Source organism: Hibiscus syriacus, unplaced genomic scaffold (genome assembly GCF_006381635.1).
Source record: "Hibiscus syriacus cultivar Baekdansim isolate YM2019G1 unplaced genomic scaffold, ASM638163v2 tig00112503_pilon, whole genome shotgun sequence".
NCBI lineage: Eukaryota > Viridiplantae > Streptophyta > Magnoliopsida > Malvales > Malvaceae > Hibiscus > Hibiscus syriacus.
This window is the reverse complement of record NW_024063349.1, coordinates 148722-220810: the sequence shown is the minus strand read 5'-3', so window position 1 is coordinate 220810 and position 72089 is coordinate 148722. Positions and strand designations below refer to the sequence as shown.

The following is a 72089-nucleotide window of genomic DNA, read 5'->3' as shown; positions in this document are numbered from 1 at the left end:
GAGCCAAGCCAGACAATGTTAGTTATGTGGAAGAAGCCATACCAGAATATATAGAGTAAAATTTGGAGCTTGTTTCTAATGCGGGGTAACGAGACATTTCATGCGAGATTATCAATTGAGGGATAGAGAGCCTGCACAGTCAGAGCGATCTGCTTTGATGTCTCAGAGAGGAATGGGAAGGGGTGGAGGAAGAAGTCAGCCTAAATCTTCTACTTAACAAGAAGTGCGCTCTTCTGTCCGAGTGTATAACATCAAGAACAATGAAGAGTGTGATGATCCAGAGATAGTTGCAGGTACTTTTCTTCTGTATGATAAATGTATAATGGTATTGATTGATCCGGGTTCCACATATTCATATATTAATAGTAAAGTGGTGAGAGAATTGATAATTCAATTAGAAGCCATTAGTAGTGATGTGATAGTGAAAAATCCATTAGGGCATAGTGCTTGGGTAAATAGAGTGTGTAGAGGGTGTCCCATATGGATTCAGGGAATTAAATTCCCTGCTAATAAGATGGAATTACCCTTTGAAGAATTTAAAGTGATACTAGGAATAGAATGGTTAAATCATTATCATGCTAAAGTCGATTTTAGACTGAAGAGAGTAATGTTGATCGGTTCAGAAGGATTTGAAGTCATAGTGTTCAATGAAAGATATAATCCATTGGCAAATGTAATATATATGATGTCGGTAAAGAAGTTATTGTTACAAGGATGTCAGGGTTTCAATGCTAATGTGATGGACACTAGAACCAAGGAGAAAGGGTTAGAAGAGATTCCATAGTCAGAGAATTCCCGATGTCTTTCTTGCAGAATTGTCAGGGTTACCTCCGGATAGAGAGGTTGAATTTCAAATAAAAGTTATGCCTGGAACAACACCTATTGCAATGACATCATATAGAATGACTCCTAAAGAGTTGCAAGAATTAAAGATTCAGTTACAAGAGTTGTTGGAAAAAGGATTTATAAGACGAAGTGTGTTGCCTTGAGGAGCTCCAGTGTTGTTCGTTAAAAAGAATGATGGCTCGATACGTCTCTGCATTGATTATAGGCAGCTCAACAAGGTGACTATCAAGAGTAAGTATCCCCTCCCTAGAATTGACGATTTATTTGATCAGTTAAAGGGAGCTTCGGTATTCTCAAAGATTGACTTACGTTCTGGTTATCATCAATTGAAGATTCAGGAGAAAGATATTCCGAAAATGACTTTTAGAACGAGATATGATTACTTCATGTTCATTGTAATGCCGTTTGGAGTTACGAATGCACCGGCTGCTTTTATGGACCTAATGAATAGAATATTTCAACCTTATCTGGATCATTTCATAGTTGCTTTGATTGACGACATATTGGTGTATTTAAAGATGAATGAAGAACATAGTGTATATTTGAAAATAGTCTTGCAGATTATACGAGATAAGAAGCTCTATGCCAAACTATCTAAATGTGAGTTTTGGTTTAATGAAGTGACATTCCTTGGACATGTGATTTCTGCAGAAGGAATCCGGGTTCCACATATTCATATATTAGTAGCAAAGTGGTGAGAGAATTGATAATTCAATTAGAAACCACTAGTAGTGATGTGATAGTGAAAAATCCATTAGGGCATAGTGCTCGGGTAAATAGAGTGTGTAGAGGGTGTCCCATATGGATTCAGGGAATTGAATTCCCTGCTAATCAGATGGAATTAAACTTTGAAGAATTTAAAGTGATACTATGAATGGACTAGTTAAATCATTATCATGCTAAAGTCGATTTTAGACTGAAGAGAGTAACGTTGATCAGTTCAGAAGGATTTGAAGTCATAGTGTTCAATGAAAGATGAAATCCATTGGCAAATGTAATATCTGTGATGTCGGTAAAGAAGTTATTGTTACAAGGATGTCAGAGTTTAATGTTAATGTGATGGACACTAGAACCAAGGAGAAAGGGTTAGAAGAGATTCCCATAGTCAAAGAGTTCCCTGATGTCTTTCCTGCAGAATTGCCAGGGTTACCTCCGGATAAAGAGGTTGAATTTCAAATAGAAGTCATTCCTGGAACAACACCTATAACAATGGAAAAGAATCAGTTACAAGAGTTGTTAGAAAAAGGATTTATAAGACCAAGTGTGTCTCCTTGGGGAGCTCCAGTGTTGTTCGTTGAAAAGAAGGATGGTTCGATGCGTCTCTGCATTGATTATAGGCAGCTCAACAAGGTGACTATCAAGAATAAGTATCCCCTCCCTAGAATTGACGATTTATTTGATCAGTTAAAGGGAGCTTCGGTATTCTCAAAGATTGACTTACGTTCTGGTTATCATCAATTGAAGATGCAGGAGAAAGATATTTCGAAAATGACTTTTAGAACGAGATATGATCACTTCATGTTCATTGTAATGCCGTTTGGAGTTACGAATGCACAAGCTGCTTTTATGGACCTAATTAATAGAATATTTCAACCTTATCTGGATCATTTCATAGTTGTTTTGATTGACGACATATTGGTGTATTTAAAGATGAATGAAGAGCATAGTGTATATTTGAAAATAGTCTTGCAGATTCTACGAGATAAGAAGCTCTATGCCAAACTATCTAAATGTGAGTTTTGGTTTAATGAAATGACATTCCTTGGACATATAATTTCTGCAGAAGGAATTCGGGTTCCACATATTCATATATTAGTAACAAAGTGGTGAGAGAATTGATAATTCAATTAGAAGCCACTAGTAGTGATGTGATAGTGAAAAATCCATTAGGGCATAGAGCTCGGGTAAATAGAGTGTGTAGAGGGTGTCTCATATGGAATCAGGGAATTGAATTCCCTGCTAATCAGATGGAATTACCCTTTGAAGAATTTAAAGTGATACTAGGAATGGACTAGTTAAATCATTATCATGCTAAAGTCGATTTTAGACTGAAGAGAGTAACGTTGATCAGTTCAGAATGATTTGAAGTCATAGTGTTCAATGAAAGATGTAATCCATTGGCAAATGTAATATCTGTGATGTCGGCAAAGAAGTTATTGTTACAAGGATGTTAGGGTTTAATGTTAATGTGATGGACATTAGAACCAAGGAGAAAGGGTTATAAGAGATTCCCATAGTCAAAGAGTTCCCCGATGTCTTTCCTGCAGAATTGCCAGGTTACCTCCGGATAGAGATGTTGAATTTCAAATAGAAGTCATGCCTGGAACAACACCTATAAAAATGGAAAAGCTTCAGTTACAAGAGTTGTTAGAAAAAGGATTTATAATACCAAGTGTGTCGCCTTGGGGAGCTCCAGTGTTGTTCATTAAAAAGAAGGATGGTTCGATGCGTCTCTGCATTGATTATAGGCAGCTCAACAAGGTGACTATCAAGAATAAGTATCCCCTTCCTAGAATTGACGATTTATTTGATCAGTTAAAGGGAGCTTCGGTATTCTCAAAGATTGACTTACGTTCTGGTTATCATCAATTGAAGATTCAGGAGAAAGATATTCCAAAAATGACTTTTAGAACGAGATATGATCACTTCATGTTCATTGTAATACCGTTTGGAGTTACGAATGCACCGGATACTTTTATGGACCTAATGAATATAATATTTCAACCTTATCTGGATCAATTAATAGTTGTTTTGATTGACGACATATTGGTGTATTTGAAGATGAATGAAGAGCATAATGCACATTTGAAAATAGTCTTGCAAATTCTACGAGATAAGAAGCTCTATGCCAAACTATCTAAATGTGAGTTTTGGTTGAATGAAGTGACATTCCTTGGACATGTGATTTCTGCAGAAGGAATTTGGGTTCCACATATTCATATATTAGTAGTAAAGTGGTGAGAGAATTGATAATTCAATTAGAAGCCACTAGTAGTGATGTGATAGTGAAAAATCCATTAGGGCATAGTGCTCAGGTAAATAGAGTGTGTAGAGGGTGTCCCATACGGATTCAGGGAATTGAATTCCCTGCTAATCAGATGAAATTACCCTTTGAAGAATTTAAAGTGATACTAGGAATGGACTGGTTAAATCATTATCATGCTAAAGTCGATTTTAGACTAAAGAGAGTAATGTTGATCAGTTCAGAAGGATTTGAAGTCATAGTGTTCAATGAAAGATAGAATCCATTGGCAAATGTAATATTTGTGATATCGGCAAAGAAATTATTATTACAAGGATTTCAGGGTTTCAATGCTAATATGATGGACACTAGAACCAAGGAGAAAGGGTTAGAAGAGATTCCCATAGTCAGAGAGTTCCCTGATGTCTTTCTTGCAGAATTGCCAAGGTTACCTCCGAATAGAGAGGTTGAATTTCAAATAGAAGTCATGCCTGGAACAACACCTATTGCAATGGCATCATATAGAATGGCTCCGAAAGAGTTGCAAGAATTAAAGATTTAGTTACAAGATTTGTTGGAAAAAGGATTTATAAGACGAAGTGTGTCGCCTTGGGGAGCTCTAGTCTTGTTCGTTAAAAACAAGGATAGTTTGATGTGTCTGTGCATTGATTATAGGTAGCTCAACAAGGTGACTATCAAGAATAAGTATCCCCTCCCTAGAATTGACGATTTATTAGATCAGTTAAAGGGAGCTTCGGTATTCTCAAAGATCTTACGTTCTGGTTATCATCAATTGAAGATTCAGGAGAAAGATATTCCAAAAACGACTTTTAGAACGAGATATGGTCACTACAAGTTCATTGTCATGCCGTTTGGAGTTATAAATGCACCATCTGCTTTTATGGACATAATGAATAGAATATTTCAACATTATCTAGATCAATTCGTAGTTGTTTTGATTGACGACATATTGGTTTATTCGAAGACGAATGAAGAGCATAGTGCACATTTTAAAATAGTCTTGCAGATTCTACGAGATAAGAAGCTCTATGCCAAACTATCTAAATGTGAGTTTTGGTTGAATGAAGTGACATTCCTTGGACATGTGATTTCTGCAGAAGGAATTTGGGTTGATCCTCAAAAGATAAAATCTATTTTAGAGTGGGAAGTTCCAAAGAATGTGTCTGAAGTTCGAAGTTTTCTAAGGCTTGCAGGTTATTATCGAAGGTTTGTTAAGAACTTTTCGATGATAACTTTACCTTTGACTAAGTTGATGAGGAAAGATGTATTATTTTCTTTTCGATGATAGCTTTACTTTGACTAAGTTGATGAGGAAAGATTTATTATTTGCTTGGACTCCCTAGTGTCAAGAAAGTTATGATGCATTAAAGGAAATTTTAACAGAAGCTCTAGTATTGGTTCAAACTGAGTCTGACAAGAATTATGTGGTTTATAGTGACGCATCTTATAATGGATTGGGATATGTATTGATGTAAGAAGGGAAAGTAATGGCTTATGCGTCTAGACAATTAAAACCACATGAGAAAAACTATCCGACACACGATCTGGAATTAGCTACAGTAGTGTTAGCTCTTAAGATTTGGCGTCACTACTTATATGGTGAATGTTGTTACTTGTATACTGATCATAAGAGCTTGAATTATCTGATGACCCAGAAAGAGTTGAATTTAAGGCAGAGAAGATGGGTGGAATTTCTAAAGGATTATGATGTGGAAAAGTAAATGTGATAGCAGATGAGTTAAGTCGAAAAATGTTTGCAGCCTTACGAGCTCTAAATGCCATGTTGTCATTGAATAGAGATAGAACAATATATGAAGAATTGAAGCTTAAGCCATCATGGTTGGATCAAATTAAGGAATTGCAAACCAAAGATGAAGAGTATTTGAAGAGGTTGCAACAAGTTAAGAAGGAAGAAGTTAAAGATTATGAGATTAAGTCTGATAGGAATCTATATTATCGAAGGAGATTGGTGATTCCAGCTGATAAGGAATTAAAGAATGATCTGTTAACAGAAGCTCACTGTAGCCTATTGACGATGCACCCTTGTGGAAACAAGATGTTTATGGATCTCAAGAGTCAGTTTTGGTGGCCAGGAATGAAGAGAAATATTACAGAATTTGTATCTAAGTGTTTAACTTGCCAGCAACTCAAAGCTGAGCATCAGGTTCTATTAGGACTATTGCAACCAATGTATATTCCTCAATGGAAATGGGAGAATGTAACGATGGATTTTGTGATGGGGTTACCCTTGACTCTGAACAAAAGTGATTCAATTTGGGTGATCATGGATAGATTAACTAACTCAACCCATTTTGTTCCCGTACAAACTGATTTATCCATGGATAAGTATGTTGAACTATACATCAGGGAGATTATTCGATTGCATGGTATACTTGTTTCAATTGTTTCTGTCGGGATCCTAGATTTACATCGAGAATTTGGAAGACCTTACATGGAGCATTAGAAACTCGATTAAATTCTAACGCAACGTTTCATCCCTAGACAGATGGACAGTCTGAGCGGACTATCCAAATTTTGGATTTGCTTATAACAATAGGTACCAATCAAGCATCAAAATGGCTCCCTATGAGGCTTTATATGGGAGGAAATTTCGCACGCCCTTGAATTGGTACTAGCTTAAAGATCGATAAGTTCTTGGTCCTGAATTGATTCAGAAAATTGAAGAAAAAGTTCAATTGATTCAGGAAGTGGAAGAGAAAGTTCAAGTGATTCAGAACAATCTTAAAGCGGCACCGTATAGACAGAAATCGTATACTGATCTTAAGAGGAAAGGAATTGAGTTTCAAGTTGGAGATAAAGTGTCTCTAAAAGTATCTCCTTGAAAGAATGTGTTGAGATTTGGATGAAAAAGAAAGCTTAGTCCTCGGTTTATTGGACCTTATGAGATCGTTAAGAGAATAGGACCAGTGGCATACCAATTAGCTTTGCCACTGGAAATGGAGAAGATTCATAATGTTTTCCATGTTTCCATGCTTCAGAGATATAGGCCCGATCCCTCCCATATTGTGACACCAGAAGAGATAAAAGTTCAGCATGACCTGACTTATGAGGAATAACCGGTACAAATATTGGCTCATGAATTGTAATAGTTACGGAACAAGACGATTCCATTGGTCAAGGTGTTATGGAGGAATCACAAGGTAGAGGAAGCAACGTGGGAACGTGAAGAGGACATAAGGAATCAGTACCCCCATCTCTTTGTACAATGAAAATTCGAGGACAAATTTTCTTAAGGGGGAGATTTGTAACATCCCAAACACCTGGTTAGTGACCAAATTATAAAATTTTAGAATTTAGTGACTAAAGTAGATAAATTGAAAAGTTTAGGGGCTTGTATGGAAAATTTTGTATATGACTGAATATCAAAGTAGGATGATTGGAAGGGAAAAATGGTCATTTGACCAATAAATGAATTAAAATTTGGAATTGGGTATATTAAATACACGTGGAGAAGGAGGAAAGAAAAACTAAGTATCCATAAATATCTTCACTCTTCTTCCTCTTTCAGCCGTGAGCTACCAAAAGCAAAGGTGAGTTTCTTGTTTGTTGATTATTCATTGAATTTAAGTTTGGGTTATGTTCCTTAGATGATACTTAAGCTTAAGGAAAGCTTAAGTTATCCTAAAACTAAAAGATGAAGGAGTTAGAAATGATTAAAGATAAGAAGATGATAAGTGAAATCTTGGAAGAAAGTAAGTAAAGTTTGAAACTAAATTTGACTTGTCATCAGTTAAATTAAGAAGTATGAAGTGTTAGAATTAAAATTAGAGCATGTTGGAAAATTGGTAAGATTATTGGTTTCAAGATATAGGATGAATTATTGAAGATGAATATGTGTTATATGAATATAATATAGGTTGAGTAAGTTTAGTTAAGTTTAGTAGTATGAAAGGAGTTCAAAATGAAAGGTATAAGTAAGTATGAGTAAATTTTCAAGCTAAAAAGATAAATTATGGGCATGGGGTATCGGTATTGTTCATCCAGTACCGATACTTCAAAGTGAAAAGGGTTAAAATTTAAGAGAGAATATCAATACTATATGAATAAGTATCGATTCCATAAGCCAAAATTGGACAAGTCATTCAAGGGGTATCGATACCTAAAGGGTAGTATCGATACCAATAGTACCGATACCATAAGTCAAGAATCGATACAATTTTGAAATAAGGATTCCAGAACTGAGATAGGGTATCGATACCCAGGATTGGTATCAATACCACAATAAGGAAGTATCGGTACCATACATGGGGGTACCGATACTACTCAAAGAGAAAATTATATTAAGAATTTCTTTTAGCTTGGATTATTAAGGATCGAATTATAATACTTAGAATTCTTATATGCATATCAAATGTATGATTGTGTAGATATTGAACATAAGCAAGTTCTGGAACGACAAAAGAATTAGGATCGATAAGGAGATATAAAGTTATAGAAGTTAATTTGGATCAAGTGAGGCTAAGGTGAGTGCATATTATAGTATATATGTGGCTTTATGGAAATAAGGCTTGTGATAAGTCTATTTCCTATGTTTAAATTTCATGGTTCAATAGTTATGAACATGCATATATTATGATCATTATAAGCACATTCATAAGTGTTATATGTTTGATACATGCTATACGATCCAGGTGAACATAATCAAATAACATAAGCTATATGATATGAGATTGATGATTATATGTACATGTGATATGATATATGGTATGAGATAAGACATATGTGATTATAAGAGAAATGACATGAGTACATGAATATGTAATGAATTAGTGATTATAAGGAGATATGAAACATATAACTATTCAAGCCCATGTTATGTAATATGAGTGCTATAGGTATAGTTAGCATACCAAGAGTCGAGGGTTATATGAGGTCATTCGGGACATATATGAGGTCCTTCGGGACATACATAAGGTCCTTAGAGACAAATTTTATATGCCACTCAGTGGGAAATTATACGAGCTGTGGTGACAGCATATGTGCACAACCTCACAGTATTCGCATACCTTAAGTTATCAGTAGTATAAATGGGAACATAAAAGATATAAAAAGAGTTTACTTTCTTATAAGATTTCATGTTATTCTTTGTTAATAATGAAACATATGTTATATGATTGAATAGTGATATGATAGTTGTGAATGTATATGAATTAATTAGGTTCCATGTTCATAATATAGGAATGCATTATTTTATTATTATGCCTCACTAAGTCGATGACTTAGCGTGTGAGTATTTCACACGTAGGTACTAAAAAATAGGAGGATCATAACTAATATTGCAGAGACAACATACCTCTACCAGAAGATCATAACAGAAGTAATTTACACAATATGTATTTTTTTGTAATAAGTTGGTTGGCATGTAAACAAAGTTGTGAATTACGTATACTTTGATCGGTTTTGTAATGTTTTGAATATACTTATGTAAATTAGTTAATTTTATTTTAATGAAAGTTCCAATTTTCCATGATTTTATAAGTGTAAAGGTTTTGAAAAATCAATGTGACACCTCTGATTTGTATCCGGGTCGGGTACGGGTTGGGGTGTTACAGAGTCTTTCTCTCCACCCTTTTTCTCTCTGTGAAAATAGTTTATATCGATAGCAGATAGCCGAGGGAAGAGACATCTTCCTCTTTTGACAGATCCCCCAATTTCCTCGAGATTTCATGAGGAGTTCTTCATATTTTAAATGGGTTTCTCTGACTGTTGATATGATATTTTTTTCTATTTGATGGATTCGATCACTGTTTGGTGCAGATTTGTCGATGGCGACGTCACAGGTTGTCGGCGAGGGTGAAGCTTGGCTTGAGCGGTGGCCAGTTAGCTGTAAAGTAGGCACGTGAAGCTCATGTACATGTGGGAGCTGATTCGTCAGCGGCGGCTGGCTTAAGTTGATGGCTTTATATATTAGGGTTAAGAAATCCTAATTTAGAAACACATCAAGACCGATTTAGGTCGAATCTTTTTCTTTTGGGGTCAAGATCCGGGTTGCTGGTGGTCTACTGAGCCAGGTCTGGGTTAAATCATGGTTGTAACTGAGTTGGGCTTATAACACCCCCAGCCTGTACCCTACCCGGATACGAATTCGAGATGTCACATTCAAAATGTTTGATTGGATAATATAGATTAAAAATTTCAAACTTTCATTATAATAAAACTAAATAATTTACATAAATATAATCAAAAAGGTTTATAAAACCAATCAGAGCATGTTTGATTTAAACTTTCCTTTACATGCAAACAAAATAACATATAAAAAAATACATACGGCTTAAATTAATTATGATATGATCTTCAACTGGTCTATGTTGTCTTGCCGACAGGTTCTAGCTTGGTTCTTCTGATTTCTTTGAACTTAGGTGTGAAAACACTTTCACGCTAAGTCACAGACTTAGTGAGACATATAACACATGAATGAACTCATGACACATGCAATCATATACTTTCGCTAATTACCTAAAATATTATATATGCAATAAACAAGAATACATATATCATTAAGCACTTATTCCAACAAGAACTTATCACATTATGCATTATTAATTTATTTTATGTCTTTTAGTAGCCCATGGTACATTAATGAGAACTTAAGGTATGTGAGTGCATTGAGGTTGTACACAAATGTTATCATCACAGCTCGTATAAAATACACCGAAGTACCACGTAGAAATGCACCGAAGTGCCACACAGAATGTTCCGAAGGACCACATAGATGTCCTAAAGAACCGCGTAAAATTGTCCCGAAGGACTACATAGAATTGTCAGGACCGCGTAGAACTCTTAAAACTTGGCATGCCAATTATACCCTCAGCTCTCATATCACATACTATAGGCTTTACCATTTATAACCGTTCACATAACTTATATCATATAGGCATGTAATCTCATATCTTATTATCACATAGCTCATATAACATTCTCATATGGTCACATTTATCATTGCCATATAACATATATCATATAAGTTCATACCACATAACATGTAATACAAACAAGGCATATTCATATAGTACGAAATCATAATCATGTTTCTACTCATACAATCATATATTCAAAATATCGGAAACAGATATATCGCAACTCTAATTTCTATATAGCAAATGCACTCACATTAGCCTCACTTGTAAAATCAAACACTTATGACTCTTGGACACTCTTATAGCTTCAAATAGTCTTGGACTTGCCTTCGATCAATATCTACACAAATATACGACTTATATGATGTTGAAAATATTTTGATGTTTCGATATAACAAATAAAGTGTTAATTAATTTTAAGTATTTATATTCAATTTCAAAAATAATATTCGATCCAATAATCGAATATCACATATATTACTCCAAGTTTTCAAATGTCAATTGTACTCCTTACTTAAGTAAAAAAATTGCATTTCAATCTTAAAACATTTTTTAAATAATTTTTACAAAGTATTTTGAACCAAAATGAGTTTTAAATAGGGAGGTACTGATACCCTCTTAAGAGGTACTGATACACCTCAAACATCGAATGCAGAAAGGGTACGGATACCCCATAGGGTATCGATACCCATATGGAAAGAGGTACCGATACCTATCCCAAAGGTACCGATACCCCTTATGTTGATTTTGGCACCGAGAAAAATACAATGCCAAATGGGTATCGATACCCCTGAGAGGTACCAATACCCTTAGTCTTATAACGGTCAAAATATTTGAATTTTACACAGGATGTATCGATACCCTTTGAAGGTGTACCGATACCCCTACGCTCCCACCAGTTTTTTGAAGTAGAATTCACACCACAACGTCTCTCTTGACTTCACCAATTAACCCCAACATTCAGAATTGATCCAAGGTGTATTTAAACAAGTCTAGAATACATTGATGAATAACAAGAAACAATAATTGAGAGAGAAACAAGAGAGAAAGCATCAAACATCAAGTCTGAGCAATTCAAGCCAAATTTCATTCAATATTCATTTTTCTTTCAAGAACACCATTTGTGCTCAATTGTATTTATTCTTGAGTGTTCTTTCCTTGTTATATAATTATGCGAACAATCTACCTTGTGAGGTTTTTCTGTAAAGTTTGAGAATTTGTAATTTTCTCTTTGGGAAAGAGTATTCTCAATAATTTGGGGTATAATTCTTGAGGGAGTTGTAAGGTTACTCTTTGTCCTCAAAAGAAAGACAAATTAATGAATTTGTAGAAAACCCTTAGTGTGGTTAGTTAAGGTAGTGGACGTAGACTTTGGTTGAGAAAGTCGAACCACTCTAAATCGCTATGCAAATCTTTTCAATTTTCTGTCAAAGCTTCTACTGAAATTTTAAATTGCCAATTCACCCCCTCTTGGCTGATTTATTCGATCGATTAACTCAATAATTGATATCAAAGCTACACTCATTTTAAGTTTTACCACCTCTTGAGTATATTCAGGAAGAGTTCAATCGATATTCAAGTCATCAATGGCCTCTACATCAAACTTCGACTTCGTTATTGATTCTCAGCATGTCAACAAGTCTCCTTTCTTCAATGGAGCTAACTATGCTTATTGGATGAATAGGATGAGGTACTTCATTCAAGCTAGTGACATCGGAGCATGAAAAATCATGATGAATGGATACTCTGAACCATCCAGACATTAAAATTTGTGGAGTGAAGAAGAGACGAGATTATTCCACCTCAACTAAAAGGCTATCCATATTCTTTTCTGTGCACTTAGACCAGATGAATACGGGAGAATATCATCTTGTACAACCACCGAGGAGATATGGGATAAACTTCAAGTAACTCATGAAGGAACCAACGAGGTAAAAAAATCTAAAATTAGTCTTCTTACTCATATCTATGAAAATTTCAAGATGAATCCAGGAGAAGATATCAAAGCTATGACGGATAGATTTTTCGTGATTGTCAATGGCCTCAAGGTATATGGAGAAATTATTCCAAACGAGAAGCTTGTGAGGAAGATAATTTATTCTCTTCCAAAAGCTTGGCAATCAAATAAGACAACGATTATCGAAGCTAAAGACCTAAAGTATTTAACTCTCGATGAGCTCATTGGTTCTCTCTTCACATATGAAATGATGATTCAAGATGAGGTAGAACTCGAGAAAAAGGACGAGACAAAGAATGATACGGAGAAAAAGAAGAATGTTGGAGTTGCTCTCAAATCCATAAAAGATGAGAGTGATTCTGATGATGATGACGATGATGAAGAAATGACATTATTTGCCAAATGGTTCAGAAATTTAATGAAGCCCAACAGAGGAAGAAAATTCAAACGAAATAAAGGCTTCAAAACTGAATCAAAGGAGAATGACCCTATCATTTTCTATGAATGCAGAAAGCCTGGGCATGTCAAATACGATTACCCACAATTGAAGAAGAAGTGTCATTCTAAGAAGAAACAGAAAGCACACGTGGCTACTTGGAGCGATGATTAATCATCCAATGAAGAGAAATAATAAGTAGTAAACTTGTGCTTGATGGCCACAGGGGAAGATTCTCAGGTAACCTCTAACTCATTTGATTTAGAAGATTTTTCTTTTGATGAGTTATTAGAGGAATATAATGGGTTGTCGTTGGATTATGAGAAATTATTTTCAAAATACAAGAAAGATATTTCAAAGTTGAAAAATGAAAACGATCTCATATCCAAGACCAACAATGATCTTGAAAGTAAAATTAATGAATTATAAATCAAAATCGAAGATTTTGAAAAGAAAAATTCTGATTTGCATAATTTACTTTCAAGAGTCAATGACGATCATCAAAAAGAAATTGATGATCTTAAAGCTTCTTTCAATAAAGTTGGAACAAAACGTTTTAAAAAATGAGAAAATTTAAAATCCAACTTTATTAGAAATAATTTTAAATCTTACAATCATAGAGGTCCCCAAAGAACCTCTAATGGTAAAATCGTTAGAAGTATATGGGTTCCTAAAGAACTCAATACTACTAAATATAAAGATATCCTAAATAAATAGATACCAAAGGGGACAAGGATTTTAAGGACTAATGAATATGGACCCAAAAGAATTTGGGTACCAAAAATCAAAAATTAATCTATGTTTGTAGGAAGAGGAACGTTGCTTCAAGGTACGAAATACAAGTTTAAACTCATTGTTCCTTGATAGTGGATGCTCAAGACACATGACCAAAGAAAAGAGCCGGTTTACAGAGCTTAACAATAAAAATAAAGGAGTGGTAACCTTTGGAGACAACTAAAAACGTTACATTGAAGGTATAGGTACTATAGGTAATACCCCTTCTATACAAATAGAAAAAGTATTATATGTGAATGGGTTGAAGCATAATCTATTGAGCATTAGTCAATTATGTGATAAAGGATACACTGTCTTGTTTGAAACAAATGGTTGTAAAAATTGTTGACATTGCATCTAATCGGATTATGCTCATTGGTCATAGAATAGGAAACATTTACATGGTGCATTTAGATTCAATAAATATGACTAATTTATACCTAGTTTCTAAGGATGAACATGATAGTTGGTTATGGCATAGGAGACTAGGTCACACAAACATGAGTGTATTACAAAGACTAATTCAATGTGATTTAGTAAGAGGGTTGCCAAAGATAAAATTTGATAAAGATAAAATCTGTGATGCATGCTCAAAAGGAAAACAAAAGAAAGTTTCTTTTAAATCCATTAATGATGTATCAACTAGTAGAGTATTATAATTGATACATATAGATCTTTTTGGGCCAATTAGGATTATTAGCTTGGGTGGAAAACAATATTATTTTGTAATAGTTGATGACTATTGTAGATATACTTGGGTTCTATTTTTAAGTACTAAAGATGAAGCATTAGAACATTTTATCACTTTTTCAAAAGTAATCCAAAATGAAAAAAGATTACTCAATTTCAAGTGTTAGGAGTGATCATAGTACTGAATTTGAAAATCTTGGATTTACTAAGTTTTGTAATTCTAATGGAATTAGCCATAATTTTTCTGCACCTAGAACCCCTCAACAAAATGGAGTTGTTGAGAGGAAAAATCAAACTTTAGAAGAAATGGTTAGAACCATGCTTTGTGAAAATGATTTGCCAAAATATTTTTGGGCAGAAGCCACAAATACCGCCTATTATGTTATTAGTCGAGTAATGATTAGGCCTATTTTGAAGAAAACTCCATATGAAATTTTCAAAAATAAAAAGCCTAACATTAGCTATTTTCATCCATTTGGATGTAAATGTTTTGTTTTAAACAACGGTAAAGATAACCTTGGCAAATTTGATACTAAAAGTGATAAAGGAATTTTTCTATGTTATTCCCTAAATTCTAAAGCTTATCGGGTATTTAATAAAAGAACTTTAGTGGTAGAAGAGTCTATTCATGTTGTTTTTGATGATAATACCCTTCTGAGGAAGGATTCTTGTGTTGATGATGACGTTGTAGAACCATCATCAAAGGAAGAAGTGAAAGATGAAGGAACTCAAGATACCTTCAAGAATCTAACCATTGAAGAAAGGGAAATCACATACCCAATATAATTCAACTATGTTAAGGATGGTGAGATTTTAGGTGATCCATCCAAAGGGGTAACTACACGATCTTCTCTTAGGAACTTATGTAATTATGTTGCATTTATCTCATGCATAGAGCCTAAAAATGTTAAAGAAGCATTAACCAATGAAAATTAGATTATGTCTATGCAATAAGAGTTAAATCAATTTGAGAGAAGTAAAATATGGACATTAGTTGAAAGGCCTAGTGATAAATCTACTATAGGTACTAAATGAGTATTTAGGAACAAATTAGATGAAATTGGTAATATAGTAAGAAACAAGGCTAGACTTATTGCTCAAGGCTATACTCAAGAAGAGAGAATAGACTATGATGAAATATATGCTGCTGTAGCTAGGATGGAAGCTATAAGAATGTTATTAGCATTTGCATGTTTCAATGAATTTAAATTATATCAAATGGATGTTAAAAGTGCATTTTAAATGGGTTTATAAAAGAAGAAGTGTATGTGGAACAACCTCATGGTTTTGAAGATTCAAAATTTCAAATCATGTTTTTAAATTGACAAAAGCATTATATGGTTTAAAACAAGCTCCTAGAGCTTGGTATGAAAGATTGTCAAATTTTTAATTGAAAAAGGTTTTTCAAAAGGGAAGGTTGACACTACATTATTTTTAAAGCGAAAAGGTAAATACTTGTTGTTAGTTCAAATTTATATTGATGATATAATATTTGGTTTTACTAATGATGCTCTTTGCCAAGAAATTTTAAAGCTAATGCAAGGTGAATTTGAGTTGAGCATGATGGGGGAGCTTTCATTTTTCTTGGGGCTCCAAATCAAGCAAAGGAAAGATAGCATCTTCATCAATCAAGCAAAGTACTTTCAAGATATGCTAAAAAAGTTTGTACTGGAGAATGTAAAACCTCAAGCCACTCATACGAGCTCATCTACAAAGCTTGACAAAGATAAAGGAGGTAAATATATAGATGTTAAACTTTATAGGTCTATGATTGACTCTTTACTTTATCTAACCGTAAGTAGACCGGACATTATGTTTAGTGTTTGCTTATATTCTAGATTCAATCATGCCCTAAGGAATCATATCTACAAGCTATTAAGAGAATCTTTAGATACCTTAAGGACACTCCAAGTTTAGGACTTTGGTATCCTAGAGACTCTAGCTTTAGCTTGCATGCCTTCTCTGATGTGGATTATGGAAGATGCAAAATAGATAGGAAGAGCACCTATAATACATTTCAATTCCTAGGAAATATGTTGATTTCTTGGTTTTCAAAGAAACAAAATAGTGTTGCATTATCTACCACTGAAGCGGAATACATTTCAGTGGGTAATTATTGCGCACAAGTTTTATGGATGAAACAACAACTTTTAGACTATGGAATTGAAGTTGGTACCATACCTCTCAAGTGTGACAATACTAGTGTTATTTTCTCACTAAATATCCCATCAAACACTATATAACTAAGCATATTGAAATTAGACATCATTTCATTAGAGATTATGTCACAAAAGGAGATGTAGTTCTAGAATTTGTAGATACTTTGCATCAAATAGCTGATATTTTTACAAAACCTTTAGACAAAGAAAGATTTTGGACACTTGGGAGAGAAATAGGTTTAACTGACCTACCTTGACTTAGTATTTAAAATGATTTTAGAACTTTTAATTAGCAAAAAATGCTTATAAAAATAACATTTTTGAATGTTTTCTATACTAATAGTTAGGGAAGTTTATGATCTTTAGTGAAAATTAATGATATTTTCAAATAAAATTTAAGGGTAGATTTGATTGATTGAATATAGTTAATTTTTGAAATATGAGTTGCCAATATCACTAGAGATGATTAAACTAGCATGATAAGTGTTTTAAAGCAGATTTTTGACATTTTTTTTGCACAAGGTATCAATACCTGTCACCCAGGTACCGATACCCTCTTGCTAGGTATCGATATTGCTTCAACGTGTATCGATACCCTCTTTGAATGTGTATTGATACCCCTCAATGGGTACAGATACCCCCTGTCAGGTTTAGGCTTTAAATCCCCAATTCTTCATTATTTTGCTAAATCCTAATTCCTAAAAACACTCTCTTGCCGTCGTTCCCTCTAAAAAACACTCAAAATCTCCATATTGTTCATATTCAACGATTACAAGTCGGATTTCTTATATTCTTCAACTCCTAATCATGTTACAATCATCAAATTAGTGTAAACAATAATAAAATCCACTCAATCTCAAAATTTCTAGGTATCCTTATTCCTATTCCTATTTCGTAAATCATGTCTCACTCTAAACGGCCTAGGACATCTTCGAGTCGATCAAACCGACCTCCAAACTCACCTCCAAACCCACCTCCATATTCACCTCCTAATCCCAATCCAAATGAATCAAAGATGATAATTCGAAACTCATGTTTTAACGAACCTAGCCGTAGGGATCTTTACACTAGGTTTGTTCACCTCTTCGAGTCTTATATCATTCGGGAAGAACGTATCCCTTCTCTTTAAGCCATGATAGATATGAAATTCAAATATCTTCCTACCTTCCAATCATGGAAATTTGATAAACTCTTTAATATTGAACCAATTGTTTATCACCAACTCGTTCGCATTTTCTACTCCAATGCGATATGCATCCAAAACAAGTCCCAAACCGCCACTGTAGGTATTTGATCTTATCTCCTAGGCCAATACATTCATATTAACTCAGACTCCATCTCTAACGCATTTGGTCTAGATAATAGTGGCTTAGATAATGAGCGAGATATAGTGGCTACTCTTTATAAAGCCAAGTCGAGTACGAGTGTTTTAGATCATCACGAACGTTTTCTTCATCTGATCATCTCTTGGTGGTTTAGACCATCCGGAGGCAAATAATATACTCTTAGAGCACATAACCTACGGTGGATACATTGTATCCAGAAAAATAAGAAAATAAACCTACCACAAATTATCTTTGTTGACCTCGTTGAAACCGTAAACAATGTCCCTTCTAAACGTGTAGAAACCTTAGTTTACAGATGTCTTCTTAGCAACATGTTTATCAAAGCAAAGCTTAAGGTCGAGCTTGATGTAGTAATCCCTCTTACCACCCAAATAAACCTCACTTCTTTGCGTAAATCAGGATGGAGTGGAGACAATGATCAATGGGTTCGTTCAACTCAGAAAACACCGGGTGCTAGCTCCTCACGAGTTACTCCGGCTCCGGTTGATGATCCAGAGCTTGACAATCTTTTATGGGATATCGATGATCCCGTTAACCTATCCTAGGATGAGCTAGATCAGCAAGACAGTTCAATGTCTCCATACTTTTAGTCCTTTATGGAGATATTAGATTTGAGGTTCACATCATTAGAGTCCCACTTCACTACTATGAAGACTCAACAGTTGGAGAATCAACGGGAAATTCGAGCTAATCGCGAAGCAATAGATAATATATTCAATGCTATGGACGAGAGACTCGATGCACTTACACACAATGTTGCTTACCTTAGAGGACATCGTTTCGATCACGATCCTCCTACGGATGATTGACCTTCACTTGCTAGTTTTCTTAGGTTGAATTTGAACTTAATTATTAAAACATTTTGAATGATTTGTATGGTTGTTTGAATATTTGTTTCGATTTTGGATGTTTGTGTATTTGAATAGTTTGAATGTTTATTAGTTACTTAAATTAATTTTTTCAATAGTTTATACATCGTTTACATTTTAGATCAATTATGACCAATTACCATTACACATATGTTTATGAATATTGATTATGGACTAATGGCTAATATTTCTCTTGACTTTGATCTTAGCAGCTATATTAATATATATCAATTGGCTATTTTTCCTTAAAAACTTGTTTAAACATTTTAATAGAGTCTTTTTGATTTAACAAAAAGAGGGAGAATATAGTAAGGGGAGTGTGAGTAAATTTTTCAAAAATGATTTTTCAAAAGAAAATCTTAAAATTTCTAAAATGTTTTGTTATATCAAAAAGTGGGAGTTTCTCGAAATCATTTTGATGTTTCGATATAATAAATAAAGTGTTAATGAATTTTAAGATTTTATATTCAATTTCAAAAATAATATTCAATCTAATTAATGGAATATCACATATATTACTTCAAGTTTTCAAATGTCAATTTTACTCCTTATTTAAGTAAAAAATAAATTATGTTTCAACCTTAAAACATTTTCGAAATAATTTTTACAAAGTATTTCAAACCAAATCGAGCCAAAAATGAGTTTTAAATAGGGAGGTATCGATACCCTCTTAAGAGGTACCAATACCCCTCAAACATCGAATGCAAAAATGGTACGAATACCCCATAGGGTACCGATACCCCTATGAAAAGAGGTACTGATACCTATCCTAAAGGTACTGATACCCCTTATGTTGATTTTGGCTCTGAGAAAAGCATAATGTTAAATAGGTACCGATACCCCTGAGAGGTACCGATACCTTTAATCTTATAACGGTCGAAATATTTGAATTTTACACAGGATGTATCGATACCCTTGGAAGGTGTACCAATACCCCTACGCTCCCAACAGTTTTTTGAATTAGAATTCACACCACAACGTCTCTCTTGACTTCACCAATTAACCCCAACGTTCATAATTGATCCAAGGTGTATTTAAACAAGTCTAGAAGCCATTGATGAATCACAAGAAATAAGAATTGAGAGAGAAACAAGAGAAAAAGCATCAAACATCAAGTTTGAGCAATTCAAGTCAAATTTCATTCAATATTCATTTTGATTTCAATAACACCATTTGTGCTCAATTGTATTTATTTTTTAGTGTTCTTTCCTTGTTCTAGAATTGTGCAAACAATCTACCTTGTGAGGTTTTTCTGTAAAGTTTGCGAATTTGTAATTTTCTCTTTGGGAGAGAGTGTTCTCAAGAATTTGGGGTATAATTCTTGAGGGAGTTGTAAAGTTACTCTTTGTCCTCAAAAGAAAGACAAATTAGTGAATTTGTGGAAAATCCTTAGTGTGGATAGCTAAGGTAGTAGACGTAGACTTTGGTTGAGAAAGTCGAACCACTCTAAATCATTGTGCAAATCTTTCCAATTTTCTGTCCAAGCTTCCATCAAAATTTTAAATTGCCAATTCACCCCCTCTTGGCTGATTCATCCGATCGATTAACTCAACATATGAATATCAAAGTTCAATTACTATAAGTAATTCCTTATGAACATATGCAAAACAAAACACTTAATTTCACAATTTTCATATGAATAGTATCGGTACCTTAAGTACAATACCGATACTTCTTTACTATGGTATCGATGCTATACTTTTGTACCGATACCCTTTCTCGGTTCTGGAATTTCATTTCTAAAAATGGTATCGATACTTATACATTGGTATTAATACCCCCAGTACTGATACTACTACTTCAGTATCGATACTCTACGAATAAATTACCAACTTTTAGCTTATGGCATCGATACGGTTCATCCAATATCGATACCCTAACCCAATATTACCTATTTTCACTTTGAAGTATCGATACTGTTCATCCAATACCGATACCTCTTACCCATAACTTCTTCCTTTAACCCAAAAATTTACCAATACTTTGCTAACCTTCCCATCTTACTCTTATTTAAAGCCTTCAAACTCAACTATATACTCTCAAACTAACTTATTTCACTTTAGTACTTCTAAACATCCAAATTCTCAATAGCATACTTGGAATAAAAAATCATACCAAATTCTCAACTTTTTTATAAAACTTTTCTAACCTCATAAATCTCTTATTCTAACTGATGACAAGTCAAATTTAACCTCAAACTTCATTTACTAACTCTTTCTCAACAATTCACTTAAAAAACTCTTATATTCAATCTCTCATAACTTATCAATCTGAGTTTTAAGCAATCTTAAGCTTTCCTTAAGTTTTCCTAATACCTTAAGAATCAAAAGCTCTTATAAATTACAAAGAATAATCAATTAGAAGAATACTTACCTTAGCTTATGGAGTCAAGGTAAGTTGAGGAAGAAAAGAGGAAGAAGATGTCTAGAATTCTCTGATTATTTTCTCCCCTCTTCCACATGGTTATATAAACAACCATAATGGTATTTTAATTATTTCTTATCTAATAACCAATATTCCCTTCCAACTTCCTTTCTTTTCTATTCAATCTTCCACAAACAATTTTCCAGATAAACCCTTGAACTTTTCAATTTATCTAATTTGATCATGAAATTTTAAAATCTTGTAATTTAGTCACTAACCCGGTGTTTAGGATGTTACAAATATCCCCTTAAGAAAATTCATCCTTGAATTTTCAATACACAAAAAGGTGGGGATATAGACTATGCATATCCTCTTCACGTTCCCATGTTACTTCATCTACTTTATGATTTCTCCATAACACCTTGACCAACAGAATCATTTTATTTCTTAACTGCTTCACTTCTTGTGCCAAGATTTGCACCAGTTTGAACTTCTATCTCTTCTGGTGAAATGATATAAGAGGGATCGGATCTATATTTCCGAAGCATGGAAACATGGGAAACATTATGAATTTTCTCCATTTCCGGTGGCAACGCTAACTGATTGGCCACTGGTCCCACTCTCTTAATAATTTTATATGACCCAATAAAACGGGGACTAAGTTTTCCTTTTCGACTAAAACGTAACACTTTCTTCCAATGAGAAAATTTCAGGAATACTTGATCTCCAACTTTAAACAAAATCTCTTTTCTCTTAAGATCAACATATGACTTTCTTCTATCAAATGCCACTTTGAGATTGTGTTGAATCACTTGAACTTTCTCCTTCACTTCCCTAATCAAATCAGGACCAAGAACTTCTCGATCCTTAAGTTCATACCAATTCAATGATGTACGACACTTTCTTCTATATAAAGCCTTATAGGGAGCCATCTTAATGCTTGATTGGTAGCTATTTTTGTAAGCAAATTTGGCAGGTGGAAAATGCTTCTCCCAAGATCATTTGAACTCGATTACACAAGATCTTAGCATATCTTCTAAAATTCTAATGGTTCTCTCAGACTGTATATCTGTCTAAGGATGAAAGGATTTACTGAAGTTCAGTCGAGTCCCTAATGCTCCATGCAAAGTCTTCCAAAATCTTGATGTGAATCGAGGTTCTCGGTCAACAACGATCGAAACAGGTACACCATGTAGTCGAATTATCTCTTTAATGTATTGTTCAACATACTTTTCTATGAATAAATCAGTTCTAACATGACTGAACTGTGATGACTTGGTCAATCGGTCAACTATTACCCAAATGGAATCTCTTTTATTTGAAGTCAAAGGTAATCTCGTCACAAAGTCCATCGTCACATTCTCTCATTTCCATTGAGGAATAGAGATTGGTTGCAATAATCCTTAAGAAACTTGATGCTTAGCTTTGACTTGCTGACGTGTCAAACATTTAGACACAAATTCCATGATACTTCTTTTCATTCCCAGCCACCAATACCGACTCTTAAGATCCATATACACCTTGTTTCCACCAGGGTATATCGTCAACAGACTACAGTGAGCTTCTGTCAATAGATCATTCTTCAATTCCTCAGAATATGGAATCACCAATCTCCCTCGATAATACAAATTCCCATCAGACTTAACCTCAAAATCTTTATTTTTTTCATTCTTTATTTGCTTCAATCTCTTTAAACACCTTTCATCTTTACCCTGCAACTCCTTGATTCTATCTAACATTATTGACCTAATCTTCAATTATGCACATAAACTACCATCTCTATTTAATGAAAGTCTTGTATCTAAAGCTCGTAAGGCTGAGAACGTTTTCCGACTTAGCACATCAGCTACCACATTTGCTTTCTCATGATGGAAATCAATAACTACATCATAATCTTTAAGAAGCTCGATCCACCTTCATTGTCTCAGATTTAATTCCTTCTGGGCCATCATATACTTCAAACTCTTATGATCTATATAGAGATAGCAACGTTCACCATATAAGTAGTGACGCCATATCTTGAGACCGAACACTACTGCAACTAACTCTAAATCATGTGTCGGATAATTCTTCTCATGTAGTTTCAATTGTCTGGATGTATAGGCCACTACTTTCCCTTCTTGCATCAGTACACATTCTAAGCCACTATAGGATGCGTCACTGTAAACCAAGTAGTTATTGCCAGACTCAGGTTGGACCAACACGGGAGCTTCTATCAAAATTCTCTTTAATGCCTCAAAACTCTCTTTACATTCAGGAGTCCAAGTAAAAGATACATTTTTTCTCATCAACTTTGTCAAAGGTAAAGTTATCATCAAAAAGTTCTTAACGAATCATCGATAATAACCTGGAAGCCTAGAAAACTCTTAACTTCAGACACATTCTTTGGAATTTCCCAGTCTAAAATAGCTTTGATTTTTTGAGGATCTACTCGAATCCCTTCTGCAGAAATCATATGCCCAAGAAATGCCACTTCATTTAACCAAAGCTCAGATTTAGATAGCTTAGCATATAACTTTTTATCTCGTAGAGTTTGCAAAACTATCTTGAGATGTGTATCATGTTCCTCATTAGACTTTGAATAAACCAAAATATCGTCAATGAAGACAACTACGAACTTATCCAAATATGATTGAAATACTCTATTCATTAAATCCATAAACGCATCAGATGCATTAGTTAACCCAAATGGCATAACAATGAACTCGTAATGACCATATCCTGTTCTAAAAGTTGTCTTTGGAATATCTCTTTCTTAAATATTCAATTAATGATACCCATAATGCAAATCGATCTTAGAAAAGACTGAAGCTCCCTTTAACTGATCAAACATATCATCAATTACTAGGAGGGGATACTTGTTCTTTATGGTCACCTTATGGAGCTGTCTATAATCAATATAAAGGCGCATTGAACTGTCATTCTTCTTTACGAACAACAATGGAGCTCTCCAAGGTGACACACTTGTTCTAATAAATCCCTTATCTAATAATTCTTGCAACTGGATCTTTTACTCATTCAATTCTTTCGGAGCCATTCTATAAGGAGACATTTCAATCGGTGTTATTCCAAGCATTACCTCTATTTGAAATTCAACCTCCCTATTCAAAGTTAATCTAGGTAACTCACCAGGAAAAACATCTGAAAACTCTCTGACCTTCGGAATATCCTCTATTCCACTTTTCTTAACCCAAATATCAATCACGTGAGCAATAAAACCTTGACATCCTTGTAACAATAACTTCTTTGCTGACATCACTAATATGAAATTTGCTAACAGATTAAATATTTCACTAAACACTATAACTTCTAATCCCTTTGGACTTATCAATGTTACCCTCTTCAGTCTACAGTCAACGTTGGCATGATAATGATACATCCAATCTATTTCCAAAATCGCTTTAAATTCATCAAAGGGTAATTCAATCAGATTAGTAGGGAATTCAATTCCCTGAATCCTTATGGGACACCCTCAACACATCTAATTTACCCGAGCACTATACCCTAATGGGTTAGTCACTATCACATCGCTACTTGTTGCTTATAATTGGATTCTCAACTCTTTCACCAATTTGATACTAACATACGAATAAGTGGAACCCGGAATAATCAATACTAAAATAAATTTATCAAGTAACTAGAAAATACCTGTAATGATCTCTGGATCATAACGATCTTCACTGGTCTTTATGTTGTAAAACCAGGAAGTTGAACGTACTTCTTATTGGGTGGAGGACTCAGATTGATTTCTTCCTCTACCTCTACCTCTTCCTCTCTGGGATGTCAAAGTAGATCGTTCAGAATGTGCAGGCTCTCCAACCATCAATGGACAATCCTAGATAAAATATATGGTGTCCCTAAATCGAAAACAAGCTCCTAAGATTACTTGACATACTCTGGTATGGTTCCTTCCACAATGTTAACACTGTTTGGCTTGACTCTGATTAGATCTCCTAGTTCTATACCCTACATATTGAGTATGTCTGGCTCTCATTGGATTTGATCCTCTAGTAGAGGATGCAGCTGATTTTGTCCTCGCATGAGATCGAAAACCAGAATCTCTACACTTTTTTAATGGTGCTAAACTCGATGAAGCTTCAACTCTTTTAGACATCTGAACTTTCTGCTCTCCAAACCTCTCATTCTGAGCTATCTCTAGAGCTTTAGCACAGTTAACCACTTCCTGGAATAAAGATAGATTCAAAACTATCAATATTTCTTTCAATCTCGGACGTAAGCCCTCAATAAACCATTCATGTGCATCATTCTCGGTCAGAACAAGTTCAGCAGCAAAATGACTTAGCTTATTGAACTCCCACTCATATTTGTATATGATGCGACTCCCTTGCTTTAGGCTCATAAACTCTAGCTTCATTTTTCTTACAAAATGATCTCCACTATACTTGTGCCTAAACTCTTCTAAGAATAAGGGCCATGTTATTTGGTCACTTGTCATTCTTATGATGACATTCATCTACCATATTGTAGCTTGTCCACGTAGCAGTGAAATCACTCCATCTAGCTTCTCCACTTCAGAGCAGTTGAGACTTTTCAACATGATCTTCACATCATTCAACCAAAGGTCCGTAGTAACAGGACCTTCCTCCGCTTTACCTTTGAATTCAAGAGATCGTAATCCTTTCAATTCTTTAGCTACATTCATTTTGATAGTTTAAGGAGCAGAAGGTTGGAACCACATAAAGATAGCGTCTAACGTCCTATAGAAAGCTCTTTGATCTTGTACAGACACTCCCTGGGGTTTCTTATTCTTCACTTTGTCTGGCCAAGGCAAGTGAATTGCTACGTTCCTCGGGTCTATCATCTCCCGCATCACTTCAGGAGCTCTCGCGATCATACATCTAATAAGATATAATCAATGTATTCTTTTAGCAAGACATCATTCTCATTACTTATCAGATCAGAAATTCTCATTACTTATCAGATCAGAAATTCTCACTATTTTGTTGGCATGTATACTTTTTAAGACAATTTTGACTTCAGTTTATACCTAGAATCATCTAAACCTTATATCTGATACCATTAAATATAACACCTCGACCTGTATCCAACCCGGATACAAATTCGATATGTCACATTGACTTTTCAAAATGTTTGATTATACAATATATATTAAAATTTTCAAACTTTCATTACAATAAAACTATATAATTTACATAAATATAATAAAAAAAGGTTTACAAATCCAATCAGAGCATGTTTGATTTAAAATTTCCTCTACATACCAACAAAATAACATATAACAAAATACATATGACTTAAATTAATTATGATATGATCTTCAACTGGTTTATGTTGTCATGTTGACTGGTTCTAGCTTGGATATTCTGATTTCTTTGAACCTACATGTGAAAACAGTCACACACAATAAGTCACAGACTTAGTGAGGCATATAATACATGAATAAACTCATGACCCATGCAATCACATACTTTCACTAATTACCTAAAATATCATATATGCAATAAACAAGAAAACATATATCATTAAGCACTTATTCTAACAAGAACTTATCACATTATGCATTATTAATTTATTTTATGTCTTTTAGTAGCCCATGATACATTACTGAGAACTTAAGGTATGTGAGTGCATTGAGGTTGTGCACAAATTCTTTCACCACAATTCGTATAAATTACACCAAAGTGTCATGTAAAAATGAACCGAAGTGCCACATAGAATGTCCTTAAGGACCACATAGATGTCCCGAAGAACCACATAGAATTATCCTAAAGGATCGCATAGAACCCTCGACTCTTAGTATACCATTTATACCCTCATCTATCAAATCGCATACTATAAGCTTTACAATTTATAATCGTTCACATAACTTATATAACATAGGCATGTAATCTCATAGCTTATTATTACATAACTCATATAACATTCTCATATGGTCACATATATCATTACCATATAACGCATATCATGTAGGTTCATGCCATATAACATGAAATACAAACAACACATATTCACATAGTACAAAATCATAATCATGCTTCTAATCATGCAATCATATATTCAAAATGTTAGAAACAGACTTGTCGCAAGTCTAATTTCCATATAGCAATACATATATTCTAATAATATGCACTCACATTGGCCTCACTAGTCAAATCAAACACTTATGACTCTTGAACACTCTTATGGCTTCAAATCGTCTTGGACTTGCCTTCTATCAATATCTACACAAATATACGACTTATATGAATATCATAGTTCAATTACTATAAGTGATTCCTTAAGAACATATGCTAAACAAAACACTTAATTTCACAATTTCCATATGAATAGTATCGGTACCTTAGGTACATTACCGATACTTCTTTACTATGGTATTGATACTATACTTTAGTATCGATACCCCTTCTCGGTTATTGAATTCCATTTCTAAAATTGGTACCGATACTTATACATTGGTATCGATACCCCAGTACCGATACTACTACTTCAGTATCGATACTCAACGAATAAATTACCAACTTTTAACTTATGGTATCAATATTGTTCATCCAGTATCAATACCCTAACCCAATATTGACTATTTTCACTTTAAAGTATCGGTACTGTTCATCCAATACCGATACCTCTTACCCAGAACTTCTTCTTTTAACCCAAAAATTTACCAATACTTTGCTAAACTTCTCATCTTACTCTTCTTTAAAGCCTTCAAACTCAACTATATACTCCCAAACCAACTTATTTCACTTTAGTACTTCTAGACATCCAAATTATCAATAACATACTTGGAATAAAAAATCATACCAAATTCTCAACTTTGTTATAAAACCTTTCTAACCTCATAAATCTCTTATTCTAACTGATGACAAGTCAAATTTAACCTCAAACTTCATTTACTAACTCTTTCTCAACAATTCACTTACAAACCTCTTATATTCAATCTCTCATAACTTATCAATCTTTGAGTTTTAAGCAATCTTAAGCTTTCCTTAAGTTTTTCTAATACCTCAATAATCAAAAGCTTTTATAAATTAAAAAGAAGAATCCTTACCTTAGCTTATGGAGTCACGTTAGGTTGAGGAAGAAAGGAGGAAGAAGATGTCTAGAATTCTCTGATTATTTTCTCCCCTCTTCCACGTGGTTATATAAACAACCATAATGGGTTTTTAATTATTTCTTGACTAATGACCAATATTCCCTTCCAACTTCCTTTCTTTGCTATTCAATCCTACATAAACAATTTTCCAAATAAACCCCTGAACTTTTCAATTTATCTAATTTAATCATGAAATTTTAAAATCTTGCAATTTAGTCACTAACTCGGTGTTTGGGATGTTATAAGGCTTGAGTGTAATCTAGGCCCAAGGCTTGTGTTCTAATTGGGCTGCAAAAATAATGTAAATAAAATAATAATAATAATAATAATAATAATAATAATAATAATAATATTTTGAGACCCAGACAAAAACAGGTGTCTACAGCTGCCCCTCTTTGCACATTCTTATGTTAACAAGAATAGGGAAAAGATGAAAAAGACAACCAGTTTTTGTCCGATTCTCTTTTTTTGGTTTTGAAATTTGATAGTGTTTGTTGTTGAGGGCGACACTGCTCATATGTGATGAAGAGTTCTGGTCGTCTAAGGGTGACACAACTCTTACGTGATGAGAAGATCTGGTCGGTGGATGACACGATTCATATGCGATGAAGATGGTAGGCCATCTTTATGGAATGTTGATAACACAGTTCCTACACGACGAGGGTGACTAGTTATCTAGGGATGACGCGGCTCCTACGTGATGAGGAGGTCTGGTCGGTGGATGACACAATTCCTACGTGATGAGGATGATATGCTATCTTTAGGGATGATAACACATTTCCTATGTTATGAAGATGGCTGGTTATCTAAGGGTGACGCGACTCATACGTGATGAAGAGGTCTGGTCAGTGGATGACACAGTTCATTCGTGATGAGGAAGACATGTCATCTTTAGGGATAATTTCTCAAGAGAGATAAAATTTGTTTCAAGGGAAACAGACTCAAATATTCATGTTTCAATATAAACTGTCTCAAGGGAGACAAAATTCGTTTCAAGGGAAACGATTTCAAAGATTGGTGTTTCAAGAGAAACTATCTCAAGCGAGACAAAACTTGTTTCAAGGGAAATAAAATCAAAGATTTTCTTTTCAATAAAAAATGTCTCAAGAGAGACGAAACTTTGTTTCAAGAGAAACATACTCAAAGACTTTTGTTTCAAGAGAAACTGTCTCAAGAGAGACAAAACTTTGTTTCAAGAGAAACAGACTAAAAGATTGGTGTTTCAAGAGAAAGTGTCTCAAGAGAGACTAAACTTTGTTTCAAGAGAAACAGACTTAAAGACTGGTGTTTCAAGAGAAACTGTCTCAAGAGAAACAAAAGTTGTTTCTAGGGAAACAGACTCAAAGATTTTTGTTTCAAGAGAAACTTTCTCAAGCGAGACAAAACTTGTTTCAAGGGAAAGATACTCAAAGATTTTTTCAAGAAAAACTGTCTCAAGAGAGACAAAACTTGTATTGAGTGAAATTGTCTCAAGCGAGACAAAATTTGTTTTTAGAAAACTGTCTCAAGCTCGACAAATTTTTTTCAATAAAAACTCTCTCTAACGAGATGACGCTTTGTTTCGAGAGAAACACTCTCAAAGGTGACAAATAATCTAATTGTTCCTGTATGTGGAGGAAAAACCTTTAGAAGATCTGATCGTTTACTCTAGGATGGTGAATCTCCAAAGATGCCCCAATATTCATCATTTCTTGCTTCAGCACTAATTCTAAGCATGAGCTTTGTTTCTTAGAGCCATAGGTCAACTACCAAGATCCACTCCAGAGAGATTGTCTTGTTTGAAAAATGTTTTTCTTCTTATTTTATTTTAAAAAGTCTAAAAATATCAATTAAAATGATGTTGAAAAATGTGTAATCAAAAGTTTGAAAATATTACCCCTTTTTAGGTTTTACAATTGAGGTAAATCATAAAACAAGAGTTTATTGGATATCAAATAATTAATTACACTTTTAATCCTTCAATAAATTATAGTCATTTGACAAGTGTCAAGATTAATGATATCTTTGAGGTATGGTTAAGTAAGGAAAGGATAAAAAACTCTGGTTATTGTCTTTGGTCAAAGGTTTGGTGTTCTTATTTCTTTGATGTTCACTGATCTGATGGGATAGCTTGTATGCTTCTCTACTGTAAGTGTTCTCTGACTCCCAGCTCTCATGATCACACTCGGGTTGTGCGATGTCTTATCAAGGGATTTGTTATATCGACTTCTATACAACCACTGCATATTCTTATATTCAATCTTCCTTTCCAGGTTTTCAACTCAAATCCTCCTTTGGTTTCAAGACATTATTCAGAATGTATGTCTTGAACCCCCCTTTGTTATTTTTTCTCTATCATGCATTAAATATTTTAGAAAACCTTTTGTAAATAAAAGATTAATCCTGATGGGCGGGATGAAATTTGAAGAAAGTCTCTTCTGTTTAGAAATCCATGTATGATTAGAAGGAACTTTTAAGTCACGTAATGTAGGCCATGGTTCACGGTTATGAAAGAAAGGATAACTAGGCCCAAACAAGTATTTGCGGGTAATTGAACCATGGATCAATTCATTCTGATGCTTTCAATCTTATCTTTATCAATTTGAAACTGCTTGTATGAGTCTTTTATTTTCTATGGATGCTCTATGACCTTCTGGTGAACTGATTTTGGAATGATTGTGTTTGATCAATCTCATGGTTTGAAGCTCGATGCGTCATTTGAGTCGAGGGACTACTTGCATGTGCTTCTTATCTTCTTTCTTATTTGTTTTTTTCTTGGGTTTTTTCTTTGGTTTTTTTCTTTGTTTTTCTCTCTGCTTTGATTTGATCTTTGCACTTTGTATTTGGTTCACCTTTCGATATCTCATCAGGATTGATAGTCTTCACTCATATGAGCAGATTTACTCCACATTGTCCTCTAATGGGGATGGTGATCATTGGTTAGGGTTGAATCAGAAGAAAATATAATTTAGGCTCAAAGGGGTCACAAGGGATATATTTTCTCCTTTTGTGAAGGGATAATGAAAGAAAGTCATTCATCATTTCATACACAAACCTTGCAAAAGAGGTATCCCCAGGGGGATAGATTTTCAGGATTAATTTTTATTCACATGAAAACTATGTAATTAATGCATGATTGAATTATTTCAAATTATTTTTTTCTGCTTCTTCCTTTTGCATGTCTCAATTGTTCAGGCTCATCTTCAGGAAGCTGATTCGAGATGATCTATCTTGTGTTTTATTATAGGAAGGTTCATGTTCAAGTGAACTCTTGTACTAAATGCCTTTAGGTTTTATTGGTAGAAAAAATGTTTGTTTTAAGTCTAAGAAGATGATGGTGTGACTTTATTGGCTCAAGGAAATGTAAGGGTATGACTTTTTTGTGTATCAAAAAGATAATGGCAATGTTTCAAGGTCTCAAAGAGAGGAAATGTCAAAATTTTGTTCTTTGGAAGTGACCATGAATTATTTCGGGTAAAGAATCAAGAGATTTTATTTTGGGGTTTTAGACATGATAAGAAAGGTCTAATCTTGTCATATGTCAAAAATCCATAATTATTGAATAATTAAGAGAATCTGTAATTCATTTGATATTTGAAGAACTAAATATTAAAACTCGCTCAATTATTCAACCTTAGAAGGTAGCATAAGTTCAATCATTAAAAGATTAAGTAAATATGAAAGACAGAACAAAAACGAGTTCAAACAAAGCAATGCTCTCAATGCAAGTGGTAGATGCAATGCCCCTATCCTTCTTTGATTGTCCATACCCCTGAATATATCATATTTTGGATCTTGCGCTTCAGTGCCTTACAGTTCTCAGCGGAATGTCTAGAGCTTCCTATGTGGTAACTGCACACGACTTCAACATCATAAACCTCAGGATATAGGGACTCTTTTCTCAGATCATCCTGGAAGGCTCAGTCCTACAACAGCTAAATAGGCTTTCAATGTACTGATTTATTCAATTTTTGCTTATATTCTCAACGTTATTAGGATCACTTCATCGAATCCTCCATGAATTGGTTCCATATTTTTATGAATTATGCATATGAAAATGCTTAAAAAATAAAATGCAGATGCAAAAAAATTGATCCCAACGATGAATATCATAAAACAATTTTCACCCAAAATAAAAGCCTTCACATTACAAGACAACCCACTTTACAAACATGCATTTGCTTAGATGTTGATTCTAAAGTGGATCACTGCTTCGTCTCGGATCTTCATTCTTGAAAATGATGCCCTTCAAGTTCTTTGTAACCTAACTCTGTTAGTGTTCCATATGGTGTTGAAGTTAGTGCGTCGCTCCTTGATGACTAGCAATGAAATAATCATGGATGAGAATCTACTGGATTACTCCTCATATCAGTGGATAATCATATCAGTCTCGAATGCTGCACAATATTTGAGCAAGTCTCATTCTTGTACTCTGAACTTCTTTTAGCCCTCGGTGCATGTCTATGTATGCGACTGCTTGATTGAAAACTTTTATCTCTTCTTGTGAAATTTTTCTCTTGATTATCCCGTTGCGGATCAACACTTTTGTATTATGTCATGATGAAGCAATACAATGCAAAAAATGACGAAAAATGACACAACTAGTAAGATAATTGATATGGATAAAAATATTATTCAGAGATGAATATAACACCTACCCCGTCATGATATCTACCCGAACATGCTTTTATTAAATAGCATTCCTACTCGGACATGTTTTCTACCCAAAATGATTAATTTTCAAGAAAATAATCCTAACTGCATATTATCTAGTTCGCATGTTATTATTCAATAGAATTTAAAGAACAAGGAAAGGTTCAGAAACGCTCCTCCTTTGTGTACACCTAATTTTGGGTACCTACTAACGGACAGAGGTTCGGTATGACTACACCTAGGGTCACCATTCTACGGTTCACTATATGCATGGTTTTGACTCTATGAGAAAAAAGGGTACTCGAATTGTCCTTGATGTCGGTGGCCCCTTGGGCTGCCAAACCCTCAATCCTCACCCATTACAGGTTTCAAATGGAACGAGTTCAATTTGAGGGGATTCACTACCTTATACCCATACGAGGAATAAATCCCTACGAAGGTATAAGGTATGTATCCCATGGGTTATTTGCTAAAACTCATACGAAGAATAAATTCTTACGAGAGTAAATCATTCACCCCAGCTTACTTGAATCGAAGCTTAGGTCTATAGCTTATGTTATACGAATGCACTTGATGTGTGTGAGGAGGAACGTATCTACCTTTGACTCTAAAGAAAAAGAAAACTCTCTAGAGAGACTTGAACACTACTGAAAACACATATTTAAAAAAAATTAGTATCCCAATTAAAAATGAAGACATTAAAAAACCTTAATAAATGGATCATAAGTTAACTAAAGACTCAAACTCATAATTTTCGCCACAACGACAATGAGTAAGCGTCTTACAGCCTGACTCTCTAAAAAAAAGTCCCCAGCAGAGTCGCCAAGCTATCATAACCATTTTTTTTAAAACAATTAAATATTATTTTTTAAAAACAATTATGACTTTTAAAAAATAATTATTTGGGAAAATTGACGGTTTTGCATTAATTGGAATTAAATTGAAAGGAGTCACTATCGACCTTTGGGTTAGGTAGGTCAAATACCTAAAAAACCTTCTTTTAAAAAATATTAAGGAAAAAAACATTTTTTAAGACAAAAAATGGTCTGTGTTTACCAAAGATTTGATTTGTTGGGTTCAGGAATCGATTACGCGTGGGGAAGGATTAACATTCCGACAACGCCCAAAAACTGGTACTGGATCGCTTACACGTTGTCCTAAATGGTGGAAATCATAGATCGAACATAAGGTTAAAATATGACCTATTTATTAAGTTGCTTTGAATTATTTATATTGTTAGGAAAAATTCTTTGACTTGAAAAGAAATCTCGAGATTAGCAATCCTCTATCGGAAAAGCTATCTCGCCTATTTCTTTTCCGTAAAGAATATTCCCTCCTAAAAATACGCATCGAATATAAACTAAAAATCGACATTTACATGAAATAAAATAAATTACTATTTAGAGAAACATGCATTGCGTTGTTCGATTTAAAATACAAAATGAATTAATTAGTAAAAATAAAATTGATTTATTTAAAGTTCACATTTCGTTAGAATATCGTATCAGATTACACCACTTCGACCAAGTGATGCTTTCCACGCTCATTTTACGCATACATGTTCTTGAAATTATTCGCATAACATATCGATAGGTAATAGAAAATAATGAAAATGAATACAATTTGAAATCCACAAAAATAAAATATTCGCAACATACAGAGTTAATAACACCTATTTAAAATAATACATAGAACCGTAATATACAAAATATACATATACATGAAGGATTAAAACAAAATAAAATAAAAATTACTACTCTAAATAAAAATAACATAAGTAATCACATTGATAATTTTAAGGGACCAAACTATTACTAACAGAAACTTAAAGAGCTAAACAGTAATTACAAATAAACCAGAACCCATATTGCCAATATTAAATAATACATGTACTAGAAATGAAAATAAATCGTAAATATTGTAAATGATTGAAATGAAATGAAAGTAAACATACATGCTAATTCAGGATTTAACCTAAAATACAAAACATTGACCAAAATATAAGCTTCATAAACAACGAGAACAATGTCTAGCATTTACGAAATATATATATATAATAATAGCCAAGTGACCAAAATACAAAATTTACAAATGTAGGGAATAAAATCTAATGTAAACAAATTACAACCAGGGACTAAAAAAGAAGATTACAAAACCCGAAGCCCCAGAGCATGGTTTATCCCATATACAAAACACGAAAATGGCCCCTCCCAAAACGACAGCGTTTAGGTCGGGGTATATAAGCCCAAAATGGGCTTCTCCTTCTCATTCTCCTTCATTTCTCTTCGTTTCAAAAAAAACCACAGAGAGAATGAGATAGAACTCTCTCAACTCTCTCGTCGGTGAGGGTATCAACCGTGGCCACTGCCAGCGCTCACGACGACTGACGGTGGTCGGAGAGAGCAAACCACCCCAAATGGTTCCCCTCAGCCTCCTCAACCCATAAACCACCCCCACTTAACCTAAATCTCACCCTAAACCCCTAGATCTAGAGGTTACCTTTCGAAAACTTAGAGCCCCGACGACCTTTCGGCTTCCTAGTGAACTCCAAACCACGATAAGAACTCTCATCTTCTATTTTTTTTCTTTTTTTTCTTTGGTTCGAAAGCGTTTTTGGGTTTTAAGCTTCTTTATTTTTTTATTTGGTTTATTGTTTTTTCGAATGGGTTCCACCTCTCTCCTTTCTCTCTTTCTTTTTCTTCTTCGAATTTCTTATGTAATTTTTCTCTCTTCGTTCCCGATTCTCTCTCTATCCCTCTCTCCTTTTTCTCTTTCTTTCTCCTTTTTCTCTTTCTTTCTCCCCCCGAGTCTTTCTATCCACCCCTTTTTCTCTTTGTGAAAATGGTTTATATCGATGCATGCAGATAACTGAGGGAAGAGACATCTTCCTCTTTTGACAGATCCTCCATATTTCCTTAGGATTTCATGAGGATTTCTTCATATTTTAAATGGGTTTCTTTGACTGTTGATATGATATTTTTCTTTGTTTGATGGATTCGGTCACTGTTTGGTGCATATTTGTCGACGGTGGCGTTAGAGGCTGTCGGCGAGGGTGAGGTCCTGTTTGAGCGGCTGTCGGTGAGCTGTAAAGTTGGCGCGTGAAGCTCACGTGCCTGTGGGAGCTAAATTGGCGGCGACGGCTGGCTTCGATTGATGGCTTGATACATTAGGGTTAAAAAACCCTAATCTAAAAACGCATCCAGATCAGTTCGGATTGGATCATTTTCTTTTTGGATCAGGATCCAGGTTACTGGTTGGCTGCTGAGCCAGGTCTGGGTTAGATCTTGGTTGTAACTGGGTTGGGCTTGAGTGTAATCTGGGCTTAGAGCTTGTGTTGTAATTGGTTGCAAAAACAATGTAATTAAAATAATATTAATAATAATAATTGTTTTTAAAAAATAATTCTTTCTTTTATTTTAATGCATTCTGGCCGTCGCATTATATTCATTAGAATCTTAATGCAACCTTTGTTGTTCTAAAACTAAATCCGACAGCCATGATATCTCAGACCTTAACATCCTTGAGTTCAACTCTTTGTCTCATTTTCCTCGTCTATTCATGTTTCTCTCCTTCAGGTTCAGGAAATCCCAATAATTTCCTGAAGAGAGGATCTTACATGCAAGTCAAATGATTCCACAATGTCTGAAACCCGAGGGAAATGTGCGAGATGGGTCTATCTATACTCCTTTGCCGCTGTCATTGGTGCAATTGAAATGCTGTTCATTGGATTATGTTGGTGGCTTCTTTTCAGAAAAGATGGAATTCCATCTACCATGGAAGAAGGATATCGTTTATTATCGAATCAATTCAGGAAGTTCAGTTATATGGAGCTCAAGAAGGCAACGAAGAACTTCGAAGAAGAGATGGGAAGCGGCGCTTCCGGGGTTGTATTTAAGGGTGTGTTGGAGGATGAAAGAGTGGTACTGTGGTAGCAGTCAAGAAATTGGGAGAATCATATCTAACAGAGGAAGTTTTCTGGGCAGAAGTGAGCATAATTGGAAAGATCAACCACATGAACCTCGTGAGAATGTGGGGATTTTGTTTGGAACCAAAACATAGACTCCTGGTCTATGAGTACGTGCAAAATCGATCTTTGGACAAACACCTTTCCTCCGGGAACGTTCTTGCATGGAAAGAGAGGTTTAAAATTGCCTTAGTGATACATGCACCAGAGTCCATAATACATGCTTCTTTGGACTAATGTTTCTACTCGAACCTATTAGAAGAACAAAGTCTCGAAGATTCAAAGCATATCTATTCGGTAAGCATAATGTGAATGAATTATTAAACTATTCTAATGTTGCTCCCTTTAATGTTTCAGATTCGAGGTCGAATCTTTTTGAAGAAAGGGAGGATGATACATGCATCACAAGGTTCACATCAAAGGAAGAAGTAATAACTCTTCCAAATGATCCACTCGTCCAAGCTTTGGAAAAGAAGATCAGAACAGCAGCGCACTTGAGACGACTTTTTGAATGGGATCCTGATATTATTTGGTCGGCATGTCTTCTGGAGATACAACCGTCTGTCTCTTATCTTTCTAACGGTTCTTGAATCGCATCAATCCGATATCGGGAACTCAAGATATGGTCATTTTACTGAAGACGGTGCATGCAGGAAATCCTATACGGGATTAATACGTTATTTTGTAAATATTACGAATTTTCAATATTTATATTGATTATTTGTAATATAATTTAATATAGGATGATTAATTATCTTTTAGGATCAGATTTATTATTTTATTAGGAATTAAGGTTGGGTTAAAACAATATTTTTAGTTATTATTTTATTAGGAATTAGGGTTAAAACATGTTTAGTTTATTAATATTTTATTCTTTAGTTATTTAGGACCTTTAGAATTCAGCCCCTATATAAAGGAGGCTTCATTCAACTTTGTGAATCAGATTTCTTTGATCAATAATACAACAAGAGTTTGTTTTTGCAAGTGCTGATTGCCTTGTGCCTTCGAAGCTTCTTCTCCTGGAGTTCTTTCAAGTTCTTGTGAGGGAGATTAATCTTCACACTCCAATTTGCCTTTTCATCGCGACTAGGAGGGTTGGTTAGAGCCATTTATCGTGTTTGCCTTTTCATTGCGACTAGGAGGGCTCGATAGGACACTTATCATATATTTTTCCACAAATCCATCCGCACCATCAATCATCTTTACCGTTCACCTTCATAAGGGAGATCTTTTGATTTCTTTATTATCTTATTTCATCTTTCCTTTATTTATCTTTTGTTTATTTTATTCTAATCGTATTGTCTTGATTCCAGCACATAAAAAAACCCTAAACAATCTTAGCGACTACCACGACCTTCCCATATTCATCACCTGTGTTCTTCATCGAGTCTAGAGCTTTCTAGGTTTGATTCTTCAACAAGAGCAACGTTCATCAATCCGCCACCGCTTCCCTATCACTTAGGGACAGCTAAAGGATTGGCCTATCTTCACCACGGGTGCCTAGAATGGGTTATACACTGACGTGAAACCTGAAAATATACTCTTGGATGGTGAGTTTGAACCCAAGATTTCGGATTTCGGACTAGCGAAGCTGTCTCAAAGGGACAGTAACAACTACGAAATGTCTCGAATTCAAGGAACGAAAGGCTATATGGCTCCCGAGTGGGCACTAAACCTTCCGGTCACCGCAAAGGTTAATGTCTATAGCTATGGGGTGGTGATCCTGGAGTTGGTGAAAGGCATTCGGCTCTCCCAGTGGGTGGTGGAGGATGGCGACGAGCAGGAAACTGAGTTAACCAGATTCATCAAGGTAGTGAGAGGAAAAATGCAAGGTGAAGAGGTTGCCTGGGTGAATGATACAGTGGACACAAGATTGAATGGACAATTCAACTTGATCCAAGCGGAGAAAATGATTGAAATTGGAATATCTTGTGTCGATGAAAATAGAAATAAGAGACCAACAATGGATTCCATAGTTCAAGCTCTAATAGAATGTGAAGATGCATTTGAGTCTAATCAAATGAGAACTGAGGTTGAAGGTGAAATTTTCCTATTTAAGAAACCAAATCTGCTATATCCTATTATTTTAGAGTGTAGACGTTGGATTTAGAGAGACATGATTGACAGAAGTTTGGAATTTTGGTGACTAAATAAGAGAGAACAAGAGGAAGAGGACAGTAAAAGCAAAATATACTTTCTGATATTTTCATTAAACAACCATAAACACATATATATCGCCCAATCTTATCAAAGGAAACCCAACTCTTAACAGTCAAACACAAATAGAATGTCAACAGATTCATAACCGATTAAACAATCTTACAACTACAAATTGCTCAACAACAGTGTTATACTATGATATCATCTAATTTTTCTCTTTTCCCTGAAGAACTTCAAGCAAGGAAACAACTTCTAGCCGATACCGAAGCTGACTAAAGTGAGATGGAGGAATCGACTTGGTGAGAATATTTACAACTTGTTTGGATGAAGGCACAAAGTTAACTAGAAGCTGACCAGTAAGTACCCTCTCTTGAACAAAATGTATATCAATTTCAACTTGCTTATTATGAGCATGGTGAGTAGGATTCGCAACAATGGAGACACCAAACCACCAGCTTCTCATCCACGGATATTCCAATCTCTGTGGGAAGCTGCTCAATCAAAACTAATTCAGACACATAGTTAGCAACACTTATGTATTCTGCTTCAGAGGTCGAGTGAGACACAACAGATTACTTTTTCGAGTAGCAAGCTATAAAATTACCACCCAAGTAAATGCAATATCCTGTTGTAGATCGTTAACGGATGCAACCCAATCAGTGTCAACATAACATACAAGATTGAGACTACCGTATGGCTTTTAGAAAAGATCATGCTCTAATGTACCGCTCAAGTAACGAAGAAAACGTTTGACAACCCTCCAATGTTCTTCACATGGGTTGTTCATTTGTTGTCTCAATTTGTTTATAGTAAAGACAATGTCCAGCCTTGTCAAGGTGACATGTTGTAGACCCCTACAATACTACGATAGAGATGCACATCTTCAATTGGTTGGCCCTCATCAGCCTTTTATTTTGGACTCACAATCGTAAAAGTAGGAGTAGGACTGGACCGAAGCATATTAGCCTTACCCCCATTAGAACGTTGTTGAATTTGCATACCAAGGAACAATTCAATCTGTCCCAGGTCCTTCAAAGAAAATTCAACATTTACAACCTAATCCACTCCATCAACCTTATCCGAGCTACTACCCGTGATGATAATGTCATCTACGTAGATCATTAACAACAGTTTGCAGCCACCAGGATTTCGAACAAATAATGACGAATCTGTCTTTGAGAAAGTGGGGCTCAATTTTTCTGTAAAATCCGAAGTCAGGGTCTTGCACCAAGCCCTTGGTGCTTGCCTAAGGCCATAGATAGCTTTCTTCAAACACAAACCAACTTCTCCCCATTATGATCAAACTGTTCAAACTCAGGTGGTTGATTCATATAAATTTCCTCTAACAACTCACCGTCAACAAGACATAACAACTATCGCAAATATAAATCAGAGACAACAAGAGGAAGAGGAAAGTAAAAGCAAAGTATACTTTCTGACATTTTCATTAATCAACCATAAGCCCAAACACAATACATGGGTCCATATATATAGCCCAACCTTAAAAGAAAACCCAATTCTTAACAACAGTCAAACAGTTATACACTAACAGAAAGTCTAACAGGTTCATTACCGATTTAACAATCTTACAACTACAAATTACTCAACACCGGTGCTATACTCCAAAAAGATTAGAACATTTATCGTGGAAATGTTAAACATGAAAGTGAATCAATCATCAAGAATTAAGAAGGTAAGATCATTTCCATCTTTAGAGTTTTAAGAAGAGTTCATTATAGTTTTCATAAGAGATACAAAAGAGTTTGAGGTTTAAAGAGAGTTTAAGTAATTGATGACTACATCAATGGTTTTAAATTATTTTAGAGTAGTAAACTTATAGATGTATTTTTTAGTTACTCTTTTTTCATGTTTATTTGAATACTCTAGGAGGTGTGAAAGCATCCAAAGCTAGAGGGACTTCGAATATTATAAGACAATCCATATCATTTGGTTATCTTTAATTTGCTTTTGGATAGGCTTCGTCATTATTTGTTAGGATTATTGAGATTCTATGGATCAACCAAAATAAGTCAAGAGGGTATAGGTTCAACATTATTGATTTTAACCATTGGGTTGTGGCAGTTTTAAATGGTTCATTTCTTTTGATTTAGGTGAAGAGTTGTAGTTGATAAATTTTTGATTGATAGTCAGTAGAAGATGATGGAGTTACAAACAATCCATATCGTCTAGTTAATCAGATCTGAAATGTACCCAAAAAAAAGCTTAGGAGAAGAATCATTCTTTTCGGTCTTGGTTGGGGGGTTTTATAATGACCCTTAGTGTTAGTGTCAGGCCTAGGGTCATGATGGTTACTTACAGTCTAACAGGTTGAATGAATTTGATTACCTAACAATATAGTTGTATCTTGCAAATTACGTGGCTTGGTAGAGGTCTTGTCAAGAGAATAATAATTGACCGGCGGCTTAAAAACTTCAGAGGATGAAAGCAAGTAGGAGAATATAAACCTCTAAATATAACACCCTAAACTCATCTCGATCCAAATCCGAAGAATTCGAGTGTCTCACAGAATCATCAAAGTGGTTAACTATTTCTTTTGAAAACCTCATTACTAAAAACAATACTTTTAAAACACGATCACTTTGTCATAATAATTAAATAAGTATTAGTTGAGTTTATAAAAGATACAGGGCTTTATAGTTTAACTAATAGTGTTACATACCATCAATAAATCATACAAGGTCTTATTAATACACAGTCAGTACATGACTCGATGCTGAAATTACTCTTTGATGAAGCTTATCGGAAGCTATCAAATATAGTCGCACACGAACGGAACATCCGAACACTGAATTTGACAAGCTTAGTAGCACACAACTAAGGTACGATAATTCATGTAGTTCATAACATAAGCATGTGATATAAATATAAGCATGGATGTATAGACAGCAACAGACATGAATCATCTCAACACACATCTCATGATAATAACCTATCATGTATCGCTACTAGCATGAAATATCACACACACAAGAAGAATTAGTCAGATCATATAGCCTGGTCCAAACAACATCAGACCAATGATCAAATTCAATGGCTAGACCACACAACATCATGCATTAGAACGTATGGTTTTTGGATCACACATCATCAACCAAAAGAGCAAGCATTGTCTACATCACATAACATCAGACAAACCCCGCACGACTCTTTCATACAATGCTAACTTGAATCACACAACATCGAGTAGTATGAATTTCAAATATCCAGCATGATCTGGTATCAAACAAGGTCAATACGGCCACATCAACAATCACCGAGTAGACGCCTGAATCTCTATCATGTTTGAAGTCCTCTAATAATGTCACTCCTTTACCGTGGCAATCGTCTGCTGAGACACTCTTCCACTAAGGCAATCCTTCCCAGTGTCAATCCTTTGTTCTGACAATCCTTTACTAAGGCACTCATTTGCTGAGGTAATCCCCTGCCATGACAATCCTCTATTACGACAATCCTCGGCTGAGGCACTCCTCCTATGAGGTAATCCTCCGCAGTGACAATCTTTTATCATGACAATCCTCCGTCATGACAATTCCACTAACCATTCCTAAGTTTTATGAGTATAAATTAGAATTTGTTTTGGTGACTTCGATCGAAACACTTAGGGTTCGATTCATTAGTACATGTTTTACACAACAACACCCGACATGCACAAACTTAATACACAAAGCATCACATCAAGACAAGCATGAAGTATAGAAGGGTAAAAGTGTACTACCTTGTACAAAATATCTAAAGGGGACTCATTTCTTCAATTGAGAGGATTTTTCTCTTTTCTTTTTACTTTGGAGGACTCTCTAATCTCTCTCACTTATGCAATTTCTGAAGGAGAGTTTTTTAGAATAATAAATTCTTTGAAAGATATTTTCTTTGGGTTTTCGGTGGAACAAATCAAGAAAAATATCTAAAAAGTGACGAGGAGAAAGAAAAGATAAAAGAGAATGATGGTATCCTCTGCCGAACCCATTAATAGCCTCTTTACAAGCTTATGTATAGCACAAAGAAGAAATCAAGGAAAATATTGCTTAGTTTCTTAAATTGGTAATTTACACTCTAGGTCCTTTCTTAACTCGAAATCCTAATTTCTAATCCTAATTAGGTCCCAAACATACCTAATTAGAGCCCAAACTTAGTCCAATAACTCCAATGCACGAACTAAAATAATTGTCAAGGCTTGAGTTAATGTTCAAATATTGATTAAAAAATCAAAGTCGTTACATCATAGACTTCGAGGAACTCTGAAGGCCTCAATGCTCGATAGGCGGAGTGTCAGCTGGGTGTGGGCTTAATGAGAGATCTAGAGAAGGTACAACACTCGTCACCTCTTGGTCAAGAAAATGACTTGACCTAAGACTCGCATAAAAAAAACATTTATTGTTATTATATGACCCACTTCTCATGAACCAATGTAAAGAATTATTTCAAACGGTTGGATACTCGTCTTTTTTTATCCCTGATGCAAAGATCGCTTTGAGAGACAATCACTCCTTTGATCTGAAGGTCAATGTGGGTGATCTGAAGTAGGCAATTTTATATATGGCGGAATTGTTTCAAGGCCTACATATATATCCTATGGAGGATTCTCAACGATTTGGTCTAAATTGATATATAGACGGAGGAGATATCTCTACGCTTAAATGTGTAGTAGAGATCCTCTACGTTTGAGTAAACTTATACGAGCCCACTGTAAAACATCTTTGTTGTCTTACTTAAATGGCTAGTTTTTGACCGTATATTCTGTTATAGTGGAATATCATTTTATCGCTTTTATAAATTTTCCTAAGTTGATAGTTTGGATGTATCATTATCTTAATTATGCGGAAGATTTTCAATACTATCGGCAACTTGACGCCCTCATACGAGTTCGGTTGAAGGCCGGTAGTTGTTTCGACGTTTTTATATATATGCAGTGCGAAAGGTTCACTACACTTTGGTTTAATTTGGCTAAACGGACGGAGGTAACTCTTTCCTAAAGATGATTCTCAACATTTTAGTGAGAAATCTTATTTTATCGAAGTTATATCGGGCAGAGTCAGAGTCATCTCTTCTCTGAACTCGTGTATATTTTCCTGCAGAGGATTCTTCGGAATTGTTCAAACTATGTTACCAGAAACGAAATTGAAAATTCAAACATAGGACTCAAGCGTAGCGGCAGCTATGGAAAGGTTGATTGGCTCTCTATAGTCTCCCGCCGGAATGTCTTGGTCTTTCTCATGAGAAGACATCTAGAATAATCGTCCTTTAGAAGAAGACATTAGAAAACGTTTGGAATAGTAAAGTCTTCAAGTCCAATCATCTACTACATAAAAATTAAATAAATCAAAATGCTAATATAGACTTCTTTCAAATACAAATATATCTTGGTTATATTAAATGAAAAATGTTCAACTATTTGAATCCATTTACTAGTGTATAATCACCAAACAAGGTTTTAGCTTATATGGATGTACAGGCCAATGCTTGTCTACCAGTAGAACACACTTTATTTAACACAAAACTTGGGAATAGACTGTCATTGGCTTATAAATCTGCAACCAAAGTTCACAAATCAAATAGCTAAAAAATTCAGAATGCCCTCTAAACTTGGTGGCAGGCTCTCAACAAATTTAAATCAAAATTGCATATGGATTGTAGTTTTTCTTTTTGCCTTCCTTTGTTCTTTCTTTTCAGTCATGTACCATAGCTCCGATCTCCTGCATCTCCAAGTCCGGGAATTATAAACCTGAAAGCACCGAGCAGCCATCAAATATATATTCCGCGCACAACAATTCATAAGCCAACTCCAGTGAATAGACAGAACTTACCCTTTGTCATTGACGGTGGGATCAATAATTCCAGTATACACATGAAGCCTGAAAATCATAAAATCAGGCGAACGGAATTTTAAATGCTATATAACTGCCACAGTTTTCTATAAATGGATTGTTATATTCAGACATTAATTACCCGGGGAATTTGTCACTCAGCTTTTGAAGGGCTGGAGGAGCTGCTAGAGCAGATATCTGTAATACAACAGCTCAATTCATTGCTAAGGTGGCATAAATATATGTATAGAAAATGACTGCTGAAGATAGGAAAATATAAACAATTTAATACATCTGATCAAGTATTTCCGCAGTAAGCATAAGCTTTGAAATTAGGCAAGTTAATAGCTGAGGCTTGATTGCTAATACGGGGTTCAACCTAAATGAACAGTCTAAAAACTTCTAAGAGAGGTCGTGATCATCTAAAATATTTTATGTATTAGGAAGGGTGAACAATAGAAGAGACGGTTATAAGCATTTCAGCCTGAATCAATGAGAATTCGATATCATAAAATAACTGCATTAGTAACAACGTGACAAAAGAAAAACTTAACTAAGTAGATTAACTGAAATATTTACAAATCAACCACCCAAAGAACTACCAAAATGTATCTTCAACTGGAAAAATAAAGGATTCTTCCAAATTGTTTACCACTTTCATTTGCTTGTTTTGAATTCCACGTTCCTTCAAGAGGTTGAGTGCAGCCACAATTGTGCCACCTGAAATTTTTAACAAGAAACAATCACTGAAAAACAATGAACATGTCTATGATAAATTGTGATGCACTGCCACAAGGATAATGGCTGAAAGTTTATAGCTATACAGGATGGATGTGACATAAGATCCAGAAGTGATATGAAGATCAGAACCTGTTGCTAACATAGGATCTACCACAAACACTCGGGATCCTTCGGGAAATTTGTCAGGCAACCTACAGAGGACAACAACATAAGTTACATGCACACATCACAACTTAAAAAACCAATAAATTAAACCAAAGCAAAGCAAAAGGATGGAATGAAACTGTTCGTACTAAAATGCTACGGAATACTTCAACTATAATAAAAAGTTCCAATAGGTCATGCTTAGAAAACACTCGAGGTTTAGATCCATATAATACCAAGAGAAAAGTGAGCTCTTACTTGTTTAGATAAACAGTTGGCAAAAGTGTCTCTTCATTTCTGCTTACCCCTGCATTCATAAAACCACAAGTAAAAAGAAACTAGACTAGTTGACATAAAGAAGGTGAGGGATAAAAGTTAGTCTTTAACAACGATTTAGCTGCATCTTCACCTAAATGATATGTTTTTGTAGCTGGCAAAATGAACGATGCGTGTTCAGCCAGAGCAAGACCAGCTCTCAAGATTGGAACAATCTGAGAAACTAAAAGAAAAAGGTCTTAGACACAGACCTAACACAAATTACTGCTCAACCAATTCATAGAGACATCAGGACTAGAAAAGCTGGAGCGAAACTAACCGCCACAGGTTCCCTTGGATCAATAAATTCAACTGAAGCCATACCCATTGGCGATTGAATCTCTCCTGTTACAGTAGGCTGGCAGCAATAAGCACAAAGATATGTAAGTTCCAATTAACAAAAACACATTCTTAATGCCAATAAAATTTATAATGAAGATAAAAAAAAAGAGAATCTTTCCAATAACTTACCAACCAATCCCTTGAAGCTTCATACATAAGTAGCCCCCCCAACTCAGCCATAGCATTTCCTGATAAGAACAAAGAACAAAAACTGATAATGAGATCTCATCGTATCATATACAAACTTAATAGGAAAAGATTTTGAAACAGACCCGGATGATTAAAAGCTAAAAAGAAACAAACTTTAAGCTAAATTCGAAGAAAACTCACTGAAAATGGGGCAAGGAGTTTGCTCATTTCTCAAAACCGAAACCCAATGCTTAATCAACGGGTGCGGAGGCACAAACACCTATAAGAAAACGAAACAAACCAAATAAACCAAGCTTGAAAACAAAGAAACTACGTCGTTTATACGGAACAGAAAACAAAGCAAAAGAAGAAAACCGACAAGCATCCTATCCCCATAAATAGACTTTTCCTCGGTGGCCATATGAGAATTCACCGTCACAAAACCCATCCGTCGCCTCCGTAGCCACCCAGAAGTCGATAAAGAAAGCTTTTTTAAGAAGTAAAAAAAAGGATGATTAGTGGAGAATTTGATGAATGAAGTGTCCCTTTGTTTTATTCAAGTTATAAGAATAAAAAAAAAAGGCGGGGATCGAATCTAAGATGGAATAAAATTAGGAGTTAACCTTAGTGAGATTAGTAGCGTTGGTGCGGAGTTTAAACGGAGGAATGAAAATAGGGTTTTTGAAGGAGTGAGATGAGAGCACGAAACGCGGCGTATCCGAAGTAGGACACCGGAGATTAAAATTGATACGGCAAGCCATGCATTCAATGATTTTCGATCTCCTCGACTCAAATTGGCAAACTTTATGTTCTAGACTTCTACTTCTTCGTTTTCCTTTTTGCGAGATAAGAGTCTTTCCTTTTTTGGGACCCAAAATTTTGTAATTTTTTCTCGTCTTTTCGATCAGGTATTTAGGCTAGTCTGGGCCACTGCTAGCCTTTCTTCTCTAAGTTCATGGCAGATTTTGGGTATCTAATTTCAAGAATGTTTTAAGTTTTTTAGGTTGAGTTTAGCACTTGTCAGCTCGCTCGTTCTTTTATTTTTTATTATTAATATTAAACGGTTATAATATAATAATGTTTAAAAAAATCATAATCATTTGATAATAATTTAAATATTTTTATAAAATATATACTTAAACTTAATACTTCTAAGAATAACAATCATATCTTTAATAATTAAAATCAATTATTAACATGATTTTTTTTAATTTTTTATGATGACATGATGTTATCTTAGGACGAAATATCAATATTATCGTTATTTTTTTTAATATCGTGCAATTAAAACGAAAAAGATTATAATTTTAATAATGATTTTGAAAAAGATAAATGACTAAAACGAAATTGTAAAAATAATTGAATGGCTAAGTATATAGTTTACCCAAGTGAAAAAGATCCACACAGTGTATACTTACATTCATCAACCCAACTGAAGTAATAGAGCTTTCTCTCTCTCTTTATTCCTTCGTTCATCAAATCAAAAGCATCAATGTATATAAATTATGATCTGCTAAACAAATCACAATATCAGGGTATTTCTTAAATCCTACGCTTTTTAAGTTTTTAGCTGGAAAAGTTACGAACTCCAAATCTCCAAATCCCCACTTCCATTTGTCGATTTTTTTTCTTGAACAAAAAAGAAGCTGATTTGGACACTGGATTTGGGTTTTCATTAATGGAAGAAGCGGTTTAAGTTTCCAGGTTTTCTCCTTTTTCTTCTGGAAGAAAGGTCCTTTGATTTTAGGGGATAGTGGGTACCCTGCCCTTAGCTTAAAGGAAGAGGATGAAAGTGTTTATTGGAAGTCCAGGGACGATGAGTGGGTTAATTTTAAGGGCATATCAATGTGCATTTGCAGCTGCTTCCATTGCAGTCATGGTCTCTGCCTCTGATTTCTCTTCCTACACTGCTTTCTGGTACTTCTGTTTTTCCTTTCCCCCTTCGTTCGGTTTGATCTCAAATTTACCTTTTCTGATTTGTGCTCCCCCCCTATTTCGGTGTATATGGAAATTTTAATTTTCTTTGATTTGTTGCCATTGTATCAGCATTTTGAGGTCTAATTATTAACTAAATTTTAGTTAAAATGGCGTGTTTGAATCAGATTACTTAGTCAGCTGGGGAACATAATTTGTTAATCAGCTTGTTGGTGCAAATTCGTTAAAAGTACTAACAGTTATAAGAATCATGCAACTGGATTTTGCTACTCTGGGTTTACTGGTTTGAATTCATCGGATAAAAAGAGGACCCTTTTCGGTATTTCAAGTTTAGATCAATTTTGGGCCCTAGTTTGAAGAGGGTTTCATTTCTAAATTGTGTTTTTTGTATTATAAAATGGAAATGAATGAGAATTTGTTGACTTTAATTTGTAATGACTATTGGATGAGGTATTAGAAGCTGTGATTTTAAAGCCCCATCAATTCTTCTGAAACTGTATTTTAAGTTGAATATGAAGTTGTGCAAATTGGGTGTAACTTACTTGGTTAAGCAGGAGGAATCATCTACACGCTGATAATATTGTCACTATGGTGTCAAGGGAAATATTCAAAAGTTGGTTGTTTGAAATGGAAAATTTTGTTTTGAACTGAGTAATTATGTTGGGGTTAACAGCACAGCAGGAAAAAAAGAATTGATTTCTTTGCAACTTTTCTGCTAATATGCATGGTGCAGTCACTTTGTTTTAAGATTTGTTTCTGCTTATAGCGATAGTCTGACACAACCATTCATTTGAGTCAATGAAACTCAAGACTGAGGTATAGTATAGGTCTGAATGAACTTGAGTACATAGTTGCCTAGAAGTATGTATTCTCTGTGTCTTCTGTTATTCATGACTGAGGTCTCAAATGTGCAACACTGTTGTAACTTGTTCTAGTTCATTTTTGAAGTCTCATAAAGTGTGGGTTTCTATTGTGAAAATATTGAAAGCTGCTGTTTTGACTAGATGTAAGATGGCATTTAAGCTTATCTCCTGTGGAATCTTATAGTTCTATATTCCTGGGAAGCGGGGAAATGTTTAGGCTTGATGGGGACCATGGGGTGTAAAGGATGGTTAAAGTAGAGTAGAAATGCACTAGAATAATTTTTATTTGATGCAGCTTTGATGTTCTGTATGTTCTCTGTTTCAGCTATTTGATTGCATCTATGGGGCTTCAACTGCTATGGAGCTTTGGTCTTGCATGTCTCGATGTTTATGCTTTGAGGAAAAAGAGAGATCTTCAGAATCCTGTTCTAGTGAGCCTATTTGTTGTAGGTGATTGGGTATGCAACTTTTCTCCAAGAATCCCCACTAATCTCCTTTAGTCCCTAAATGGATGTATGAATATTGATGGGAGTCAGTTTTTTTACCAGAAATTATATGCTATAGTTCTATTTGGTATTTGTCATATTTCACCTTAGTTATCACTTATTCTCCCCATATTTGTTTTTCATGTTCAGACTGTTTATGGTTCCATATATGGTTTACATGACCATTTAGAGCAGCTCTTATTCTATCAAATACAACCTTTCCATGTCCAGTATTGGTTGTTTCTATGGTGACCTGTTCCCATTTGTGAACGAAAGTAAAGTGAATCTTACATGGAGAGAGGATCGATGTCTTCATAATCCTTATATGAACTCTATTCATTTTGCTTTAATTTTTTTAAGTGGTGCTAGCAATTGTTATTTGGGCCTCAAAATTCAATCTTCTTTTTTTTCGGTTTTTCCTACATGCAACTTAATTTTTGCGCCTTTTTTTCCTTGATACTCTTTTTGTCAAAATTGGATATGACTTAGCTAACCTTTCTTGAATATGCAGGTTACAGCTATGTTATCATTGGCAGCTGCATGTTCATCAGCAGGGGTTATAGTCCTGTATGCAAGAGACTTGGACTTCTGCAGGGCTCAAAGTCACCTCCCATGCAATCAATTTGAAATATCAATAATTTTGGCTTTCATCACCTGGATTTTGGTTGCCATGTCATCCCATGTCATGTTCTGGATCTTAGCCTCTTTCTGAAGGATTCGAGGTTCCGATGCTCATAACATATGTCCAAATAATAGTATCTCCCATTTAACATGTAAATGCTTCTTTTTCTTTTGCTTCCCACTCCTTAGTTTTTGACAATTTTGGAGAATTGTGGTTTTGCCCCAGTAAATTAAAGATTTTTCTTTGTGATCTTAACTAAGAGCTTGAATTGAAAGGCATGTGACTTGCCTCTTCTTACATCTTCCAACAGACATCACATTTTTTTCTGGTGTTGTATACTGTCATGTCTGATCAAGAGATAAGCACTGAGATCCCTTCAAGCTTATGCCTGCCATGGATATGTTGTATATGTATGCTTGAAAAATATGAAATTGGTGATTTATATTTCGGTTTTCATTTAAGAAACATTACTATTTTCCGGGGCAGTTGATCATCCTAAAGAAATCATGGATCGAACTTGATTTCTTGATTGGTTTTGTTAACATGCTCTTTAGAATCTTGCAGTGTAATGACTTCAAGTGGTTCACTGCTTAAACATGCGTGGCAGTGTCTTGTTGCTGTACTGTTTACTACAGTATAGAGTTGTGGGATTGAACCCGAATCTTGAAACTGGTGTTGAATTTTATCATGTTATGCAAAATATGGTTGAAACTGCCTGTTATTTTAAATGCAAGTTAGAAAGATCAATTGTTTGATCAGCTCTGTGTTTACTTTTACTTCCACAAGTGATTGGGAGCTGTTATAACATTTACTTCTTGGAAATCTCTCCGTTAGTAATGTTGATTATGTATTCAATCTCATCAGCGGCTTCTTTCATCGAAGGTCGGTGTTGTCTCTTGTCATCCAGACACGATGCTGCCAATAGCCCCAGTGCTTTAATGGTGTCGAGTTCTAACTTTCTAGCTCCTTCTTTGATCACTGGATCAACAACATTCATCAGTCTCTCTTCATCCATTATATTTTTCATGTAAGCTACCAAATTCACGTACTTATCTTCTCTGTTAAAATCTATAGCTTTCTTAGAAGTCGAGCTCAAGAAGAAGAACCCCAAAGCTATAAACGTCACTCTTATCAGTAAGCTGAAAACTACGATAATATTCCGGATCAAGATATCCAATGGTTCCTTGGGCAGAGGTATAGATGTGACTAGCATCGCCTTCGGTTCTCTCAGCTAGCCGGGACAGTTCAAAATCAGAAACTTTGGCATTAAGCTTTTCATCAAGTAAAATGTTGCTCGATTTCACATCTCGATGGTAAATGGGTGGAACTGCTGCAGAGTGGAGATAAGCAAGGCCTTCTGCAGTCTGGTGAGCAATGCGAAGCCGGTGTTGCCATGTGAGGGGAGCATATTTTCCGGAACGACTACAATGGAGGTGATCAAACAAGGTTCCGTTAGGGACAAACTCGTATATCACGAGTGGCTGTTCAAGCTCGACACAGCAACCAAGGAGTCTTACCAGGCACCTATGGTTCACCTGGCAAAGAATTCGGACCTCATTAAGGATTTGATCAATTCCTTTGGTGTTTCCAAGCTTTGCACGTTTGATGGCTGTTATAGTTCCATCATCAAGAACGCCCTTGAAAACCTCACCAAAACCTCCTGATCCTATGAGATTCGCCGCAGAGAAGTTATTGGTTGCTTTCCTTATTTCTTTGCCAGTGAAAACCCTGGCTGATCTGCCATTGTTTCTAGCATTTAACATCTCTTCCCTTTCCTTGACCAGCCTCTTCTGCAATTCTTTCTTTACGCGCTGGTGTTGCTTGTAAAGTAGAATTCCGATCATAATAGCAAGCGAAACTCCTCCCAGTGCAACCGATACACCTGAAAAACATACGTCCACCATCAGTCACTTCTTGTTAGGCATACATAAAAAGAATAGCAAACATCAGCAATGATTTCATATGTGAATTTCTAGTTCTATGCTGGCAGATACCACAAACGAGCACTGTATGCTTCTTTTGTCTTTTGCAGCGTTTCCCATGTCGACATTTTGTACCTAAACAAAGAGAAGATAGTATCTCAATGCTTATGGCCACGTTAAGAACTGTTTTTAAAGTTGTTTTTGCGAGGTAAATGGTTACTTACTTTGACATAATCCGTTGAGAGGATCCCATTTGAACCCTTTGGTACAGAAGCACCTTGTTGTTCCAACATTGGCGGGATCAGCTAAGCACATGGAATGGAACAAGTTATTACAATCTACCGGAGTCTTGCAAACCGGTTCTTGTGGCAATGCCCACTCTATCTCCAAACCAGGCTGAGGCCATTTATTTGGAGGATTTACAGTTTCAATGTTCACAAAGCTCTGATATGCCAGACAACCTCCATCATGAACCCTCAATACATAAGCGGTTTGCGATCCACCAGTCTTGAACACGCAACACAACGGACTCCTCATGCATGCCTCTGCATTTTCCTTTATATAGTTATGACATATGCTTGTTGCTGTACAATTTATGGGTGCCTGCAAGTTCAATATTGCATTCGTACAGTTCAGCAACAAAATAGTGTTACTGCTAGTGATGTTGAAGAGGAGATCATCATCAAGCTGGATTCCTTGTGTGCTGATATCTCTCGAAATGCAGCTATCATCCAAAAGACTCGGGGGCCGGAGAACTATCCGTTGAGTCATGGGGTTGATGGATATGATCTTGTAAGATCCCTTCATAGCATCAAACCATAGTGCCCCTGCAATGCACAGAATCTTGTATGCTTGATCACCACAATTCGGCCCCGTGCTGAGAGGATAAGGTACCCAGAAAATGAAAGCAGTTCTACCATAAAGATCAGCATTGAGAATACAGATTTCTCCATTGCAGGAAAGTTGGAGGATTTGAAGTTGAAGACTTTAAGGGTCAATATTGGCCAGGTTACTTGTATATACCAATGCAAAATTTGTGATTTTAATTTAAGAAATCTATTTTACGTATTTCAAAGGGTATGGTGTCGATTCACATAGGGTTGGTGTAGATTGAAGTAGAAAAATTGGTTTAGATTTCTTCAATAAAGATTACATTTTCTTGGGATGATACGTGGGTTCACTGCTCTGAAATCATATGTTAATGCTTCAAAGTTCCACGCCATGATGATGAGTATATTCTCCTTAGATCTCGGGCTCCCCATAACTCTATGAAGTTACTTTTCTTCCAAATGGTTAAGTACTGGTAGCCATTGACTAGGGGTTAGTGTTAGATTAATAGCACTGAATAAAAAAAAAAACTCCCTTTTGTTACTGAAGTTGCTTAATGAGTTCATTCTTATTTATTTGTTAAGCTAAATTTGATCAACGTTCCAAAATGATTCAAGTCGCATTTTTTTAATAGAGATGTTGACTAAAACATTAAATTTTCCTATAACACGAATAGGTTCAGCACCAAAGGTATGCATTTCCCATTCCTTGGGTGAAACAAAAAGAATCTGCATGCAATGTTGATAATATGCATCATTTGTACCATGCATGTATATGTTACAATCCTCTGGGGATCCCAACATCCTTCATTTACAATCCCATAACACACTAGTTCCCATACCCATCGTTTGGAACTGTGTTTTCCCATAAAATTTTCATTCTTTCAACTTACATTTGTCTCCTTCGCATTGGAAGTTAGTGCGTCTACAAGCTTCCTATCATATTGGAAACCACAATGATATCTCCTTTTTTGCAAGAATCCCATGCATGGCACATGATCTAGTTGCTCATAATAATTCGAATGCATGCGTGCTTAAAGTATCCTCTTCTAATGGAATTGCATACAAGGATTGCCATCTTCTGTTGTTAACTTAAAAGTGAAAGGATTTCAATGCCAAAGCAGGGGTGTTCTTGTTCCTTTATTTTCTTTTGTTTTTTCTGGTGCATGGTCCCAAAAGGAATATGCAGGCAACCTTTATGTAATAATAATGCAAAGAATAAATATTGTTTGCTGCAAAAGCTGAACAACGGCGAGAAGGAACAATATGCAAGTTATAATAGTTGTGAATTATTATGTTGGTAGTAGTGCATAAAGCCCCAAGCTCAACAGAGCACAGTTTCCCAGGGAAACTCTCAACAGTGGTTCGTGAACCATTATGAAATCACCAGCACTTCAAAAAGAGGAATTATCGCGAACCACAGTGAAAAAACAATTTTCGTCTACTTGCCTTAATTTGCAGTCTGAACCTAAAAATAAAAAACCTTCTTATTTCTGGTTTCATGATTGGGTTGCTGCATGCAATGTCAAGCATCCCATGGATTGCGTTGAAACAAGTTGTCATTGTCAAATATCTAATTTGTTCATTAACAATGGTTCTCACAAAAGGATGTTGCATGTTTCTTAAATGCCAAGGTAGAGGGATGGATTTAGCTTGGTTATTAATGGCAATCCTTGGCCTTTACCTTACATCTAAGAGGGTAAAGTTTGAACAAAAGTACTGAGGTTGGGGATGCACGCATAATTTTATTTTAGGGGATAAATTTCTAAAATTTTATAAAGGAGCGAATTTATTAAATTTTAGAGGACAAAAATAGATTATCAATAAAAAAATACACATAACATATCCAAAATAAAGATTAATTTAAAATTTTCAGAAGACGACTACTACCAACCGCTCCTCGATAGGGGCCTGCTGCAACTCAACTGATTGATTGGTTGTTCAAGTGTTTTACACCTCTGGACTTCATAATAGTTCTTTTTCTTCTTTTATTAGTTATTAAAATTTTAGTACTTTTTACTTTGGTTTCTAAAATCAAGTTTTTTTTATTATAGCTTTTATAATTAAAGAAAAATTTCATTTCAATCACTGAATCGTTAAACTATTAATAATATTTGATATAATAAGTCTATATGTAAGTGGCATATGAATTAGTTTGCCCACATGTCATCTAGTAAAATGGTGACATAAGTCACTATCAAAATGATAAAAAAAAATTATTTATTTAACTCAACAAATAAAAAATAATTGAGTTATTTAAATTGTTCAAGTTATTTGAGTCAATTCGAATTTTAGTTTTAGATTTCAAGTTTTAATTTGAAAAGTTTGAAAATTTGAAAAACAAAAACGTTGTTGTTTTGGTTTTTAACTACATAATGTAATTATTTCATAATTTGATCTTTAATATCTTTATTTTTTTTAAATTCTCTCTTATTTTAAGTCTATTTTTACTAAATTTAAATCATAAATTTTTAAAATATTTGAAAATAAATTAAATTTATCAATTATTAATTGTTAAATTCAGGACGAAACAGGGTGCCAAACCTAATTAATAATAATATCATTATCGAGTCTTACTTTTTGAGTTTTATAATTCTATGCAAATTAAGTACGTCGGCGTGCCTTTATAATTCAAATTTATTTGCCAAATTGTCAATTTATATGAGATTAGGACATTATTTATTTTAATGATATGCATATGCATATTTTCAAAAACTTTTGATATACTAACTTATCATATCAAATAATTTTAGTGAGTAAACGAAGTATTGTTCTTTTTAAAGATTATGAATTAGAAAAATTACGTTTTCAGAACGTATACATTACCGATATTAAGAAAGGTTTGATATACATACCGTACAAAAATAAAACTGAATTAGTTATTAACAAAGTGGTTAATTTGTTAGGTTTATAATTTAAAATTAGTCAACTTTGTCGATCCAATCCAAACAAAGTTGCCTCAATTTATGTTTTTAAACTCATATTCTCTTATATATTATATTAATAATTATGTCAATTAAATATTTTTAATATAGAATCTATTAAGTTGCCTAATTGATAAAAAGGAAGATTATTCTCTTTAGAGGACTTGAGTTCGAGTAATTATGTTTACATGATGTGTATCCATTTTCAGTAGATCAAAAAAATTATAAACGTATACTACCTTATAATTACGACATATAATAAAATTTATATTAAAAATATTTTTTCGATAATCTGGAGTAATTACAACTTCATTTAAAAAAAATAACTGTTTAGATATACTAAAAAATTTATAGATTATTATGACCGATGTGATGTGTATATGTTGAACCTAACGTAAATGAAAATGAACAGTTTGAGGTAAATGAGTATCGAGCAATCTCGATCGTAAAAGAATTGTTATTGTTTCTTGATGTCCCAAGTTCGAGCACCATGAATGCCAGAGGTGTGAGCGTTCAATCTCAAATGTTGAGAGTTATTTTTAATAGATATTACCTTGTACTTAAGCTATGAAAATCTCGAAAGTGAGATTAAGTATGTGATGAGTTTGTGACTAAAGACGTAAGTATGTAACTTAATGGCGATGTTATGTGTACAACCTTGGTATTCATACTACTGTGCATGGCCTTATGAGTAATATTTATTTATGTGACCTTAGTCGCATTCGAGATTACAATACGAACACCCGAACTATATATTAAATATTTAAATTTTAAATCTAATTTTAATCCTACCTAAAGAGGAGGAATACTAAGAGAGGAAGGAGAGTGCTCATAAGAAGTTTAAAACAATATCTTAAGAAAATATGAGAGAATAGAGGTGATCAGTTTGATCATCCGACCAAATATGCTTGTTTTTCAATTATGTTAGCGAATTCATTGAACCTCAATATATGCCATTTATATATGTAGTTCATTGTATACATACTCGACATTATTAGAATAAAACTTCGGTTTTTCTTTTTTAAAAATCTAAACATAACTTGTAGACATTTTTCGATTTCGAACTTTGACTTTCTTTCTATTTTATGTAAATAATAAGAGTAATGTATATTTTTTTCTGATTCTAAAAACGATTATATGTAAATTTTCACAAGTTTTTAAGTTTATAATTGTAACATCCCAAACTACGGGTTAGTGACCAAATTGTAAAATTTCAAAATTTGGTGATAAAAGTAGAATAAATGAATAGTTTAATGATTTATTTAGAAATATTGCCTGAAAGTTATTTGTAATTATTAAATGAAGTGAAGGGCAAAACGGTCATTTAACTTAGAAATTAATTAAAAATGGGATTGATAGGATATAAGATAAGATGAAGGAGATATTTTCTCCAAAACTTCTTCTTCATCTTCTTTCTTCTTCTTCAACTTGAAGAACCACAAGCAAAGGTGAGTTTTGCGATTTCTTGATTATTTGTTGATTTTAAGTATGACTTTTGATCCTTAGATGATAATTAAGCTTAAAGAAAGCTTAATTTGTCTTAAAATCAAAAGATGAAGAAGTTATGAAAGATTAAAGATAATGGGTTTTTAAGTGAATTTCTGAAAAAGAGTTGATAAGTTGAATTTGAAACTAAAATTGACTTGTCATAGGGGTGAATAAGAAGTTATAAGTGTTAATGTAACCCCCCAGACCCGGTCTGTAAGTTAGACCCAAACCTAAGTGGTCACATATCCCATTCAGAGTTTTTTTTATATTTAAAACAACTAATAATACATTAGATATAATACATAACAAAATATTAATAATACAGATATATCCAAAACGATAGCAAATACATGTCACCAGATACAACTGAAAAACATATAGAGATATATGTTCGTACAAAAATAAGTAGTTGATCTCCCCTGATGCCAAATCTGCTAGCTTACGGTCTGCTGTTATCTGAAAAAGGGTAAAAACTATAGAATGAGCTAAAAAGCCAGTGTGCTCCAAACAGTGTATAAAAACATACGAATAAAATATTCCAGTAAAACCGGTTATCAAACATGTTTTAAAATATGAACACTACCCCCATCCGTCAAGTCCAAAATGTGTAGGTTCCCCAGAACCATACACCCACCGTCAAGTCCAGTAAGGCCTTGAGCACACAGTCGAGGAGCCGGTAAGTAAGGCCCTGAGCACACAGCAGAAGAGCCTCCAGGTATACTTCCTCGAACATTATCCCCCCCAAATAAATCATGTTCCGCTCATAACGGATATATATATATATATATATATATATATATATATAAATTTAAAACATAATTCAGGTCAAGTAGCAGATCAGAATCCATGTCATATATCATATAAAAATCCAGGTCAAGTATCATATCAAAATCCCGTCAAAAATCAGATAAACTATTCATATGATAATTTAAAACAATAAGATAACACCGTCAGGAAACACACCTGTAACAGTCTGAGAAATCAGATAGGGAAGCCTATTACTAGATCTGTCGATCACACTCTGCTGCAGCGCTAGATCCTACGAATTAGAAAAATTCATATTGGAACCCTAATATATAAATAATCTAAATCTTATTTAAATAATATACGAAAACCTATGGGTAATTCTTGTAGTACGTGGTTCGGGCTGATCTGACGAACAGACAACACCAGACCTAACTGATCCCCTTTTACGTGAATCACGAGTACCTTCATAAAATATTTTACTCAATCAATTCCTTAACCAAATCTCAAATAAATAATCAAAATGCTAAAATACTAAGCCTTTTGGGTTCACAAGCTCGAGTCGGGAATTTCAGGTCAGAATTTGGCAAAACAGACTTCGGAATCAGTTTCAGAACATCGAAAAACATAAAGTATGACCTTCTGGATATTTAAACTCTTGGTCAAATTCAAAGTCAATGGGTTTGACTGACGATTTGGAGACTTTCGAGTTCAAATTTGGTGAAACGGACCCCAAAAACAGATTTGGGGTGTTGAAAAATGTCAAGATAGGTATACTCGGGAAAAATTAACGGTCGATTAATAGTCGGTCAAAGCCGGTCAAAGTTCTGGTCAAAGGAGGTCAATAGATGATCAACCATTTTACGAAAATAACACCCTTTTAAAAATAATTACAAAAATAGCACCCTTTTAGAAATAATTACTAAAATAGCACCCGATCAACGGGTCGGGTCAAAACTGGTCAAATCGGTCAAACAGTTTAAAAACCGGTCAAACTGGTCATTTTAACATTCCCCACGCATAGTGACGGCGCGTGGGCCACTTTCTGGCATCGGAAAAATTACAGAAAAATTTCTAAAAATTATTTTAAGCGATTTTGAGGCACTTACAAAGCTCGGTTCACAATTTTGAATGGTGGAGAGCTTGATTTCAACAAATCGAAAACTTTGACCGCTTCACCTCCTCACGCGCCGCCTCCGACGGAGACCAAGGATGACACCGGAAGACTCGAAACGGCACAAGGAACACGATGGTGCGGGAGGTGTCGAAAACGGAGCAACGATCGACGATGAATTTAAGATTTTCTCAGCGATGGAGCTAAAAAAAACGTCGAGGCTTTGTCTTGAAATTCACGATGTTTGGCAGCGTTTCACTTCAATTAATTTAAGGGGTTTGTTCCTCGCTCGATGATGAATACGATGGTGGTTTCAAAACGATGATCGGAGGTCGGATGGCGTCGCAATAGTGGTTGGAAGTTAGGGTACGGGAGTGAAGAAAAGCTTAGAAATTTTTTTCCTCTTATGATAACTCCCTGCATATCTGATTCCCATTTATTAGAGTGTTTGTCGACACTTTTTTGGGTAAATTCAGGGTTTAGTCCCTGGATTTCCTTAAACTTTAAAACATGCTACAAGTTTTGAGAACTTTTAATTTAGTCCCCAATTTTTTCCAAATTGCTTAATTTCATTTTTTTTCTTCAAATTTTATGGGTTGTTATAATTCTTCCCCTCTACAAGAAATTTTGTCCTCGAAATTTAACTTATGAAAATAGACGAGGAAATTGAGCCTCCATTGACTCCAATGTCTCCCAAGTAGCTTCTGAGGGGCTACGATTACTCCACTGAACTTTGACCATTGGAATACGCCTATTCCGAAGAACTCACTCATCCCTCTCTAAAACATGAACATGCTCCTCCTCATATGACAAATCAGGTCTCAGCTCTACCTCATCAACCTGAATGATGTGATCCGGATCTGGACGGTATCGCCTCAATATAGACACATGAAAAACATCATGAATACGACTGAGCTGGGGAGGCAACTCAAGATGATAAGCAACATGTCCAACTTTCTTCAAAATACGATACGACCTAATAAATGGCGGACTCAGTTTACCCTTACGTCCAAATCTCAATACCTTCTTCCATGGGGATACCTTGAGAAAAATCTGATCTCCAACCTCAAACTCGATATCCTTACGTCGCTTATCTGCGTATGATTTCTGCCTATCAAATGCCTCTTTTAAGCGATCACAAATCAATATGACAGTATCTTCAGTCTCTCGAATCAAGTCTGGACCCAAAGATTTTCTATCATGCAACTCTGTCCAACATATAAGAGTATGACATCTACGTCCATACAGAGCCTCATACGGTGCCATGTGAATACGTGCTTGGTAACTATTATTGTAAGTAAACTCAGCTAACGACAATAAATCTTCCCAACTACCACGGAAATCAATCACACAACCCCGTAACATATCCTCCAACACTTGTATAACTCGTTCAGACTGCCCATCAGTCTGAGGATGAAAAGTTGTAATGAAGTTCAAACGAGTACCTAGAGCCTCGTTAAAAGATTTCCAGAACCTGGAAGTGAACCTCGGATCTCTATCAGATATGATAGACAACGGAACACCATGAATTCTAACGATCTCATAAATGTACAACTTAGCCAGTTTGTCCAGAGAATAATTAATCCGGATAGGGATAAAGTGCGCTAACTTGGTGAGTCGATCAACAATCACCCAAATAGAATCCTTTTTAGAAGGAGTCAGAGGAAGACCAGTAACGAAGTCCATCGTAATGCGCTCCCATTTCCACTCAGGAATCTTAATTGACTGTAACAATCCAGATGGATGCTGGTGTTCTGCCTTAACCTGCTGACAAGTCAAACACCTCACCACAAAATCTAAAATATTCTTTTTCATACCAGTCCAGAATAGCGCTCTTTGAGATTATTGTACATTTTGTCCCTGCCAGGATGCATAACATAAGGACTACTATGAGCCTCCTGAAGAATAACCTGTCGCAACTCATGATCTTTAGGAACGCAGTAACGACCGTGAAAACACAAAATACCATCATGATCCACAGTATACTCTGAACTAGATCCTTGCTTAACTTGCTCAATAATGGGAAGCAATGAGCTATCCAGAAGTTGTTTGGTCTTAATCTCCTCGGCCAAAGTAGGTTTAACCTACAACTCTGCTAACAAACTATTATCATCAAATAAACTCAAGTTAGCGAATAATGCTATGAGATCTGATATCGTCTTACGGCTCAAGGCGTCTGCCATTACATTAGCTTTCCCTGGATGATATTCTATCTCTAAATCATAGTCCTTTAGAAGCTCCAACCAGCGACGCTGTCTCAAATTTAATTCTTTCTGAGGAAGAAGATACTTCAGACTCTTATGATCCCTATACATATAACACTTTTCTCCGTAGAGGTAGTGTCTCCAGATCTTTAAAGCAAAAACCACTCGTGAATAGGATAGTTACGCTCATGCGGCTTTAACTGACGCGACGCATAAGAGACAACCTTCTTATCTTGCATTAAAACACATCCTAATCCAAAGTGAGAAGCATCACTGTAGACAGGAAAAATCTTTCCCAGATTCAGGCTGAATCAACACCAGGACTTGAGTTAGAACAGTCTTCAATTTCTCAAAGCTAGCTTGTTGGTTCTCAGACCAAACAAATGGAATATTTTTCCTCAATAGTTTCATCAGAGGAGCTGCAATAAGGGAGAACCCCTCTACGAAACGATGGTAGTAACCAGCTAAGCCCAAGAAACTACGGATCTCAGAAATGTTCCTGGGTTACTTCTAGTTCAAAATAGCCTCCACTTTGCTTGGATCCACCCGAATACCATCAGCAAAAACGATATGTCCAAGAAAAGTCACTTCGCTGAGCCAGAATTCACACTTCCTCAACTTAGCGTATAACTTATTCTCCCTTAGAGTCTGTAGAACAATCCTTAGATGCTCCTCATGTTCTTCTTCACTTCTAGAATACACCAGTATGTCATCAATGAACACAACTACAAATTGGTCCAAATAAGGTCAAAACACCCTATACATCAGATCTATAAAAGCAGCAGGGGAATTTGTTAACCCGAATGACATCACAAAAAACTAATAATGCCCATACCGAGTACGAAAAGCAGTCTTCGAAATATCCGAGTCTTTCACTTTGAGTTGATAATAACCAGACCTCAAGTCTATTTTTGAAAAGATAGAAGCCCCTCGAAATTGGTCAAATAGATCATCGATCGTGGGCAGAAGATATTTGTTTTTAACCGTGAGCTTCTTCAGTTTCCTATAATCAATACAGAGTCTCAATGCCCCATCTTTCTTCTTGACAAAGAGAACTGGGGCTCCCCACGGTGATACACTGGGTCGGATAAATCCCCTGTCCAACAACTCCTGGAGTTGAAATTTCAGTTCCTTAAGCTCTTTTGGGGCCATACGATAAGGAGCCATTGAAACGAGAGTGGAACCATAATAAACTTCATTCTCAAACTCAACCTCCTATCCAGCGGTAATCCAGGCAACTCCTCGAGAAAAACATCAGAAAATTCCTTGACAATCCGGATGCCTTCAATTTCAGATTGAGAACTCCTAGTATCCAATATATAAGCAAGAAACACCTCAGAACCTTTCCTGATCATCTTCTCAGCTACCAAAGCAGACACAACATTCGTCAGAAATCCATGATGTTCCCCGATCATTATAATCTTTCGATTATTTGGGGTCTTCAAAACAACTCTCTTGGTCTCAAAATCAATATTTACTCGATGTTTGTCTAACCAATCTACGCCGAGAATCAAATCAAACTCTTCCAAAGGTAACTCCATCAGGTCGGCCAGAAAAATATCCCCATTGATCTCTATAGGACACTCTCTAAAAATACGATCCAACACTATGGACTTTCTTAAGGGACTTTGAACTATCATCGAATGCTCAGTATTCTCCACAGAAATATTTAGACCCTCAGAAACGGAATGCGATACATAGGAATTGGTAGAACCACTATCAAACAATGCAAAGTAGGGAACTGAATGAATAGTAACAGTACCTGCAGTCACATTAGGCCCATCAAGATCCTGTCGAAGTCTGGTAGTGTAAACCAATGCAGGCTGTCTGGCCTCAGATCTGACTGGACCTTTACTCTGAGATGCTCAGCCTCTACTAGCCAATCTAGGTGCTCTCTCCTGAGTACGACCCCGTTCTGGAGTCTGGACTGTATTATGAGAACTAGCGGGAGTACGAGCTGGCGTCTGAAAAGATCGATCTCGCTCTGGACAGTCCTTCAAAAAATGGTCACCGGAACCACATTTATAACATGTGCCCAATTTCATCTTGCATTCTCCAAGATGATGTTTTTCACAGTAATCACATGTCTTCAAAGGTTGCATCCCAGAAGATCCCATATGTCTAGAAGAATGTACAGCTGAATAACCGGATGCCACATGCATGACACTCGCACCACCTCTCTGAAAGGATTCACCCCTACCTCTCTTACTGGAGTGTACAAAAGAATCTACAGAACCAGAAGGCCTCCTGAATTGGGTTTGAGTTCGATCACTATCTCTCTTGTGCTCCATACCCAAACGCTCTATTTCGTCAGCAGTCTTGGCTATCTCAACCAATGCATCAAAATTCCTCTCTCGGTGAATAGCAACTCGACTATTAATCTCATACCCGAGTCCATTCTAGAACCTCAAGTATCGATCTGTCTTAGTGTCCACAAGTCCAGGAGCATAGCGGCTCAATCGGATGAACTCAACCTCATAATCTATAACAGACATGCTACCTTGCTCCAGATTCTGAAACTCTTGATTTCGCTCCTATAGGTATCTCTCTCCGATGTAGCGACTCCGGAAGCGTGTCTTGAAAAGATCCCATGTTAAATGGTTTCTCGGAATACTACCAGAAATTGATTGCCACTATATGAAGCTCTCTTTCTTCAACATAGTTAGGTCCCCCTCAACTTCTGTTCAGGTCTGAGGTCCATCTCATCCATAATCCTCTCTGTGTCCTCCAGCCAATACTTAACGTCTGTCGGAGGTCCACTAGTAATACCCTCGAATGGAACTACACCAGCAACAACCAAAGAATTTTAAATCTCAACCGCAGTCATATTACTGGGGGCTCTGACAGCTCTCTGAAACGTTCAGAATATAGCTCTATTAATGACATCTTCATTCATGTCAGTATCCTCATCTCCAGTGACGGGAGGATCTCTCACAAGAGTAAACTGATCATCATGAGAAAGGGTCGAATCTACTTGCGGAACAGGAGGATCACGTGGTGACATCGGATCGTCTATCGTAACAGAAGGTCGAGCGACTCGCCCTCGACCACGGCCACGGCCACGGCCACGTCCTGTCCTACGACCTCTAGCCGCACTCATCGTTGGAGGATCTATAAGGCTCTACAGAACAAATTTGAAATATATGTCTGATTAGCATCAGGGATCTCAAGAAAACTTTAAATCATAATATAATGTGACATTTTTTTCTTTCAAAATTTATTAAAAATCCAAAGTTTAAGACCTATATACAGTCTGAGTGTTTAAAACCAAAAGTTCTGATACCACCAAATGTAACCTCCCAAACCCGGTCTGTAAGTTAGACCGAAACCTATAGCAAATACATGTCACCAGATACAACTGAAAAACATATAGAGATATATGTTCGTACAAAATAAGTAGTTGATCTCCCCTGATGCCAAATCTGCTAGCTTACGGTCTGCTGTTATCTGAAAAGGGTAAAAACTATAAAATTGGCTAAAAAGCCCAGTGTGCTCCAAACAGTGTATAAAAACATATGAATAAAATATTCCAATAAAACCGGTTATCAAACATGTTTTAAAATATGAACACTACCCCCATCCGTCAAGTCCAAAATGTGTAGGTTCCCCAGAACCATACACCCACCGTCAAGTCCAGTAAGGCCGTGAGCACACAGCCGAGGAGCCGGTAAGTAAGGCCCTGAGCACACAGCAAAGGAGCCTCTAGGTATACTTCCTCCAACATTATCCCCCCCAAATAAATCATGTTCCGCTCATAACAGATATATATATGTATATAAATTTAAAACATAATTTAGGTCAAGTAGCATATCAGAATCCATGTCATGTATCATATAAAAATCCAAGTCAAGTATCATATCATAAATCTCGTCAAAAATTAGATAAACTATTCATATGATAGTTTAAAACAGTAAGATAACACCGTCAGGAAACACACCTGTAACAGTCTGAGAAATCAGATAGGGAAGCCTATTACTGGATCTGTCGATCACGCTTTACTGCAGCGCTAGATCCTACGAATTAGAAAAATTCATATTGGAACCCTAATATAAATAATCTAAATCTTATTTAAATAATATACGAAAACCTATAGGTAATTCTTGTAGTACGTGGTTTGGGCTGATCTGACGAACAGATAACACCGGGCCTAACTGATCCCTTTTCACGTGAATAATGAGTACCTTCATAAAATATTTTACTCAATCAATTCCTTAACCAAATCTAAAATAAATAATCAAAAATGCTAAAATACTAAAACTTTTGGGTTTACAAGCTCGATACGGGAATTTCGGGTCAGAATTTGGCAAAACGAACTTCGGAATTAGATTCAGAACATCGAAAAACATAAATATGACCTTTCGGGTGCTATTTTAGTAATTATTTCTAAAAGGGTGCTATTTTTGTAATTATTTTTAAAAGGGTGCTATTTTCGTAAAATGGTTGATCATATATTGACCTTCTTTGATCAGAACTTTGACCGGCTTTGACCGGCTATTAAACAACCGTTAATTTTTCCTGAGTATACCTATCTTGACATTTTTTGACGTCCCGAATCTGTTTTTGGGTTCGTTTCAGCAAATTCGAACTCGAAAGTCTCCAAATCGTCAGTCAAACCCGTTGATTTTGAATTTGACCAAGAATTTAAATATCCGGAAGGTCATACTTTATGTTTTTCGACGTTCTGAATCTGATTCCGAAGTCAGTTTTGCCAAATTCTGACCCAAAATTCCCGAATCGAGCTTGTGAACCCAAAAGGCTTTGTATTTTAGCATTTTTGATTATTTATTTGAGATTTGGTTAAGGAATTGATTGAGAACAATATTTTATGAAGGTACTCGTTATTCACCTGAAAGGGGATCAGTTAGGTCCGGTGTTGTTCGTTCGTCAGATCAGCCCAAACCACGTACTACAAGAATTGTCCGTAGATTTTCGTACATTATTTAAATAAGATTTAGATTATTTATATTAGGGTTCCAATATGGATTTTTCTAATTCGTAGGATCTAGCGCTGCAGCAGAGCGTGATCGACAGATCTAGTAATAGGCTTCCCTATCTGATTTCTCAGACTGTTACAGGTGTGTTTCCTGACGGTGTTATCTTATTATTTTAAACTATCATATGAATAGTTTAGCTAATTTTTGATGGGATTTTGATATGATACTTGACCTGGATTTTTATATGATACATGACATGGATTCTGATCTGCTACTTGACCTGAATTCTGTTTTAAATTATATATATATATATATATATATATATATATATATATATTATGAGCGGAACATGATTTATTTGGGGGGGATAATGTTGGAGGAAGTATACCTGGAGGCTCCTCTGCTGTGTGCTCAGGGCCTTACTGGACTTGACGGTGGGTGTATGGTTTAGGGGAACCTACATATTTTGGACTTGACGGATGGGGGTAGTGTTTATTCGTATGTTTTTATACATTGTTTAGAGCACACTGGCTTTTTAGCTTATTCTATAGTTTTTACCCTTTTTCAGATAACAGTATCCCATAAGCTAGCAGATTTGGCATCATAAGAGATCAACTACTTATTTTGTACGAACATATATCTCTATATGTTTTTCAGATGTATCTAGTGACATGTATTTGCTATCATTTTGGATATATCTGTATTATTAATATTTTGTTATGTATTATATTTAATGTATTATAAGTTGTTTTAAATATAAAAAAAACTGAATGGGATATGTATTTGGTGACATGTATTTGCTATCATTTTGGATATACATGTATTTGCAATCATTTTGGCTATATCTATTTTATTAATATTTTGTTATTTATTATATCTAATGTATTATAAGTTGTTTTAAATATAAAAAAAACTCTGAATGGGATATGTAACCCCCCAAATAAATCAAGTTCCGCTTATAACGGATATATATATATATATATATATATATATATATATATATATATAAATTTATAACATAATTTAGGTCAAGTAGCAGATCAGAATCCATGTCATGTATCATATAAAAATCCAGGTCAAGTATCATATCAAAATCCCGTCAAAAATCAGATAAACTATTCATATGATAGTTTAAAACAGTAAGATAACACCGTCAGGAAACACACCTGTAACAATATGAGAAATCAGATAGGGAAGCCTATTACTGGATCTGTCGATCACGCTCTGCTGCAGCGCTAGATCCTACGAATTAGAAATATCCATATTGGAACCCTAATATAAATAATCTAAATCTTATTTAAATAATATACGAAAATCTATGGGTAATTCTTGTAGTACGTGGTTCGGGCTGATCTGACGAACGGACAACACCGGGCCTAACTGATCCCCTTTCACGTGAATCACGAGTACCTTCATAAAATATTTTACTCAATCAATTCCTTAAACAAATATCAAATAAATAATCAAAAATGCTAAAATACTAAGCCTTTTGGGTTCACAAGCTCGATTCGGGAATTTCGGGTCATAATTTGGCAAAACGGACTTCGGAATCAGATTTAGAATGTCGAAAAACATAAAGTATGACCTTCTGGATGTTATTTTAGTAATTATTTCTAAAAGGGTGCTATTTTTGTAATTATTTTTAAAAGGGTGCTATTTTCATAAAATGGTTGATCATCTATTGACCTCCTTTGACCAGAACTTTGACCGGCTTTGACCGGCTTTGACCGGCTATTAAAAAGACATAAATTTTTCCTGAGAAAACCTATCTTGACATTTTTTGACGTCTTAAATCTGTTTTTGGGGTTCGTTTCACCAAATTCAAACTCGAAAGTCTCCAAATCGTCAGTCAAACCCGCTGACTTTGAATTTACCAAGAATTTAAATATCCGGATGGTCATACTTTATGTTTTTCGACGTTCTGAATCTGATTCCGAAGTCCGTTTTGTCAAATTCTGACCCGAAATTCCCAAATCGAGCTTGTGAACCCAAAAGGCTTAGTATTTTAGCATTTTTGATTATTTATTTGTGATTTGGTTAAGGAATTGATTGAGTAAAATATTTTATGAAGGTACTCGTGATTCACGTGAAAGGGGATCAGTTAGGCCCGGTGTTATCCGTTTGTCAGATCAGCCCGAACCACGTACTACAAGAATTACTCGTAGGTTTTCGTATATTATTTAAATAAGATTTAGATTATTTATATTAGGGTTCTAATATGGATTTTTCTAATTCGTAGGATCTAGCGCTGCAGCAGAGCGTGATCGACAGATCCATTAATAGGCTTCCCTATCTGATTTCTCTGACTGTTACAGGTGTGTTTCCTGACGGTGTTATCTTACTGTTTTAAACTATCATATGAATAGTTTATCTGATTTTTGACGGGATATTGATATGATACTTAACCTGGATTTTTATATGATACATGACATGGATTCTGATATGCTACTTGACCTGAATTATGTTTTAAATTTATATATATCTATTATGAGCGGAACATGATTTATTTGGGTGGGATAATGTTGGAGGAAGTATACCTGGAGGCTCCTCTACTGTGTGCTCAGGGCCTTACTTACCGACTCCTCGGCTGTGTGCTCAAGGCTTTACTGGACTTGACGGTGGGTGTATGGTTTTGGGAACCTACACATTTTGGACTTGATGGATGGGGTAGTGCTCATATTTTAAAACATGTTTGATAACCGGTTTTACTGTAATATTTTATTCGTATGATTTTATACACTGTTTGGAGCACACTGGCTTATTAGCTTATTCTATAGTTTTTCCCCTTTTCAGATAACAGCAGACCGTAAGCTAGGAGATTTGGCATCAGGGGAGATCAACTACTTATTTTGTATGAATATATATCTCTATATTTTTTTTAGTTGTATCTGGTGACATGTATTTGCTATCATTTTGGATATACATGTATTTGCAATCATTTTGAATATATCTATATTATTAATATTTTGTTATTTATTATATCTAATGTATTATAAGTTGTTTTAAATATAAAAAAAACTCTGAATGGGATATGTAACCCCCCAAATAAATCATGTTCCGTTCATAACGGATATATATATATATATATATATAAATTTATAACATAATTTAGGTCAAGTAGCAGATCAGAATCCATATCATGTATCATATAAAAATCCAGGTCAAGTATCATATCAAAATCCCATTAAAAATCAGATAAACTATTCATATGATAGTTTAAAACAGTAAGATAACACCGTCAGGAAACACACCTGTAACACTCTGAGAAATCAGATAGGGAAGCCTATTACTGGATTTGTCGATCACGCTCTACTGTAGCGCTAGATCCTACGAATTAGAAATATCCATATTGGAACCCTAATATAAATAATCTAAATCTTATTTAAATAATATACAAAAACCTAAGGGTAATTCTTGTAGTACGTGGTTCAGACTGATATGACGAACGGAAAACACCGGGCCTAACTGATCCCCTTTCACGTGAATCACGAGTACCTTCATAAAATATTTTACTCAATCAATTCCTTAACCAAATATCAAATAAATAATCAAAAATGCTAAAATACTAAGCCTTTTGGGTTCATAAGCTCGATTCAGGAATTTCGGGTCATAATTTGGCAAAACGGACTTCAGAATCAGATTCAGAATGTCGAAAAACATAAAGTATGACCTTCCGGATGTTATTTTAGTAATTATTTCTAAAAGGTTGTTATTTTCGAAATTATTTTTAAAAGGGTGCTATTTTCGTAAAATGGTTGATCATCTATTGACCTCCTTTGACTAGAACTTTGACCGGCTATTAAACAGCCGTTAATTTTTCCCGAGTATACCTATCTTGACATTTTTTGACGTCTTGAATCTATTTTTGGGGTTCTTTTCACCAAATTCGAACTTGAAAGTCTCCAAATCGTCAGTCAAACCCGTTGACTTTGAATTTGACCAAGAATTTAAATATCCAGAAGGTCATACTTTATGTTTTTTGACGTTCTAAATCTGATTCCGAAGTCTGTTTTGCCAAATTCTGATCCAAAATTCCCGAATCGAGCTTGTCAACCCAAAAGGCTTAGTAATTTAGCATTTTTGATTATTTATTTGAGATTTGGTTAAGGAATTGATTGAGTAAAATATTTTATGAAGGTACTCGTGATTCACCTGAAAGGGGACCAGTTAGGTCTGGTGTTGTCCGTTCGTCAGATCAGCCCGAACCACGTACTACAAGAATTACCCGTAGGTTTTTGTATATTATTTAAATAAGATTTAGATTATTTATATTAGGGCTCCAATATGGATTTTACTAATTCATAGGATCTAGCGTTGTAGCAGAGCGTGATCGACAGATCTAGTAATAGGCTTCCCTATCTGATTTCTCAGACTGTTACAGGTGTGTTTCCTGACGGTGTTATCTTATTGTTTTAAACTATCATATGAATAGTTTATCTGATTTTTGACGGGATTTTGATATGATACTTGACCTGGATTTTTATATGATACATGACATGGATTCTGATCTTCTACTTGACCTGAATTATGTTTTAAATTTATATATATATATATATATATATATATATATATATATATATATATATATATATATATATATATATATATATATATTTATATATGTTATGAGCGGAACATGATTTATTTGGGGGGGATAATGTTGGAGGAAGTATACCTGGAGGCTCCTCTGCTGTGTGCTCAGGGCCTTACTTACCGGCTCCTCGGCTTTGTGCTCAGGGCCTTACTAGACTTGACGGTGGGTGTATGGTTCTGGGGAACCTACACATTTTGGACTTGACGGATAGGGTAGTGTTTATATTTTAAAACATGTTTGATAACCGGTTTTACTGGAATATTTTATTCGTATGTTTTTATACACTGTTTGGAGCACGCTGGCTTTTTAGCTCATTCTATAGTTTTTACCCTTTTTCAGATAACAACATACCGTAAGCTAGCAGATTTGGCATCATGGGAGATCAACTACTTATTTTTTACGAACATATATCTCTATATGTTTTTCAGTTGTATCTGGTGAGATGTATTTGCTATCATTTTGGATATATCTGTATTATTAATATTTGTTATGTATTATATCTAATGTATTATAAGTTGTTTTAAATATAAAAAAAACTCTGAATGGGATATGTAACCCCCCAAATAAATCATGTTCCGCTCATAACAGATATATATATATATATAAATTTAAAACATAATTCAGGTCAAGTAGCAGATCAGAATCCATGTCATGTATCATATAAAAATCTAGGTCAAGTATCATATCAAAATCCCGTCAAAAATCAGATAAACTATTCATATGATAGTTTAAAACAGTAAGATAATACCGTCAGGAAACACACTTGTAACAGCCTGAGAAATCATATACGGAAGCCTATTACTAGAT

At 35.1% G+C, this 72089-nt stretch overlaps 4 protein-coding genes across 4 annotated transcripts; 2 read left to right on the top strand and 2 right to left on the bottom strand.

The window, feature by feature from the left end:
• Window positions 1–36647: 36647 nt before the first annotated feature.
• LOC120180947 (putative receptor protein kinase ZmPK1) lies at window positions 36648–39083 on the top strand. Its single transcript, XM_039186217.1, has 2 exons — window positions 36648–36929; window positions 38478–39083. Exons 1-2 carry the CDS (start codon window positions 36648–36650, stop codon window positions 39081–39083), a joined length of 888 nt encoding a protein of 295 aa, XP_039042148.1.
• Window positions 39084–44797: 5714 nt separating this feature from the next.
• LOC120180867 (uracil phosphoribosyltransferase-like) lies at window positions 44798–47458 on the bottom strand. The gene is made up of 12 exons (XM_039186155.1): window positions 47250–47458; window positions 47006–47113; window positions 46828–46906; window positions 46627–46685; window positions 46436–46513; window positions 46250–46331; window positions 46099–46147; window positions 45826–45887; window positions 45608–45675; window positions 45098–45153; window positions 44956–45003; window positions 44798–44873 (listed from the first exon to the last, which is right to left on the bottom strand). Exons 1-12 carry the CDS (start codon window positions 47385–47387, stop codon window positions 44822–44824), a joined length of 879 nt encoding a protein of 292 aa, XP_039042086.1. The 5' UTR covers window positions 47388–47458; the 3' UTR covers window positions 44798–44821.
• Window positions 47459–48041: 583 nt separating this feature from the next.
• On the top strand, window positions 48042–50786 carry LOC120180858 (CASP-like protein 5B2). Its single transcript, XM_039186144.1, has 3 exons — window positions 48042–48543; window positions 49750–49882; window positions 50421–50786. The coding sequence occupies exons 1-3, from the start codon at window positions 48413–48415 to the stop codon at window positions 50619–50621; spliced, it is 465 nt and encodes a 154-aa protein (XP_039042075.1). The 5' UTR covers window positions 48042–48412; the 3' UTR covers window positions 50622–50786.
• A 553-nt stretch (window positions 50787–51339) lies between these two features.
• LOC120180946 (wall-associated receptor kinase-like 20) lies at window positions 51340–53406 on the bottom strand. Its single transcript, XM_039186216.1, is given in 5 exon segments — window positions 51340–51619; window positions 51621–52413; window positions 52526–52588; window positions 52678–53349; window positions 53352–53406. Coding segments are annotated over 5 exon segments (1863 nt in total).
• Window positions 53407–72089: the final 18683 nt, after the last annotated feature.

Coding starts and splice junctions, on each gene's coding strand:
- LOC120180947 (XM_039186217.1), top strand. CDS start 36,648: ATGTCTGAAACCCGAGGGAAATGTGCGAGATGGGTCTATCTATACTCC. Junction 36,930..38,477: donor TGTTGGAGGATGAAAGAGTG/GTACTGTGGTAG, acceptor ACGGGTGCCTAG/AATGGGTTATACACTGACGT.
- LOC120180867 (XM_039186155.1), bottom strand. CDS start 47,387: ATGGCTTGCCGTATCAATTTTAATCTCCGGTGTCCTACTTCGGATACG. Junction 46,514..46,626: donor AAGCTTCAAGGGATTGGTTG/GTAAGTTATTGG, acceptor TATTGCTGCCAG/CCTACTGTAACAGGAGAGAT. Junction 45,676..45,825: donor AGATCCTATGTTAGCAACAG/GTTCTGATCTTC, acceptor TAAAAATTTCAG/GTGGCACAATTGTGGCTGCA.
- LOC120180858 (XM_039186144.1), top strand. CDS start 48,413: ATGAAAGTGTTTATTGGAAGTCCAGGGACGATGAGTGGGTTAATTTTA. Junction 48,544..49,749: donor TCTTCCTACACTGCTTTCTG/GTACTTCTGTTT, acceptor TCTCTGTTTCAG/CTATTTGATTGCATCTATGG. Junction 49,883..50,420: donor TATTTGTTGTAGGTGATTGG/GTATGCAACTTT, acceptor TTGAATATGCAG/GTTACAGCTATGTTATCATT.